The 72,089-nt window shown below is 41.4% G+C and overlaps 1 protein-coding gene across 4 annotated transcripts; it reads left to right on the forward strand.

Annotated features, from left to right (window-relative positions):
• The first annotated feature begins 29,754 nt into the window (after window positions 1–29,754).
• LOC110612146 (VIN3-like protein 1) lies at window positions 29,755–35,200 on the forward strand. Of its 4 annotated transcripts, none has more exons than XM_021752839.2 (6): window positions 29,780–29,909; window positions 30,803–30,871; window positions 30,949–31,070; window positions 32,139–32,778; window positions 33,182–33,492; window positions 33,588–35,200. In XM_021752839.2, the coding sequence occupies exons 3-6, from the start codon at window positions 31,052–31,054 to the stop codon at window positions 34,778–34,780; spliced, it is 2,163 nt and encodes a 720-aa protein (XP_021608531.1). In that variant the 5' UTR covers window positions 29,780–29,909; window positions 30,803–30,871; window positions 30,949–31,051; the 3' UTR covers window positions 34,781–35,200. The 4 variants fall into 4 exon arrangements, with proteins under 4 accessions (XP_021608530.1, XP_021608531.1, XP_021608532.1 ...); XM_021752840.2 differs by having other exon boundaries at window positions 30,954–31,070; XM_021752838.2 differs by lacking the exon at window positions 30,949–31,070 and having other exon boundaries at window positions 29,755–29,909.
• Window positions 35,201–72,089: the final 36,889 nt, after the last annotated feature.

Genomic DNA, 72,089 nt, shown 5'->3' on the forward strand with positions numbered 1-72,089 from the left:
ATTGTTGTATATCTGTTAGATGGTAATCCCACCAACCTTTTAATTGTCTTGTGAAACCTGCTATAATTATTTCAGCTATTGCTCTATCTGAAGCAAAAGACTGAGTTTTATATGCATTAGCTGCCATAGTCATTTATTGTAATAAACTTAAAATATTATATTCAGATAGTCCATCTATGTTCCAGTATAATTGAAGCATTATATTTAAACTGAGATGTAATATTTGGCTTTTCCATTAATCTTAAATCTGGTGCTCTACTTACTATTTCTCTATGTGATATAGGATTTATTTCAAATTGCTTTATATCTTCTGAATCTGGCTGACTTTGCTCAGTTTCAGATCCTGACTCTCTTTCTAATACATTTATATTTCTAGATTGAGGAGTTTCTGGAATTATATTTTTACTTGATTCTGAAGTTTCTATTTTACTTAACTGGTCTTTTAGACTTTGCAAGAATTCATTTTTATTAGCTTTTAATTTCTTTTGACTCGAACTAGATATTTGATATGGTTTAAATATATGTGGTTTTATTTCTTTTTTCTCTTCTATTTCTACCTCTTTTTCTTTTATCATTTTTTCTATCTTTTTTAACTGAGTACTGATACATATTAAACTTGCATTACTAAAATTATTCTGCTCTATGACCTTTTTATCTGTATCATTTTTTTTAGCTATTTTATATGGTGCACAAATTATTTCATTTTCTCTATATTTTATTTTACTAATTGTTTTAGGTGGAAACTCACTCTGGATTACTTTATCATTTACAATCCATATATATATATATAATTACCTTTACCCATTTATCCCAAACATCATTATCATAAGTGATGCACTTTTTTCTCTCATTCCATCCAAACCCACTGTAACTTGGCCCTCGCATTTCAGCAATTGCATAATATTTTCCTCTCAAAATTTTTATCCTCAAATCAATATATGGACTAGCTTTCATTTAACAATTACGAATCTTGTCCTTCATCATTTTCTCAATCTGAAATTGATAGCTAGATTTAAATTGGTCATTATCTTGTTTCCATCCTCCCATGTTAACAAGATCTACCAAATATGAAACTAGTCAGTATTTTCTAAATATATCCATCTAATACAAGACCTTCCAGAATTTTTATCATTATATTTTCTTTTCCTTTTATCTTTTAAAGTTGTACTTCTTCCATTATTGTAAATGTTAGCTATTTCTAAAATTATCACATGTATATATTGTATAAACAATATTATCGTTAGTGGAGAATAAGTTAGTTGATGACATTCTATTATTGTAAAGTAAAATAATTATAAAAGAGATCACAAAAATGAAAGTGAAAGTGCAATTGTATAAAAAAATAAAATATTTAGAAACAAATATAAGAAGTGTCTTATGATTATAAACTAGTATTTCAAACAAACTATTTACTTAAATATGGATACAAGTATCTAAACTAGTCCTATTTGTAATACCCGGCTAGACTCCGGTATCGGAATCCCTACCGTCCGGTGGGACCTCGGATGTCGGAAACCTCTAGAAGGGTAAAACTATGATTTTATGAAATGTTTTCATGTATTTCATGTTTTTAAGTAAGAAATTAAATGAGTTTTTGCATGAATGTAGCTTGAAGGAAAACCCAGGTTCGGCCGCCGAACTTGACTTTCGGCTGCCGAACATGCATGTGATTAGGAGGCACGTTAGGCCCCCGAAAGCATGAGTGAGGGAAGTGCAGGTTCGGCCGCCGAACCTTATGTTCGGCCGCCGAACATTGCATGGATACGGAGGCACATTCGGCCCCCGAACGTGGCCTGGCCAGCCACATATAAAAGGGTCCCTTTGGTCCGCACGGGTGAGCTTTTTCTCTCCCATTCTCGGCCAAGGTGAGTCTCCGCCGCTCCTCCCTCAATCTTGAATGTTTTCCCTAGATCTTTCATGGTTTTCACGAGTTTTAACTTCCATTTTGAAGATTTGTGAGCTAAGAGCAAGTTTTGGGTACTTGGAGGTTCAAAGAGCTCAATCTCTCCATCTCCAAGCTAGGATCGCCTTTCCTCTCGTTTCTTCAAGAGGTAAGCTTCGATCTATGCTTCTCTTATGTTTTATGAAAGTTTTATGCAAGTTGATGGGGTAGAATGCATGTTTAGGCTTGTTGTTAGGTTTATGAGCTTATGGGTTGTGATGCTTTGATGAACAATGTATGTTGATGTTTGTGTGTTTGAAGTGTTGTAGTTGGGGTATATTATAGTTTGAGACCCCTAGGTGTGTTGTATGATGTGTATGCATGTGTAGGAACAAGTTTATGCATGTTTTGAGGCGTTTTGGAGGCTGTGGACACAAGGGAACCAAGTTTCTGCCCTTCGGCAGAAACTCAGGTTCGGCCGCCGAAGTGACTTTCGGCCGCCGAACCCCCTTGTGGAGGCAGTTTCGGCTGCCGAAGCCTGCCCCCGAAACTCAAGTTTCGTCTCTGTCTGGGAGGTTCGGCCGCCGAAAGTGCCGCCGAACCTGCATGACCTTCGGCTGCAGAGGGACTTTCGGCCGCCGAACCTGCCGCCGAAAGTGCCCTGTTCAGCCATTTCTTGCATGTTTTCATGTGATGTTTTCAGGATGTTTTAGGGGGTTTTTGGGGAGTATTTTAGAGTCATATTCAGGTATGTTTGGTCCCTCATTTGAGTCCACCTGTGTAGGTTCGGACCCGAGGAACCGAGGCCCCCAGCAGTGAGCCAGCTGCTTCAGAGTCTCTTCAGAGCTAGCCAGAGGTGAGTGGAATAAACTTTAAGTTTTAAAGCAAATTAATGAAATGTTTTAGCATGATTCACGCATCATGAATGCCATGAGATATATTAGGTTGATTGCATTAGAATTCACGAATATGTTGCATTGCATACTTTGTTGTTGATGTGGATGAATGTTGAATGATCCATTAGCCCTTTTATGTCATGATAACCTATGTGAGTCCAGGTGTGCCTGCTACGGCTCTACGCCCCTGGCATTATGATTGATTATGGTAGTCCGGGTGTGCCTGCTACGGCTCTACGCCCCCGGCATGTATAAGTAAGAAAGATAGGGGCTAATTGGTGACAAGTTCATCCTTGTTGTGAAATGTTTGTGTTATGGCGCATACATGAAAGCATGATTTATATTGATGTTTTATTATTCTGCTCACTGGTGTAACGCCCCGGAAATCCGGACCGCTACCGGCGCTAGGATTCAGGTCGGCTTAAGGCCGCCGGAACCCGTAGCAAGCCTACATACATCCTGTTCACCTGTTTAATCCCATACATGATCATCAAACATACATAAGAATTAAAAACTTTTCTTTTTCTTCATTCACCAAACTCAACCTGTGCATGCACTATATTCATCATATACATAAACATTAATCCCTCTGTGGGATTTCAACAAAGCCTCAAGGGCTATACATCATATGGTGAGTTGGTTTACATCAATATCAAAACACAAGATCATGTACATACCAAGGGATTAACATATACTATGGTCAAGCACAACTCTATCCTCAATAACATAATTACATTACATTCTTATCATTTGTCATGTCCACATACTCTAGCTATTACATACAAATGACTTTTCTCTTCTTTTCTTCTCTATCACTCCCGTACCTGCAAACCTGGGGGTTAGGGGAGAGGGGTGAGCTAAAAGCCCAGTGAGCAGAAACTAAAAACATTATATTAAAGTTCATGCTTTCATGAAATGCATCATATCACAGACAATCCACATCAAGGGTGAACCTGTCACCAATTAGTCCCAACATAGTCTCGTGCCAGGCCGTAGCATGGGGTCCTGGTCTTCCTGTCATAACATACATAAAGTCTCGTGCCAGGCCGTAGCATGGGGTCCTGGTCTTCCTGTCATATCATATATAAAGCCTCGTGCCAGGCCGTAGCATGGGGTCCTGGTCTTCCTGTCATATCATATATAAAGCCTCGTGCCAGGCCGTAGCATGGGGTCCTGGTCTTCCTGTCATATCATATATAAAGTCTCGTGCCAGGCCGTAGCATGGGGTCCTGGTCTTCCTGTCATATCATATATAAAGTCTCGTGGACTAATTGGATCATACAGCATTCACCCACAACCACAAAATAAAATGCAATGCGACATATTCGTGAACTAATGCAATCAGCCTATTACATGTCATCATGATGCATGAAACATGCTCAAAACATTTAATTGCTTGATTTAAAACATTAAGCTTGTTTCCACTCACCTCTGGCTAGCTCTGACCAGACACTGAAGCAGCTCACTCACTGCTGGGGTCCTCGGTTCCTCGGGTCCGAACCTACACAGGTGGACTCCAATGAGGGACCAAACATATATAAACATAACTCTAATATATCCCCCAAAAACCCCCTAAAACATCGTGAAAACATCACAGAAAATATGCATGAAACGGCTGAACAGGGCACCTTCGGCGGCACCTTCGGCGGCCGAAAGTCCTGGACAGAGACGAAACTCAGCTAGGTTCGGCGGCACCTTCGGCGGCCGAAAGTGCCAGACAGAGACGAAAGTCTCTTTTCGGGGGCACCTTCGGCAGCCGAAAGCTGCCTTCACAAGAGGGGTTCGGCGGCCGAAACTCCCTTCGGCTGCCGAACCTGGTTTCTGCCAAACGGCAGAAACTTGGTTCAAATGAACCTCCTGCCTCCCAAAACCATAGATCATGCATATTTCTCAACCAAAACACACATACAAGTTCCTAGGGGTCTCAAACATGCATATACCCCATCTACAACACTTCATTCACACACAATCAAGCTACATTGCTCAAACATCATCAAAACCCCATAAACTCAACATATGTCCTAACATGCATTTCTACCCATAGATCTTACTTAAAACTTGTTTAAAACATAAAAAGGGTTCAAGATCGACCCTTACCTCTTGAAGAAACGAGAGGAAAGCGATCCTAGCTTGGAGATGGAGAGATTAAGCTCTTTGAACCTCCAAGCACTCAAAACTTGCTCAAAGCTCACAAATCTTCAAAACAAAGTTATAAACTTGTTAAAACTATGAAAGATCTAGAGGAAACACTCAAGATCGAGGGAGGAACGGTGGAGACTCACCTTGGCCGACAATGGGAGAGAAAAAGCTCGCCCGTGCGGACCAAGGGGACCCTTTTATAGTGGCTGGCCAGGCCACGTTCGGGGGCCGAATGTGCCTCCGCATCCATGCAATGTTCGGCGGCCGAACATGAGGTTCGGCGGCCGAACCTGCACTTCCCTCACTTAGACTTTCGGGGGCCTAACGTGCCTCCCAAAGTCCATGCATGTTCGGCGGCCGAAAGTGAGTTTCGGCGGCCGAACCTGGGTTTTTCCTTAAAGAATTTTCATGCAAAAACTTATTTAAGATCATACTTAAAACATTAAAATACATGAAAACATTTTATAAAAACATGCTTTTACCCTTCTAGAGGTTTCCGACACCCAAATTCCACCGGACGGTAGGAATTCCGATACCGGAGTCTAGCCGGGTATTACATTCTCCCCCCCTTAAGAACATTCGTCCCCGAATGTTCCTCAACTAGTACATGCATAGCGAAACAAACATAACATACACACATATAGCACATGGAACACATCTCAACTAACCTTAGAAGAGGTGGGGGTACTGCTGGAGCATGGACTCCCGGGTCTCCCAAGTGCATTCTTCCAAATTGTGGTGGTTCCAAAGGACTTTCACCATCGGGATTTCCTTGTTCCTCAACTTCCTGATCTGAGTGCCAAGAATCCGCACTGGCTGTTCAACATAAGTGAGATCCTCTTGGATCTCCACATCAGGCTCGCTAAGAACCTTGCCCGGATCTGACACGAACTTCCTCAACATGGAAACATGGAAAACCGGATGGATTCTCTCCATAGAAGCAGGCAAGTCCAGCTTGTACGATACATTTCCAATCCTTTGCAGGACTTCAAAGGGTCCAATGTACCGCGGAGCTAGCTTACCCTTCTTACCAAATCGAACCACCCCTTTCATCGGAGACACCTTGAGCAATACTAGATCCCCCTCCTGAAACTCTACCTGTTTCCTGCGGATGTCTGCATAACTTTTCTGCCTGCTGGTGGCAGTCTCTATCCTTTTTCTGATAATGGGCACCACCCTGCTGGTGATCTCAACAAGCTCAGGCCCTGCTAAGGACCTCTCTCCTACCTCTTCCCAACAAACGGGTGACCTGCACTTCCTCCCATATAAAGCTTCATAGGGAGCCATCCCTATGCTAGCATGATAGCTGTTATTGTAGGCAAACTCCACCAAAGGTAGATGTTGCTTCCAAGAACCGCCAAAATCTAGCACACACATTCTGAGCATATCTTCTATGGTCTGGATTGTCCTCTCTGACTGTCCATCAGTCTGGGGGTGGAAGGCAGTACTGAAATCTAACCTGGTACCCATAGCACTCTGCAGACTCCGCCAAAACCTGGAGGTGAACTGGGGCCCTCTATCTGACACTATAGATACCGGGACCCCATGTAGTCTGACGACTTCATCCACATAAACCTGCGCTAACTTATCCACAGAGTAGTTGCTCCTAACTGGAATGAAGTGAGCAGATTTGGTGAGTCTGTCCACAATCACCCATATGGAGTCTAGTCTGTTGGATGTTGCCGGTAACCCCACTACAAAGTCCATAGCTATGTTCTCCCATTTCCATTCTGGAATAGGTAGCGGGTTAAGCATTCCAGCCGGCTTCTGATGTTCCAGCTTCACCCTCTGACATATTTCGCAGGCTGACACGAATTGTGCCACTTCCCTCTTCATAGCTGGCCACCAATACACCCTCTTCAGATCTTGATACATCTTGGTGGCTCCAGGGTGAATGCTGTATCTTGCATTATGAGCCTCTCTCATAATGTCTCCTTTAAGCCCGATGTCATCTGGTACACATAGTCTGTTCCCATAGCGGAGGATCCCCTTATCATCAAATCTGAACTCACTATCTTTGCCTGACTGAACAGTCCTGGCAATCTTCACTAACTCTGGGTCCTCGTGCTGTTTCTGAGCCACCTGCTCCAGAAACACGGGAGTTACTTTCATCTGTGCAATCAAAGCACCTGTACCAGACAACTCCATCTGTAGACCCTCCTCAATGAGCTTATAAAATTCTTTCACCACCGGTCTCCTCTCTGCCGTGATGTGGGATAGACTGCCAAGTGATTTCCGGCTTAAGGCATCAGCTACTACATTAGCCTTACCCGGATGGTACTGTATCTTACAATCATAGTCACTGAGCAGTTCTACCCATCTCCTCTGCCTCAAGTTCAAATCTCTCTGACTCAAGATGTGCTGCAGGCTCTTATGATCTGTGAAGATCTCACATTTTACCCCATAGAGGTAATGCCTCCACATCTTGAGGGCAAAGATAACTGCTGCCATCTCCAGATCGTGTGTGGGGTAATTCATCTCATGCCTCTTTAGCTGTCTAGAAGCATAAGCGATCACCCTACCATTCTGCATCAACACACAACCCAAGCCTACTCTGGATGCATCACAGAATACTGTGAAGTCCTCATTGCTGGTTGGCAGAGCTAACACTGGTGCTGAAGTCAACCTCTTCTTGAGCTCCTCAAAGCTTTCTTCACATCGATCGGTCCAATCGAACCTCTGATTCTTTCTGGTCAATCTGGTTAAAGGAGCTGCAATCTTGGAGAAGTCCTGTACGAACCTCCTGTAATAACCAGCCAAACCCAAGAAACTTCTGATCTCTGTCACTGAGGTGGGTCTGGGCCAGTTAGTCACAGCCTCTACTTTCTTGGGGTCTACCTCTATTCCATTCTCTGACACTATATGCCCCAAGAATGATATGCTCCCTAACCAGAACTCACACTTGGAGAACTTGGCATACAAGCCATGTTCCCTCAAGGTCTGCAAAACTATCCTCAGATGATGGGCATGCTCCTCTGCATTCCTGGAATACACTAGGATATCATCTATGAAGACAATAACGAAGTGATCCAGGTATGGTCTGAATATTCTGTTCATGAGGTCCATGAATGCTGCAGGGGCGTTAGTTAACCCGAACGGCATCACAAGGAACTCATAGTGCCCATATCTGGTCCTGAAGGCCGTCTTTGGCACGTCCTCCTCTCTGATTCTCAACTGATGGTACCCGGATCTCAGATCTATTTTGGAGAAACAACCCGCTCCTGCTAGCTGGTCGAATAGATCGTCGATCCTTGGCAATGGGTACTTATTCTTAATGGTGGCTTTGTTCAACTGCCTGTAGTCGATACAAAGCCTGAGGGATCCATCCTTTTTCTTCACAAAGAGTACTGGAGCACCCCAAGGTGAGGTACTCGGTCGGATGAAACCCTTGTCTACTAGTTCCTGCAACTGTTCTTTTAACTCTTTCATCTCGGCTGGTGCCATCCTGTAGGGAGGGATAGAGATAGGCCTAGTTCCAGGCATTAACTCAATTTCGAACTCTATCTCCCTAGCAGGTGGTAACCCTGGCAGCTCGTCTGGGAAAACATCTAAGAACTCACTCACCACAGGCACTGAGGCGGGCTCTCTAACATGACTATCCAACTCCCTCACATGAGCTAGAAACCCCTGACATCCCCTCCTAAGCAACCTACGAGCCTGAAGAGCTGAAATTAGACCTTTAGGTGTACCCCTATTGTCTCCTCTGAAGACGACCTCTGACCCATCCTGACATCTGAACTTAACTACTTTGTCCCTGCAGTCCAAGGTAGCACCATGGGTAGATAGCCAATCCATCCCTAGAATGACGTCAAAGTCTGTCAAATCTAGAACCACAAGGTCGGCGGACAAGCATCTTCCCTCTATAAAAACTGGACTACACTGGCAGACTGACTCTGCAACTGACGGGTCACACTTGGGTCCACTGACCCATAGGGGACACTCTAACTCAGAGACCATCAATCCTAACCTCTGAACGGCTCTCGGTGCAATAAAAGAGTGAGATGCACCCGGGTCCATTAATGCATACACATCAGAACACCCAATGATGAGTTTACCTGACACCACGGTGTTGGATGTGTTAGCCTCCTGCTGCGTCATGGTGAAGATCCTGGCTGGAGCTGACGGACCCTCACCTCTGAACCCTGCTGAAGAAGAGGCTGACCCTCTCCCTCTGCCTCTGCCACTGGCCTGTGTAGCAGCTGGAGCTACTGGCTGTGCCACACTTCCTGAAGCTGTCTGCTGTGTCTGTGCCATAGGAACTGCTTTAGGACATTGCCATGACATATGCCCCTCTTGCCCACATCTGTAGCAGGTCGTCGTCCCATACCGGCATAAACCCCTGTGTGGCCTACCACACTTCGCACAAGCTGCATTATCTGCCCCAGAACTAGAACCACTGCCAAACCCCAGACTAGACTTGACCTTGTTCCAGAACTTATTCTTCTTACCCTTGGGCTTACCCCATCTCTTACTGCCTGAAGCTGCTGCACTCAAGGTAGAGGGATCTAACCTTCCCCCTCCCGGAGTTTTAGAACCAGAAGCTTGTGCCACTGTCTGTTTGACTGTCCCCTGAACGATGGCACTAGCCTCCATTCTCCTAGCCATGTCTACTATGGCGTGAAAACTCTCTCTATCTGCTGACTGTACCAAGGAGGAATACCTGGGATGGAGCTTCATGATATACCTCCTCGACTTCTTCTGGTCTGTGCTAAGGTCTTGCCCAGCAAAAGGCAGCAACTCCATAAACCTGTCAGTATACTCGTCTACACTCATGTCATCGGTTTGCCTCAACTGCTCGAATTCTATTATCTTCAATTCCCTTGAACTATCAGGGAAAGCCCATCCTGCAAATTCATTAGCGAACTCCTCCCATGATAGGCTATCCACCCTCGGCTTCACATAGTTTTTGAACCACTCACGGGCCTTTTTGCATTTCAAGGTGAAACCTGCCATCTGAATGGCTCTACTATCATCAGCTCCAATCTCCTCTGTGATCATCTTGACCTTCTCCAAATATACGAACGGGTCATCGCCTGACTCAAACTGGGGAGCACCCAACTTCATGTAATCTGTCATTTTAGCCTTACTTCCCCCAGATGAGCTAGGCTGAGGTATCTGGGTATCTGGGACTGTAGGTGCTGGTGGTGGAGGAGGTACAGCATCCCCTGAGGTAGGGTTTGCTGGATTTGGATGATATGGTGGAGGTGGGTACATTGGGTACTGTGGATATGGAGGGTAGTATGGTGGGTATGGCATCTGTGTGGAGTAAGGGTTAAAACTAGGGTAATCCGATGTACCTCCCATCGAATACCCGGGATTTTGGTTGTAGGGCGGATAGTGAGGTGGCTGAACAAATCCCGAGGCCTGAGTGCCTCCTTGGGATTCTCCCATACCCTCTTCTGACATACTGACGCCCAAACTGCCATCCCTCCTTTGATCAACATCCATCTGATCCCCCATATCCTCTGACATACCTCCCTGCACTGTTCCTCTGACTGATCTGCTTCTTCCCAGATCTAAAGACCTTCTAGGGTCTCTCACTGCTCGGTCCCTGTTGGACCTACTTGACATTGCCCTAGGCAATGTTGAAGGACGGGCACCAATGCCCTCGTCCTGAGGTGGTATTCCAGTCAATCGTGCAGATCGACGGGTTCCTCTCATCCTGTTTTCTGAGAAACAGTAAACATCACATAAACATTAGCATTAAATGGTTCATGTCGGCAAGCATGAACCTCACAGCTACATTACACACATAGCATATCATCTTGGTATATCATACAATCATAGCAAGACAGGACTCTACATCCTATCCTAGTGGACATGATTTTTGCCTATTGTGCTTGACCTTCTATAACATCCATGAGCCCGACACTCTAGGTCCGACCATATGAACCTAGGGCTCTGATACCACTCTGTAACGCCCCGGAAATCCGGACCGCTACCGGCGCTAGGATTCAGGTCGGCTTAAGGCCGCCGGAACCCGTAGCAAGCCTACATACATCCTGTTCACCTGTTTAATCCCATACATGATCATCAAACATACATAAGAATTAAAAACTTTTCTTTTTCTTCATTCACCAAACTCAACCTGTGCATGCACTATATTCATCATATACATAAACATTAATCCCTCTGTGGGATTTCAACAAAGCCTCAAGGGCTATACATCATATGGTGAGTTGGTTTACATCAATATCAAAACACAAGATCATGTACATACCAAGGGATTAACATATACTATGGTCAAGCACAACTCTATCCTCAATAACATAATTACATTACATTCTTATCATTTGTCATGTCCACATACTCTAGCTATTACATACAAATGACTTTTCTCTTCTTTTCTTCTCTATCACTCCCGTACCTGCAAACCTGGGGGTTAGGGGAGAGGGGTGAGCTAAAAGCCCAGTGAGCAGAAACTAAAAACATTATATTAAAGTTCATGCTTTCATGAAATGCATCATATCACAGACAATCCACATCAAGGGTGAACCTGTCACCAATTAGTCCCAACATAGTCTCGTGCCAGGCCGTAGCATGGGGTCCTGGTCTTCCTGTCATAACATACATAAAGTCTCGTGCCAGGCCGTAGCATGGGGTCCTGGTCTTCCTGTCATATCATATATAAAGCCTCGTGCCAGGCCGTAGCATGGGGTCCTGGTCTTCCTGTCATATCATATATAAAGCCTCGTGCCAGGCCGTAGCATGGGGTCCTGGTCTTCCTGTCATATCATATATAAAGTCTCGTGCCAGGCCGTAGCATGGGGTCCTGGTCTTCCTGTCATATCATATATAAAGTCTCGTGGACTAATTGGATCATACAGCATTCACCCACAACCACAAAATAAAATGCAATGCGACATATTCGTGAACTAATGCAATCAGCCTATTACATGTCATCATGATGCATGAAACATGCTCAAAACATTTAATTGCTTGATTTAAAACATTAAGCTTGTTTCCACTCACCTCTGGCTAGCTCTGACCAGACACTGAAGCAGCTCACTCACTGCTGGGGTCCTCGGTTCCTCGGGTCCGAACCTACACAGGTGGACTCCAATGAGGGACCAAACATATATAAACATAACTCTAATATATCCCCCAAAAACCCCCTAAAACATCGTGAAAACATCACAGAAAATATGCATGAAACGGCTGAACAGGGCACCTTCGGCGGCACCTTCGGCGGCCGAAAGTCCTGGACAGAGACGAAACTCAGCTAGGTTCGGCGGCACCTTCGGCGGCCGAAAGTGCCAGACAGAGACGAAAGTCTCTTTTCGGGGGCACCTTCGGCAGCCGAAAGCTGCCTTCACAAGAGGGGTTCGGCGGCCGAAACTCCCTTCGGCTGCCGAACCTGGTTTCTGCCAAACGGCAGAAACTTGGTTCAAATGAACCTCCTGCCTCCCAAAACCATAGATCATGCATATTTCTCAACCAAAACACACATACAAGTTCCTAGGGGTCTCAAACATGCATATACCCCATCTACAACACTTCATTCACACACAATCAAGCTACATTGCTCAAACATCATCAAAACCCCATAAACTCAACATATGTCCTAACATGCATTTCTACCCATAGATCTTACTTAAAACTTGTTTAAAACATAAAAAGGGTTCAAGATCGACCCTTACCTCTTGAAGAAACGAGAGGAAAGCGATCCTAGCTTGGAGATGGAGAGATTAAGCTCTTTGAACCTCCAAGCACTCAAAACTTGCTCAAAGCTCACAAATCTTCAAAACAAAGTTATAAACTTGTTAAAACTATGAAAGATCTAGAGGAAACACTCAAGATCGAGGGAGGAACGGTGGAGACTCACCTTGGCCGACAATGGGAGAGAAAAAGCTCGCCCGTGCGGACCAAGGGGACCCTTTTATAGTGGCTGGCCAGGCCACGTTCGGGGGCCGAATGTGCCTCCGCATCCATGCAATGTTCGGCGGCCGAACATGAGGTTCGGTGGCCGAACCTGCACTTCCCTCACTTAGACTTTCGGGGGCCTAACGTGCCTCCCAAAGTCCATGCATGTTCGGCGGCCGAAAGTGAGTTTCGGCGGCCGAACCTGGGTTTTTCCTTAAAGAATTTTCATGCAAAAACTTATTTAAGATCATACTTAAAACATTAAAATACATGAAAACATTTTATAAAAACATGCTTTTACCCTTCTAGAGGTTTCCGACACCCAAATTCCACCGGACGGTAGGAATTCCGATACCGGAGTCTAGCCGGGTATTACAACTGGGCTCTAGTAGCTCACCCCACTCCCTTTATCCCCAGAGTTGCAGGCACAGGATAGATCGGGAAGTCGGCTAGAGTGAAGTTAAGTCATGTATGATGTAATAGATAGTAGTGGACATGAATATGATGTAATGAGTATTTATGACTATGTTAATGTAATGAAAGAGTAATGTATAGTTATGTAATGATGATGATGATTGAGGATTAGTATGTGCTTGACCCTATGTTTATGGTTATCCCCTTGACACATGATCTATAGAAATGTTTTTATGATGTATTTGATAGTCCAAGCTTATCGAATGATGAAATACCCCATTGGAGCATTTGATGAGGACTCCAGTGGTGGTTATGTTATTAGATGTGCACATGTTCAGGTTAAGCTTGGAAAAAAAAAAAGAAAGAAAAAGTTTACAGTTTTATGTATGTTGTTGATCATGTATGGGATATTACAGGTTACAGGAGGTATGTTTGGCTTGCTACGGGTCCCGGCGGCCTTAAGCCGATCTGGATCCTAGCGCCGGTAACGGGTCGGATTTCCGGGTCGTTACAGAGTGGTATCAGAGCCCTAGGTTCATATGGTCGGACCTAGAGTGTCGGGCTCATAGATGTTCTAGAAGGTCAAGCACACTAGGAAAATCATGTCCACTAGGATAGGATGTAGAGTCCTGTCTATATGATGATATGATATGCCATGATGATATGCATGTGCATAAATGCTATGATATGATGCTATGTATGTGATGAGGGTTCATGTGTTTCCACATGAACCACATGATGCTAATGATTGTTTATGCTATGTGCTGTTTTTCAGAATATAGAATGAGAGGAACTCGTCGATCTGCACGATTGACTGGAGTGCCACCTCAGGACGAGGGCGCTGATGCCCGTCCTTCAGCTTTGCCTAGGGCAATGTCCAGTAGGTCCAACAGAGACAGAGTAGCTAGAGACCCTAGAAGGTCTTTGGATCTGGGTAGAAGCAGATCAGTAAGGGGAACAGTGCAGGGAGGAATATCTGAGGATATGGAGGTAGATCAGAGGAGGGATGGCAATCTCGGTGTGAGCATGCCGGAAGAGGGCATGGGAGAATCAGAAGGAGGCGCTCAGGCCTCGAGTTATGTCCAGCCACATCACTACCCACCCTATTCACACCATCCAGGGTATTCGATGGGAGGTACATCGGATAACCCCAGTTTTAGCCCTTATCCTCCACATATGCCATACCCACCTTACTACCCACCATACTCTCAGTATCCCATGTACCCACCTCCACCTCCCTATACCGGTACAGCAAACCCTACCCCAGGGGATGTTGCACCTCCACCACCACCAGTACCTACTGTCCCGGAAACACAAGTACCCAAACCTACCTCATCTGGAGGGAGCAAGGTCAAGATGACCGATTACATGAAGTTGGGTGCTCCTCAGTACAGAGCAGGTGATGACCCATTTGAGTATCTGAACAGGGTCAAGACTATTACAGATGAGATAGGGGCTGATGACAGTAGAGCCATTCAGATGGCTGGGTTCACACTGGAGTGCAAGAAGGCACGTGGTTGGTTTAAGAACTATGTGAACCCGAGAGCGGACAGTATGTCCTGGGAGGAGTTCGCAAATGAGTTTGCAGGATGGGCTTTCCCTGAGAGCTCCAGAGAGCAGAAGATAATAGAATTCGAGCAGTTGAGGCAGACGGATCAGATGAGTGTGGAGGAGTACACAGACAGGTTCCTGGAGTTGTTGCCATATGCTGGGCAGAATTTAGACACAGATCAAAAGAAGTCAAGTAGATATATTATGAGGCTGCACTCCAGGTATTCCTCTTTGATACAGTCAGCAGAGAGGGAGAGTTTCCATGCCATAGTGGATATGGCTAGGAGAATGGAGGCTTGTGCCATTGTTGAAGGGAAGGTAAAACAGTCAGTGGCACAGTCTTCTGGTTCCAAGACCCCAGGTGGGGAAAGGGTAGATTCTTCTTCTCTGAGTGCAGCAGTTGCAGGCAGTAAGAAGTGGGACAGAGGCCACAGAAAATCTAAGAAGAATAAGTTCTGGAACAAGATCAAGTCAGGTCTGGGTTTAGGCAGTGGCTCAAGCTCTGGCGCAGAGGTTACAGCATGTATGAGATGTGGGAGACCACACAAGGGAGTATGTCTGGCGGGGACAAACACATGTTTCAGATGTGGACAGGCGGGTCATCTGGCTCGGGATTGTCCTAGAGCAGCCTTTGCAGCACCGTCTCAGCAGATAGCCTCCGGCAGTGTGGTGCAGCCAGTAGCTCCAGCCGCAACACAGGCCAGTGGCAGAGGCAGAGGGAGAGGGTCAGCCTCTTCATCAGCAGGATACAGAGGTGAAGGTCCATCAGCTCCGGCACGGATCTTCACTATGACTCAGCAGGAGGCCAATACATCCAACACCGTGGTGGCAGGTAATCTCATCATTGGTTGTTCTGATGTGTATGCCTTAATGGACCCGGGTGCATCTCATTCTTTTGTTGCTCCGAGAGTCGTGGAGAGGGTAGGATTGATGGTCTCTGGGTTAGAGTGTCCCCTATGGGTCAGTGGACCCAAGTGTGACCCATCAGTGGCAGAGGCAGTCTGCCAATGTAGTCCAGTTTTCATAGAGGGAAGATGCCTTTCCGCCGACCTCGTGGTTCTAGACTTGACAGATTTTGACGTCATTCTAGGGATGGATTGGTTATCGACCCATGGTGCTACCTTGGACTGTAGAGACAAGGTAGTCAGATTCAGAGATCAGGATGGGTCAGAGGTCGTCTTCAGAGGAGACAAGAGGGGTACACCTAGAGGTCTGATCTCAGCTCTTCAGGCTCGTAGGTTGCTTAGGAGGGGATGTCAGGGGTTTCTAGCTCATGTGAGGGAGTTAGATAGTCATGTCAGAGTGCCCGCCTCAGTGCCTGTGGTGAGTGAGTTCTTAGATGTTTTCCCAGACGAGCTGCCAGGGTTACCACCTGCTAGGGAGATAGAGTTCGAGATTGAGTTAATGCCTGGTACCAGACCGATCTCTATCCCTCCCTACAGGATGGCACCAGCTGAATTGAAAGAACTGAAGGAACAGTTGCAAGAGCTGGTAGATAAGGGTTTCATCCGACCGAGTACTTCACCTTGGGGTGCTCCGATTTTGTTTGTGAGGAAGAAGGATGGATCCCTCAGACTTTGTATCGACTATAGACAGTTGAACAAGGTCACTACCAAGAACAAGTACCCTTTGCCGAGGATCGACGATCTATTCGACCAGCTATCAGGAGCAGGTTGTTTCTCCAAAATAGATCTGAGATCAGGGTACCATCAGTTGAGGATAAGGAATGAAGATGTACCGAAGACAGCTTTCAGGACCAGGTATGGGCACTACGAGTTCCTTGTGATGCCGTTTGGGTTGACCAACGCCCCTGCAGCATTCATGGACCTCATGAACAGAGTATTCAGTCAGTATCTGGATCACTTCGTTATTGTCTTCATAGATGATATCTTAGTGTATTCCAGAAATGCAGAGGAGCATGCCCATCACCTGAGGACAGTTTTGCAGACCTTGAGAGAGCATGGCTTGTATGCCAAGTTCTCCAAGTGTGAGTTTTGGCTTAGGAGCATATCATTCTTGGGGCACATTGTGTCAGAACAGGGTATTGAAGTAGACCCCAAGAAGGTAGAGGCTGTAGCTAACTGGCCTAGACCCACCACAGTGACCGAGATCAAGAGTTTTCTGGGTTTAGCAGGTTACTACAGGAGGTTCGTTCAGGACTTCTCAAAGACTGCTGCTCCTATGACCAAATTGACAAAGAAGAATCAGAAGTTCATATGGACCGATCAGTGCGAGGAAAGCTTTGAGGAGCTTAAGAGGAGGTTGACTTCAGCACCGGTGTTAGCTCTGCCAAAAAGTGATGATGACTTCTCAGTATATTGTGATGCGTCCCGTGTGGGACTGGGTTGTGTGCTAATGCAAAATGAGAGGGTGATCGCTTATGCTTCTAGGCAACTGAAGAAGCATGAGCTGAATTACCCCACACATGACCTAGAGATGGCAGCAGTAATCTTTGCACTCAAGATGTGGAGGCACTACCTCTATGGGGTAAAATGTGAGATCTTCACAGATCATAAGAGCCTGCAGTACATCCTGAGTCAGAGAGAACTGAACATGAGGCAGAGGAGATGGGTAGAACTGTTGAGTGACTATGATTGCAAGATTCAGTACCATCCGGGTAAGGCGAATGTCGTGGCAGACGCCTTAAGCCGGAAATCACTCGGCAGTCTATCCCACATTTCAGCAGAGAGGAGGCCGGTGGTGAAGGAGTTCCACAGACTTATGAGTGAGGGATTACAGTTGGAGTTGTCTGGCACAGGTGCCTTAGTGGCTCAGATGAGAGTGACACCCGTGTTTCTGGAGCAGGTAGCTCAGAAACAGCATGAGGACCCAGAGTTGGTCAGGATAGCTAGAACGGTTCAGTCAGGCCAGAGTAATGAGTTCAGGTTTGATGATAAGGGGATCCTCCGCTACGGGAGCAGATTATGTGTGCCAGATGACATTGGTCTGAAGGGAGATATTATGGGGGAAGCCCATAATACCAGGTATAGTGTTCACCCTGGGGCCACCAAGATGTATCAGGATCTGAAGAGAGTGTATTGGTGGCCAGCTATGAAGAAGGACGTGGCACTGTTCGTGTCAGCCTGCGATGTGTGTCAGAGGGTGAAACTAGAGCACCAGAAGCCGGCCGGAATGTTGAATCCACTACCGATTCCGGAATGGAAATGGGAGAACATAGCTATGGACTTCGTAGTGGGGTTACCGGCGACGTCCAACAGATTAGACTCCATATGGGTGATTGTGGACAGACTCACCAAATCTGCTCACTTCATCCCTGTCAGGAGTGGCTACTCTGTGGATAAGTTGGCGCAAGTGTATGTAGATGAGATTGTCAGACTGCATGGGGTCCCGGTATCTATAGTGTCAGATAGAGGGCCCCAGTTCACCTCCAGGTTTTGGCGGAGTCTGCAGAACGCTATGGGTACCAGATTAGACTTCAGTACTGCCTTCCACCCACAGACAGACGGACAGTCAGAGAGGACCATCCAGACAATAGAGGATATGCTCAGAATGTGTGTGCTAGATTTTGGCGGCTCTTGGAGGCAGCATCTACCTTTGGTGGAGTTTGCCTACAATAACAGCTATCATGCTAGCATAGGGATGGCTCCATATGAAGCTTTGTATGGGAGGAAGTGCAGATCACCTATCTGCTGGGAGGAAGTAGGAGAGAGGACTCTTGCGGGTCCGGAGTTAGTAGAGCTTACCAGCAGGGTGGTACCCATAATCAGAGAGAGGATCAAGACTGCTGCAAGTCGGCAGAAGAGTTATGCAGATATCCGCAGAAGACAGCTAGAGTTTCAGGAGGGGGATTTGGTTTTGCTCAAGGTGTCTCCTATGAAAGGAGTGGTTCGGTTCGGAAAGAAGGGTAAGTTAGCTCCACGGTACATCGGTCCTTTCGAGGTGCTTCAGAGGATCGGTAATGTGTCGTACAAGCTAGACTTGCCTACTTCGATGGAGAGAATCCATCCGGTTTTCCATGTTTCTCTGTTACGGAAGTACGTGTCGGATCCTGGAAAGGTTCTTAGTGAGCCTGATGTAGAGATCCAAGAGGATCTCACCTATGTAGAGCAGCCAGTGCGGATCCTCGACACTCATATCAGAAAGCTGAGGAACAAGGAAATCCCGATGGTGAAAGTCCTTTGGAACCACCACAATATTGAAGAATGCACCTGGGAGACACGGGAGTCTATGCTCCAGCAATACCCCCATCTGTTTTGAGGTGAGTGTCAGTTATGCTATGTGTTGCATGTATGATATATTGTATGTTATGATTGATGCCATGCTTTGTATGTTAGTTGAGGAACATTCGGGGACGAATGTTCTTAAGGGGGGGAGAATGTAATACCCGGCTAGACTCCGGTATCGGAATCCCTACCGTCCGGTGGGACCTCGGATGTCGGAAACCTCTAGAAGGGTAAAACTATGATTTTATGAAATGTTTTCATGTATTTCATGTTTTTAAGTAAGAAATTAAATGAGTTTTTGCATGAATGTAGCTTGAAGGAAAACCCAGGTTCGGCCGCCGAACTTGACTTTCGGCTGCCGAACATGCATGTGATTAGGAGGCACGTTAGGCCCCCGAAAGCATGAGTGAGGGAAGTGCAGGTTCGGCCGCCGAACCTTATGTTCGGCCGCCGAACATTGCATGGATACGGAGGCACATTCGGCCCCCGAACGTGGCCTGGCCAGCCACATATAAAAGGGTCCCTTTGGTCCGCACGGGTGAGCTTTTTCTCTCCCATTCTCGGCCAAGGTGAGTCTCCGCCGCTCCTCCCTCAATCTTGAATGTTTTCCCTAGATCTTTCATGGTTTTCACGAGTTTTAACTTCCATTTTGAAGATTTGTGAGCTAAGAGCAAGTTTTGGGTACTTGGAGGTTCAAAGAGCTCAATCTCTCCATCTCCAAGCTAGGATCGCCTTTCCTCTCGTTTCTTCAAGAGGTAAGCTTCGATCTATGCTTCTCTTATGTTTTATGAAAGTTTTATGCAAGTTGATGGGGTAGAATGCATGTTTAGGCTTGTTGTTAGGTTTATGAGCTTATGGGTTGTGATGCTTTGATGAACAATGTATGTTGATGTTTGTGTGTTTGAAGTGTTGTAGTTGGGGTATATTATAGTTTGAGACCCCTAGGTGAGTTGTATGATGTGTATGCATGTGTAGGAACAAGTTTATGCATGTTTTGAGGCGTTTTGGAGGCTGTGGACACAAGGGAACCAAGTTTCTGCCCTTCGGCAGAAACTCAGGTTCGGCCGCCGAAGTGACTTTCGGCCGCCGAACCCCCTTGTGGAGGCAGTTTCGGCTGCCGAAGCCTGCCCCCGAAACTCAAGTTTCGTCTCTGTCTGGGAGGTTCGGCCGCCGAAAGTGCCGCCGAACCTGCATGACCTTCGGCTGCAGAGGGACTTTCGGCCGCCGAACCTGCCGCCGAAAGTGCCCTGTTCAGCCATTTCTTGCATGTTTTCATGTGATGTTTTCAGGATGTTTTAGGGGGTTTTTGGGGAGTATTTTAGAGTCATATTCAGGTATGTTTGGTCCCTCATTTGAGTCCACCTGTGTAGGTTCGGACCCGAGGAACCGAGGCCCCCAGCAGTGAGCCAGCTGCTTCAGAGTCTCTTCAGAGCTAGCCAGAGGTGAGTGGAATAAACTTTAAGTTTTAAAGCAAATTAATGAAATGTTTTAGCATGATTCACGCATCATGAATGCCATGAGATATATTAGGTTGATTGCATTAGAATTCACGAATATGTTGCATTGCATACTTTGTTGTTGATGTGGATGAATGTTGAATGATCCATTAGCCCTTTTATGTCATGATAACCTATGTGAGTCCAGGTGTGCCTGCTACGGCTCTACGCCCCTGGCACTATGATTGATTATGGTAGTCCGGGTGTGCCTGCTACGGCTCTACGCCCCCGGCATGTATAAGTAAGAAAGATAGGGGCTAATTGGTGACAAGTTCATCCTTGTTGTGAAATGTTTGTGTTATGGCGCATACATGAAAGCATGATTTATATTGATGTTTTATTATTCTGCTCACTGGGCTCTAGTAGCTCACCCCACTCCCTTTATCCCCAGAGTTGCAGGCACAGGATAGATCGGGAAGTCGGCTAGAGTGAAGTTAAGTCATGTATGATGTAATAGATAGTAGTGGACATGAATATGATGTAATGAGTATTTATGACTATGTTAATGTAATGAAAGAGTAATGTATAGTTATGTAATGATGATGATGATTGAGGATTAGTATGTGCTTGACCCTATGTTTATGGTTATCCCCTTGACACATGATCTATAGAAATGTTTTTATGATGTATTTGATAGTCCAAGCTTATCGAATGATGAAATACCCCATTGGAGCATTTGATGAGGACTCCAGTGGTGGTTATGTTATTAGATGTGCACATGTTCAGGTTAAGCTTGGAAAAAAAAAAAAGAAAGAAAAAGTTTACAGTTTTATGTATGTTGTTGATCATGTATGGGATATTACAGGTTACAGGAGGTATGTTTGGCTTGCTACGGGTCCCGGCGGCCTTAAGCCGATCTGGATCCTAGCGCCGGTAACGGGTCGGATTTCCGGGTCGTTACACTATTTTTCTTCTAGTCCTGAAAATCTGCATAGCTAAATTAGATCTAAAATTATTCCACTATGAAGAACTTTCAAGATGCTCAATTAGCTCTCCACCATAAACATCTTGTGGTCATTGGTCTAGTTTTTCTAAATGATTCAACTCGCGCTCCATTGGATCTGATTGCATGTTCATTCTAATAAAATTATGTAATAAAGCACATGCTAAAATGATCTTACAAACTGTCTTCACAGGATACCAAGTTGTACATCTCAAAATATACCACCTAAGCTTCAATAATCTAAAGCACCTCTCTATGATATTTCTTGCTCGATAATGTTTCATATTGTAGCACTTCTCTGTTGTTCTTGGCTCACTACTAGTCCTCCAGTCATTCAGTTGGTATCTTTGACCTCTAAAAGGGGTTAAGAAGCCATTTGAATTCATATAATCACCATCACATAAGTATTAATACCCTATAATGAAAAATTAAAAACCTATAATTACTAAAATATATATTATATGGTTTATAATATCATAAAGTTAAAATTTCTTATACATTACCTTGGAAAACTTTTAAAGGATTTTTTTTCTACAGAGTGCATCTCGAAGTGCTCTATTATGTGCAAATCCCTCCCAACCAAGTAATATATAAATAAATTGTAAATCTTGTGAACAAACTCCTAACACATTAGTGGAAAAATCTTCCTTTCTATTCCTGTACCTAACTTTTTCTTTCTCTACCAAACGCATTTCAATGTGGGTTCCATCTAATACACTCAAACAATTCTACAAGATATATATTTATAGAAAAAATATCATGTACAATATATATATAGAAAAAAAAAAAGAAGAAGAATAAAGCCTTGATATCAATACATAGAATCAACCTTAAACCATTTCCATTTATCGTTGAAGTTGTTCTCATCAACTGTTTCTGGGTTTTTAAGAAGAAGATGGTGACATCTAAGTATTGCATGGAGGACTAAATTAAAATGCCTTGAGTTTGTCTCCCCACTCCTTCTAAAATATAATTGAGTTCTTTTATTTTTTTGTATCATGTGACAGTATATATAAAAATATAGCAACCATTTCTTCCACACCCATATTTCAATTTCCTTATAGCTTGCCAACTTTTTTTAGTATCTCACATAACTTATAAAAACACCTTTAGTTCATTCTTAAATTTTCCACACAAACTTCATCATTATTATGGATAAGTGTCCTAAGATTTAATAATCTAACTTGCAATCTTTGTTGAGCAGAATTGTCAAACTTATATGTAATAGGTCTAGGAACTTTAACTGTTAACATATCAAGCATATGCATCATCATAGCCATCATTTCCATAATCATCATCATCATTTCAGTGTAAATCATAAGAAATAATCATATTCTTGTTTTTATTCAGCAGAAGTCTTGCCATTACTATAAAATATATAAGTTTAGTAAACAATTATCATATATACATATGTATATGTGATGCGGAACCCAGAACCAATATGTGATCAAAAACCCCGTCACACAACTTGACAAAGAATAAAGCAAAGATATCTTCTAGAAGGTTGCTCCACTACACCCCTAATTAATAAATATGATTAGAAACATAGATAATGGAGCGAAAGTTTCTCTACTACACCCCTAACCAACCAATGTGATTAGAGACGTAGATAATGAAGCGAAAGTTGCTCTACTACACCCCTAACCAGCCAATGTAATTAGAAACATAGATAATCAAGCGATTCCAGTTTCGAGAGCATCACAAGAAATTCTTGATAAGTTAACTATGCTCTACTACACCCCCTAACTAGCCAATGTAATTAGAAATATAGATAATCAAGCGATTCCAGTTTCGAGAACGTCATAAGAAATTCTTGATAAGTTAACTAAGCATGGAGGATATCCATATTATAATGCCATAAGGTTAAACATTGATAAGTGTTAGAAAACCCAGAGATTACTGCAACACAAACACGCAGCGGAAAAAAAATAAAAATCTCTAGTTTCCTTCACAGGATCCGAGTGCTTCGTTTATTTCGAAAGGAAGGATAAGAGACTAACCTGTTAGACTCGACGAGAAGATACAATCCTGGACTCAAGGTGTTGCTTTTGAAATGAACACCCTCAATGGTATCCACACAAATGTCTTTTACATATGATTGTCCGATTAAAGATAATGTTTGGTTATGTCAAAACATAACAGTTCTTATGTTGGAAACTATGACAATCTCAAGTCAAAGGATTAAGACATAACTACTTTGAGATTCACTTATGACAATAACCCATGTAGTGATTTTAATGCAGGTCTATCCAATACTTTATTCTCTAAAAAGTATCTATGATTATTGAATTATATCAACATATACATAATCATCTCATGATTATCAATCAATAATCATACTAGTTATATTTTATTATTATCAATATAATAATAAGTAACCAGGGATGTTAATCATTATTATGTAACATACAAACAAATAATAATGATAATAAAATCTCTTTTTATTAATAACCAAAATGACATACAAAAAGATCCAAGATAATGGCTTAGGACAAATACACTAACAGTAAGTTGCTAATTAATGGAAAAGAATCAAATATTGTTCATAACATCATCTTTTATTCATTGGCTTCTAATATAGGCCAAATTAATTTAAAATAAATTTCACAAAATACTAAAATACCAAAATAATAAAATTGGTCTAAATGCAGTTTGTCCATATATGCTTTACGCGATCTGAAATTGTGTTGTGCGTCCACATGTATTGAAGAGAGTGTGGCTTGTTTCCTTATTCTTCCATGCTTCCCAAATATAGTTCTCATCTCGTAAGTCTTGAATTAAGCGATGGTAACTTGATTTGTCATGATTTAGAGTTTTCCATTTTAAATATTTGAAACATCATATTATTTCCTTGCTCGTATCAATATATATATATAAACCAAATATATTTGTAAAATTCCAAGAATGAACGATTTTCCAAACATAATCTTTAATGCTCATTTGTATTACCACTAATTGTTAATGACTTATTCTCTAAAATTTTAATAACAATTCAAATCTATATAAGCAATGCAAAATTTGATAAAATGTAGCTGCTCAAGCATAGGAGAAAATCATGTTGATCCCTTAGGGACAGAAGGAAGTGCCTATTGGGAGATGGTTAGTAATTTAGTATAACTACCTTGGGAATGGGAACAATTAAAATGGCCTAGTGCACACTTTTAGAGAGATTTCTACGCTAGACTAGATAAACATAATCAGAGCTTAAATTATCAAGTAGGGAGAAATTAAACTTCAAACAAGAAATAAAAATATAATATATATAATATAATATAATAATATTAATAATATTAAGTTGCTTATAGAAAGTTGATTTTGTCGATCCAGGAATTTTGATCACTCAAAAAGTGGAGAAAAAGCAAAACTCATATCTAAGTTATTCACATACATTGGATAGAACAATTTAAAGTGGTCAATCAAGATCCATATAGCATTTCCATAATGTTACAAAGATATTTAAACTGATGTATGTTTGATTGATAAATTGGTTATAAAATCAGCAGAAGGTAAAGAACAATGATGAAATACCATAAAAGTTGTAGTTTTGATCATGTTGTGGAGAAAGCAGTAATATGGAATTATTTCCATAGCATGCTGACAAATGAAACATCTTTACTGCATAAGAAAGATTGACTTCTTAAAGCATTATCTACAATGAAATGCTACAAGCATAGAACAGTCAACTAGATCTAAGAATTAGCAAGCATGAGACAAATATTATAGTTCAAAGGTACAATGTAAAAGTGGAGAAAATGAATTCTTCCTAACTCCTTATTAGATTTGCATATTCATAGCAATTTCAAACTGATTAAAAGACCTAACAAAAAAATAGTGAAATTATTTTTCTCCATTATTTTATATTGTTTACACTTTTAATTATTTTCTCTCACAAATATTTAATTTTTTTCCATATATAAAAGTGGAGTGATTGAAGCCCTAACTATTCACAGTGCCAAATTTGATAAAATAATGCAACTAAATTTCTCTAAAATTAGAACAATATATTGATAAAGGCATCAACTTTCATAACCTATTCAAACCCTAAATGAAGCAAGCATTATTAGAATTTAGAGGTATGTAGTAAATAAAACCCAAATTCATAGTGGATGCAAATTAGGAATTACAACAAAAGCACTTGAAAATTGCTACAAAAACATCACAAATTACAGTAAAAGCACCTACAATGCAATGGAATTTGATTTTGATAAAAGAAATCAATCATTCACAAATCTAAAGATAGAAGAGAAGAACAAAAAAGAGAAAACCCAATTGAAATGGCAATATAGAAAAAGCTAAGTCCAAGTTTCACAATCTAGAATAATAATCAAGAAACACTAATAGAGATGATGAGAGAAAAAAATTTCTTACTTGAATGAGAAAAGCAGAACTCTCGAATAGACCTTGAGTGAGGGAGCCACATTGAGAATAAAGAAAGAGAAAAAAGAAAAGCAAGAGTTAGGGCAAAGTGGAAAGTGGAATAAATTCTTGTTCTAGAACTCTACTTACTTGGGATAGAGTAGTTAACTCATTTATTGTACGGTAGAGAAAGTAGAGTAAGTGGACTTTCTGGGTAATTGGTAAATATAGTAACCAAACAAGACTAATTTTAATACTTCCAGGAAATTTTTACTTCCTTAGTAAGGAGAGATGTTAAAGTTTAGTGCTTCATTCTTGAAATTTCAAATTGAATTCAAAATTTTCATAAAAAACATGAAGAAAGCTATTTAGAAAGAGAATAAACGAACCAACAATAATGATGTAGATCGATTTGATAATAATGAAAAAGGTGATTCTGAATCTAAACATTGTCATATGGAAAAAAGCCAAGAAGATGTGATAGAAAATACTTTGGTAGATCAATTCTAATAAATCTAAGTTGTCACTACAATTGTTGAAAAGTACAACCAATATGAAGATGATTTTTAAGATATTGAAATTGCACAAGTTTTGATATTGGCTCTAATTCTGATTTAGATGATTATTCTATTCAATAAATCTAAGAAGTTGAGCTTCTAATTGCCTTTAACATTGTTGCACAAGACAACCAGTGTGAAGATGAATATGTGTATGTATATGTGTATATTGATCATTTTCTCACTATTATGCTTGTTGATTTGAGGACAAATCTTCTTAAGGAGGGAGAAGTTGGTGTGTGTATAAGGGGGACAATAATTTTCAACAATTTAAAGTGCATTGGAGTTATCATAGTAATAAAGTATGCAATTCGCAAAATTCCAAGTCATAACAAATCAAGTTACCATCACTCAATTCAAGATTTACGAGATGAGAACTATATTTGGGAAGTATGAGATTATGATAAAACAAGCCACACTCTCTTCAATACATATGGACACACAATATAATTTTAGATCGCGTAATGCATGTAAGACTGAATTGTACTTAAGCCAATTTTGTTATTTTTAGAATTTTAATATTTTGTGAAATTTATTTTAAATTAATTTGGCCTATATTAATAATCAAATTCATGTAGCCCATTTAGGAGCTCTTTTCAATACATGTGGACACACAATATAATTTTAAATTGCATAATGCATGTAAGACCGAAATGCACTTAAACCTATATTAAAAATCAAATTCATGTAACCCATTTAGCAAGGAAATTTCTCTAAGACAATTTAGGAAAATGATGTTTAATGTAATCTATATTTGACTATTTAACTAGATACTATTTCTATATTAGAATTATACATTCCTACACTACAATTAGAGTTTTGAGACTATAAAAATACCCTTAAGGTGACAATCATGAATTATTATTGATTGATTAATAAGATAAAGAAGTTTGTTGTTCTCCATAATGAGAATTTATTCTTATAACTTTGATTCTTCTTTATTGTTTAGCAACTTACCAAGGTTCAACCTCTTAGTGTGCTAGTATAGATTTTCTCATTCCATAATTAGTTAATTTATCTAGAATTTCTTATGGTATTCTCTAACTGGAATCACTTAATTATCTTTATTTCTAATCACATTAGTTGATTAGGGGTGTGGTAGAGCAACCTCTAGAAATTATCTAAGTCTCATTCATTGTCAAGTATATGTTCAGAATTTTGGATCACAAGTTGATCCTAGGTTTTGCATCAAAGCGTGAATACTATCTTAGAAAAAAAAAACTTATATAGATCATAATGATATGATGAGTTTTATATGAAAATCAAATATGACTTGCCTCTCTATCTCTTGAGTGCGCCATAAACAAATTATTATCTTATTCCAATCACTTCTCCCCGGAATTAAAAAAAATGTGCCACTATAAATAGGTTATTTTAAGCATTTTTTTTAATTTACAAGACATTATTTCATATTTATTTTACAATTTATATAAACTAATATATCCAAAGTTTGATGTTGCTAGAAAAATATTTTTTTAAAATAATTGTAATTAAAATCTCTTTTAAAAATACAATGGGTGTTGTTATTGCACTCCTAATGCGGCAACCTAGGATAAACTTGTGATTAAAAATTTTGTCACACAACTTGACAAAGAATGGGGTTAAAATATCTTTTAAAGATTACTCTACTACACTCTTAACTAACCAATGTGATTAGTAACATAAATAATCAAGCAATTTCAGTTAAAGAACATTACAAGAAAATTTTCGATAAGTTAGCTAAGAATGGAGTAAGGAAACTCATATTAGAATGCCACAATATTGAACCTTTGATAAGTTGCTAAATAATGTAGAAGAACTAAAGTTTTAAGAATAAATTCTCGTTAAGGAAAAAAATATCAAATCTTCACTTATTAACTTCCCATATTGAATCTTTGAAAAATGTGAAGACTTTAATATACAACTTATTATTGAAGAATCATATCGTTCCTATGCTCGCATCATTTTTTTCTTTGAAAGCATATGCTCGCATCATTCTCTCTTTCCTTGAATATATTTATTATTTTTTAAATATGTGTCCATGGAAATTAAATGAGTAGGGTTATTTAAGAGATAAATTGATAAGTATTACTTCTCCGTTCCATAATTTTTGTCCACTTTACTTTTTTATACATATTAAAAAATATAATTTTTATGATTAATTTTTCAATTATATTCATATTAAATAGATTAAATTTTATTAAATATTAAAAGATATATATATATATATATATAAACATCAACCGTTATATAATTTTTATTCACTTTAATTTTTACACATATTAAAAAAGATATTTTTTTATTATATTTTTAATTATATCAATTTTACAGATATTAATTCTTATTAAATACTAAAATATTTTTAGAATATTTATTAGATTATTTTAAAAATAAAATAAAATTAAATAGAATAATAATAATGAATTTATATATTATTATAATGTAAAAAATAGAGTAAATAATAATTTAAAAAAATAAATAAAAATTATGGAATGAATGAGGTATTTACTTTTAAAATTTAATAGTTTAATACTTATATTTTGACTATGTTAAATACGATGTTCCTCTATTTAAGATTTTTTTTTCAGTTTGATAAAATTAAAATAGAAGAATTAAATTATTTATTTTTGAAAAATTTAGAAACATTTGAAAGAATAAGTCTAAAAATATAAATATTAATTTTGACAATATATATTTAAAGATATTTTAACTATTTTAAAAATAATTAATAAAGAATAAATCGCAAAACTTGCAATTTAACAAAATTAAAATATAACGTTGAGTTTTTAAAATAAAGTGATATACGGTAGATGTAATGATCCAACGGTTGAGGCCGCGTCAGCGTGGTTCGAACAACCACGTAAAAAAATTATTAATTGCTGAATGTCATGGATTTTGATTAGTCATTTGCGGCAATCAAGCCCAAAAAATAAGTGAATAAAACAAAACAAGTATGGTTAACTACATTATCACGCTCCATTAAGGCACGTGTCTAGGGACGCACCAATTGAAGGAAAAGACAGTGCTTCACGTACTTTTTGTGATCAGCAGAACCAACCCTGATGTCAAATCGAACACACAGCCCAAAACGCTTTTCATCCGCGCGTGAAATTTGTGCCTCTGATCCTTGGCCCACCAGTTAAGATAAATGAAAATTTAAAAAATGACGATTCCTTAAAAGATTTAGGATTCCTCAAAATAATTCGTTTATTAAGAGAAAAATATTTTAAAAAAATATTTACAAATACTTCATTTTTTTATTTTAGCAATTATGTAATTGGAAAAATAAAAATTTCTTAAAACTTCAGTTAGAAATTTATATTATTTTAAATATAAATTCGTAATTTGAAAAATTATGAAAAATCTTCTTAAATATTTTTTTAAAAAATACTCAAAATAATATATTTTATATTTACAAAATTTTAGTGAGTAATTAAATTTAAGATATTGAATGGGCCCGGAAGCACTGAATAATTTTAGGACACGCTTCCTCTCCTCTTCACTTCTCTTCTCTCTGTAACAAACTAACAACAGTAGAGAGAAGTTTTTCCTTTCATTTCCATCTCTCTCCCTTCCCCCTCGGATTCGGATCCTAATTCTTAGCACTTGGCCCCATTAAAACCCTAGATTACTCTCCCATTATCCACAGGTACTTCTCTTCCCTTGCTTTGCTTGTTTCTGTTTTTGTTTTTTCAAATTGTACTTTTGATTTCTGGTCTCTGTCTTTCCTCTCGGATCCATTGCTCTTCTCTTCGTTTTTTCCGTTTCTGCTTCAGTTTGCTTTCTTTTTTCTCTGATTAATTTCTCATTTACATGTTCTAGTTTAAAATTTTATGCGTTCTTCCACATTTATTTATTTTTCTTTTATTAGTTAATGTTAAATCCACACAATGTAGGGACATTCATGCGTGCGTACTGTTTTGGATTTTGTTTCGATAAGTTTGTTGTATTCATTGTTTTCTCCTGATTTAGTGAGCGTATTTGAAGCTTAGCTTTTATTATGAAATGGAGCATGTTGATCTAGCATGAAATTTTGTGGGTTTGTTTTTAAATAGCGTAAGTTGTAATGAGCTCTGAAGGGTTTATTATGTGTTTGTTGCTGAGGTTCGATTGGATACTGTTTGGTGCGTTTTTTTGGATCATTTTGTTTCTTGCATTACCTGCATTACTTCAAAAAAATTTGGAAAAAAGGAGAGTTGATTCAATTTTGGAAACGAGAGAAGTTTTTTTATCATGCAATGTAGTTTTTTTTTTTTTTTTTTTTGAAATCTCGAGATAGGAGAAGGGAACACATGCTACCTTTTTTTTGATAGGGGATGAGGGGTTCACATATGAGAAAAATACAATTTCACACAGCAAAGTAGGTTTATTTGATGTTGTTATCCTTTTTACTAGGGAGTGAAAGTGAAATAGTGAATTAGGTAGTGAAAATTTTTAAGATTTATTGTATTTCAATTGAGTTCCTCAAGATTTTGAGAGATGGAGTTGAACCAAACAGGCCATTAAACAATGGATTTGAATATGCTATAAATTCTGTTGCAGGTGGGACTGCAGAGGTTTACCCGCTCACCTGTTGAAAAATGGATTTAGAGGATAAATTTCTTGCTAAAGGTATTTTTTTTCTTATCCTTTTTCATCTGTTACTTGATTTTTCATTTATGGTTCTTTTCTTGTGTTAATTTTCAAAGCATAGAAGCAGCAGTGGAGACCATTAGGACATTGTTCAGTTCGCTTATTGGACCTTAGCAAAGAATTCTTTTCTTTTTCCCCCCACCTTGGAGGCCCCTTAATATGGTAGTCCCTCCCCATGGTAATCCACCTCTCCTAAATCCCTAGCTCATTAAGATTTGAACCAGGCGTATGCAAATTCCAAGTTTGAACTACTTTTTGGTTCCAGTGACAATCACAAGAAATTGCCATGAATACTTATATCCACATCAATTTACATTTTTCTTCCCTTTGCTAGTTAGCACAATTATTTCCGTGGTTTGCTTTCTGCACTTCATTTGCAAATCTTTGTTCTTACTTTTCTTTTGGGCCTGGAGCATTGGCATAGCTTGAAATTGGGTAAGTTTACTCACATATACATGTTTGGTTACATGACCAACTATTGTAACCTCATTGATGTCAATTTAGCCCATTTAGGAATGGCAATTGGGGCGATCAAGTTTTGCAATTGCCATATGATGTCATGACTTGGTGTATCTATTGTTTGTGGTGCCTTATAGCAAGTCTATGAGGTCTCTTCCAAAGGTGTTAAAGTACTTTTATGATGATGATACTTTGACATTTGTTATTCCTATGTTTTCTAGATTTGTTTAATACCTTGTGTATGAGGCTTCTCCTAGAAAGACACATAAAAATAGCTCTTTTATTTTTCCTTTTGGTTTCACCACTATATGCAATTCCTATTGACTTTTTCTGCTAGACATTGCATTTCAAACTTTTGGCAGAACAGATTATGTTTCTATAAGGTATCTATAGTTCTATACCTGAGAGAAAATGCTGCGGTATTCGGGTAGAATGATTAGGACAATAAGGTTATGAAGAAGAAAAGTGTTGGAAGTCTTCAATTATTGATGGGGGGCAGACTAATAAATTTAAGAACATATATTTTATGTATATATATGTATATAATTAGCAGTGCCTGTATAAAGGAATGAGCTATATTGAAAGAACAAAGGGTGATGAAGATGTCAAAAAGGGGATTGAAACTGAGAAGGGAAGTCTTGTGCTCCTTGTTGCAATGCTGAATAATAATATCCGACTGCTTGTTTGAAATTTACATGCGTTCACGAAAGGTGGATTATGTGCAGTGAATATATGTTTTTATTTCTACTATTCTCATTTTTCCAGTTTGTCTGTTGTTCACTTTCAGTTTCTGGGGTTCAAAGCCTTTCTTCCAGTGTGCAAAGCACACCAGAGAAAAATGGGAACTCAGATGATGCTTCAAGAAGTCCAGAACTCCTTCAAGAGTTTCTGAAATCTGGTCGCAAAAAGGAACTTCTTCGAACTTGTTCTGATAAGGACAAGAAGCACACAGCTTCATCGAAAAGCAAAATAACAGAATTTATAAAGATGGGTAACAAGACACTTAAGAGGCAGGAGTCAAAAAAAGCGTCTTCGAGTTCCAATAATCAGCCTTCCTCTAAGAAGCAGCAAAGAAAGGGGGAAAATCCCACAAGAGTTATACCTGCTTCTGAGAAATCATCAGATTTGGGATGTTCAAACTCATGGATATGTAAAAATTCTGCATGTAGAGCCGTCCTATCCATTGATGACAACTTTTGCAAGAGGTGCTCTTGCTGTATTTGCCATTTATTTGATGACAATAAAGATCCTAGTCTCTGGTTGGTTTGCACATCTGAAAGTAGTGGGGGAGACTTCTGTGGGTTATCATGTCATATTGAATGTGCACTCCAACGTGAAAAGGTGGGTGTTGTTGATTTGGGGCAGTTGATGCAGCTAGATGGTAGCTATTGTTGTGCTTCTTGTGGTAAAGTTTCAGGGATACTCGGGTAAGTTAATTCTATAAGGTTTAGTTTTCAGTCTGGTGTTTCTTCAATTCTTAGTTGACGTGTTTTGCCAGCTTAGACTTTCCTCTATTTATACATTTAACAAGAACCTTCTTACTTTATCTCATTGAACAATTTCCACTTTACTTGGTGCTTCTCACTGTATTTTACATGAAAGAAGCACGTGGATAATATGTCGTTTAAATGATTTCCACCACATAAATGGAGCTTAGCGAAGACGGTTTATGAAGAGAAAAGACGTTTGTCTGGTTCTAGTTGAGATTGTAGCTAAACAGTATGAAACATAGTCGTGTAGACCAATTACTGTAGGTTAATTTTCTATGTTTCTCTTATAGATGTCAACTTTGGACTGATGATAATGGTCTGACTTGTTCAATACTGACAGATGTTGGAAGAAGCAGCTAATCATTGCCAAGGATGCTCGTCGTGTTGATGTGCTCTGTTATAGGATTTATTTGAGCTACAGGCTGTTGGATGGGACTTCAAGGTTTAAAGAACTGCATGAAATTGTGAAAGATGCTAAGGCCAAACTAGAAACAGAAGTGGGTCCAGTGAATGGTGTTTCTGCCAAAATGGCACGTGGTATTGTCAGCAGACTCTCTGTTGCTGGTGATGTGCAGAAACTTTGCTCTGTTGCAATTGACAAAGCAGAGGAGTGTCTGGCTGCCATTTCTGATGGAACATCAAATTGCGGAGGTTAATTCACAACTGCTGTTCTCCGTTATCCTATTGTTGTAAATGACAAGCATAAAATTTATTGAAATGAATAACCAAATTTGTCTTATCTGCAGAGGATTCACTTCCTGCTGCTTGCAGGTTCTTATTTGAAGAAGTGACATCATCATCTGTTGTGATCATTTTAATTGAATTATCCACTGTATCGTCTGATGATATTAAGGGCTACAAGCTCTGGTATTGGAAGAGTAGAGAAGAATCGCACACAAAAGAGCCAATTTGCATGTTTCCAAGAGCTCAGAGGAGGATTCTGATATCCAATCTTCAGCCTTGCACGGAATACACCTTTCGCATTGTTTCATATACAGAGTCCGGTGACTGTGGTCACTCTGAGGCTAAGTGTTTTACCAAGAGCGTAGAGATTATTCACAAGGATCCCATTTCTTCAGTTGCCCTGAATGGCAAGAATGTGAACGCCCAATTTGGAGGAGGTACTTCTGGTTCAAAAAGAGAGCTAAAATCTACTATGTCTGTAAATTCTTCTGGATTCAAGGTTCGAGAACTTGGAAAGATCCTACATCTTGCTCGGGCTCAGGAGCAAGGATACTTTGAAGGTTTTTGCAGTGCTGATGCAGAAAAATGTTGTGGAGCTAGCAAAGTGATGAACTCTGAAACCTTAGAAGATCAGTTGCCATCTGTTTCGGGTGGGCTTGACTTAAATGTTGTTTCTGTCCCTGATTTGAATGAAGAGCTGACCCCTCTATTTGAGTCGTCCCGGGATGAAGATAATGGGTGTACTTTGGAACAAGCTGTTGAGGCAGATGACGATGCTGCCTCTCATGACATGAAGAAGAATGGTTTAGCAAGATCACACGGTAGTGGTGATTCCCAGACCTGGACCGGTAGGCCAAGTGGAGAAGTGTCAGCTGTTGATTCCCGGGCAGATCTGTGCAGGAAAAGGGATGCACATTCCAATGAAGAGATGCATGACTGTGATAGCACTTTGATAAATGGGTCACCATTCCGTGTATCCAATGGCTCAGGTTCCTTGGATGAAAATTTTGAATACTGTGTGAAGATAATCCGATGGTTGGAATGTGAGGGTCACATTAACCAGGAATTCAGGTTGAAATTGCTGACTTGGTTTAGTTTGAGATCAACAGAACAAGAACGTCGAGTGGTCAATACTTTCATCCAAACTTTGATCGATGATCCTAGTAGTTTGGCAGGACAGTTAGATGACTCATTTTCAGATATCATATCCAGCAAGAGGCCAAGGAATGGTTTCTGCAACAAGCTGTGGCATTAAGTTAGGGCAGGGCATCCAACATTACAGGATTTATTTTTATTCAAGATTATTTTTCCCATGTGACAAATTACTTCTGATTGTTTTGCTGCTATTTGTACAGGCATTTTTCCTTAAATCACTTTGGAGAAGTGATTAATTTATGTTATGGACAGGTTTGTCCAGCTAAAAGATTGGTTTCTGCTTGCAGTGATGCTTCCCATTTTTCTGAGAAGCAATGTCATTGGATGGGAGGCTTCATGCTGTAAAAGGCATTTGCATGTGAGGCTTACTCCTGTAGCGTAGAAGGCATTTGCACTCTCTGAAATTCTACTAATTACATTTGAAGCATTAGGGATAGACATCTATATTTATGTGGATACTGTTATTGTTCTGACTTTATTTAAAAGGAAGGTAGTTAATTGATGGCTGAATTTATTGTTACATTTTCTGCCCTTCGTTATCTCGTCCCATCCTTTACAAGTTCTTAAATGAGCTTCAGATTTGAGAAACAAAAAAATTTTGGATGTTCTCTTACACCTTTTTTTTTTTCCCTTCAATTCTTTTTGCTAAATAAAACATCATAAAATTGCTCAAAATGAGAAGTTCAGCCTGTTAGTTTTTATTTAAATCTGTAGCCTCAATTTGACTAATTTGGATAAAAAAAAAAGAAAGATTTACAATTTAAGCTTTGAGTATTGTCATTACTAACAATTCAGTTTCTGCATTTTCAGAAATTTATTAAAACGTTCTTATTTTTTTCTTTTCGTCAACAAAATAGTCATTTCGTCTATTTTTGCCGTTAAAAATATAGCAAAAGATTAAATTACCCCTCTTCTTTGAGGAATTATTTCGTTGACGGAAACAAACGATAATGATATTTTAATAGATATAAAAAGATAAGTTCATTGTAATAGATATGAGAAAAAATAAGGACGTTTTAATAGATTTCTGAAAATATAGGGACTGATTTGTTAATAATAACAATATCCAAGAACTAAATAAGATGTTCTATTTGAGGGTAAAATTAGATTTTAAAAATTTTATCTCTCATCTTTTATATATTTTTAACGGAAAAAAGGACAGAAAGATTATTTCGTTGACGGAAAAAAAGATAAAAATATTTTAATAAATTTTTATAAATACAGGGACTGACTTGTTAATAATGATAATATCTAGAGATTAAATTATAAATTTTTCTAAAAAGAAAAAGATAAGTTGAATTGAGCTTCTCCGGTAAGTGCACAGATGAAATCGAACATTTAGCCTCTGCCATAATCAATAAGGACAACAAAATTTGCTGATTTTGCATGAAATTCTTTCAAAAGAACAAAATATATTGAACATAATAATTATTTTATTACAAAAATCTATCGAACTTTTTACAAAAATTTTATTTTATTATAAAATAAATCTATTTTACGTAATTAATCAACATAAATATATTATATTGATAATTTAAAAGGATATATATTTTTTAAAATTAGAATATATATATATTTGATGACCGCCGGATTTTTGGCATTTGGATTGAGACCGGGTTCTAGAGAAGAAAATAGGTCCAAAGCCCAATAGACCTCATTGAGTAGGTCGACCCATTATCGCGCCATCTAGTTTGTGACTAAAGTAGGCCGAACTGACCTTAGATTTGATTCATCAGAAGAGAGTCTAGTTCGGTGACGTGACGGGAGGTAGGAGAGCAGGCCTAGTTACCTCGCGGCCCTACCAGCATGCACGCCGGAGGGAAATTAAATGACTGCCTGACAGAGATAGGTATGCTAGTACGTCCGTACGTATGGGTCTGTATGACGGGACAGATGGCACTGTAATAAGGTGGCGGTTATGCTTTAGTAAAGGACAAAGGAAAAAAGAATAAAGGGGGGAATACATATCTTCCCAAACTAAGCTTACACACACGCTTGTACACTCTATTCTCTTTGGATCTCAGAATATCAATTAATTGGCGCCATCTGGGGAAAACGAAGAAGATCTTTTCGTCACCGAAGTTTTCATTTTCATAACACCCACTAAGATTCACATGGCTAACTACAACGAAAACTACACCAGCAACACCCTGAACAACCTGACTTCTGCTCAAGAAGGTCAGCAGTTTTCATTTTCCAGCCCCACAACTTCATCAAACCAACCATCTGTACTGTTCAATCCCTCGCCGAGTTCGACAGGGAACATACCCAGAACAACTCTATCTAATCAAGAGCTCCAAACCATGGCTTTTCAGCTATAGAACACTGTCCATTGGCTGGGGTAGATGCTACAACAGAGGGGCTTTATTACCCCGTTGAACATACCCCCTGTAGCTGAAGGGTTCAATGCCACTGAACCCCATTCCACCTTCAACTACCAAATCCTCCAACAGATTAATCGGAGAATAGGAGAAAGAAGTGGAGGACCCGCTAAGGAAGATGAGCCGGCAGTCAGAGCTAGAGGTTGGAGGGTGAGAGAGTCTATTGAGAATGACGAAGCAGAGAGCTATTCTACTGGGACAATAGGGAGAATAGAAAATGAAGAGTGGGAAGAGGGATATCGCTTAGAGAAAAGGCCAAGGCAGGAGGAGACAAATATGGACCGGAAGTTGCAGAGAATGAAGGAACATCTCCTGGTCGAGCTGGGGGCAAAAGATAACAGCCAGACCCTCCTACCCACATCCTCACCTTTTTCAAGGTGGATCCAGTAGGAGACCTTCCCAAAGAAGTTTATGATGCCACCGATGGCAGCCTATGATAGTGCTGGAAACCCCCAGGAGCACATCCTGAACTATAAGATGTTCATGGAGCTTCAGAGTCTCTCAGACGCCCTAATGTGTGAAGTTTTCTCCACCACCCTCACAGGACCAACTAGGGCGTGGTTCAATAGCCTGGAAGCAGGGAGCATTAGGAGCTTTGCAGACCTAGCCAACATATTCATCAGTTGGTTCATTCCAGGGGTCCCGGCTGAGAGGAAGACTAGCTACCTGGAGACAGTTCGATAGAGGAAGAATGAATCTCTGAGAGAGTACGTGGCCCGTTTCAACTCGGAGGCCTTGCAAATTCCCGAGCTGGATGAGGCAAGGGCGGTGGAAGTTATGCAGAAGGGGACTACATCCCTTGAGTTTTTAGGGTCGCTGTGTAGAAAGCCACCCACCACCCTGGCAGAGCTGATGAAGAGAGCAGAGAAGTACATAAGGCAAGATGACGCCTTAACTATCAGCAAGTTCTCCAGGGAGGCTGGAGACAAGGGGAAAGTTATGGAGGAGAGAAGGCCTGAGAGGCAGGAGAGAAGGTAGAATAGGGGGCTTGAGATGAATAGGCAGCCCTGGGATAGGAGAGAACAGAGGGCATATCAGCCCCGGATCCATGAGGCAATCACTCCCCTGAACACATCTAGAGCCGAAGTGCTCATGGCGGTGCAAGACAAAGAATTCATTCAATGGCCTAAACCCATGAGAGCTGAGGCTAGCCGAAGGGATCTAGATAAATATTGTCAATACCACCGAACTCATGGCCATGATACCAACAGCTGCTACCAGCTAATCAATGAAATAGAAAGGCTAATCAAGAGGGGGCATCTCCGAAACTTTATGAAAAAGCCAGAGGGAGAGAGGCCCTAGCAGAACGCAGTGGCGGAGAGACCCCGTAGACAGGGAGTAGGGCCAGTGAATGACTGCTCTAGTAGAACCATCAACATGATCGAGGGAGGAACTGGAGGTCGGATGAGCAGAAAAGGGAAGAAGAGAAGCCGAAATGGAGAGGGGAGCAGCAATGAAGTCCTGCAGATAGTAGAGCACTCCCTGGTGACCATCACCTTTTCTCATGAAGATGCTCACGGGATCCAAATGCCCACGACGACACCAAGTGAACCTACTGCCTTACAGAGTCTTTCAGTAGATGAACATACTAGAGGAGCAGTTGTTGAGGAATCAGGCCCCAGTCAAGGGGATAGGGGGAACCCTGGTGGCAGTAGAAGGGAAGGTGAAGGTGGCCTTCATGTTGGGAGAACCGCCCCTGTCACGTACTCACTATGCAATCTTCCTAGTGGTGAAGCTCCCACTAAGCTACAACGCAATTCTAGGAAGACTGGTTCTGTATGATTTTGAAGTAGTAACCAGCATCAGGTACTTGAGCATGAAGTTTCCAATCGAGGCAGGGGTGGGAGTAGTATGGGAATACTAAATTAAAATTCTTCTCATGCAATATTAATTACTACTCACATATCTATTATGTACATACCATATTTATACAATTTTTATTCTCTCAAGTGTCAATAGTGAGAAATGTATCATGAATGAGTGTGCCTTGTTTAGTAATATTTTAGGGGGGTTAATGGCATAAAAATTCCAAAGCTATGATGGTTTTTGCATTTTAATCCAAAAGTTTTTTTTGCCAAAAATTTGGTAGTCTCCTTTGTATATTGGTCCTAATTCCATTTGTAAATAATAAAATTTCAATTCAATAAACTCTCCACCTTAACCCCCAAACTTCCTTCAATCACAAATATAATTTTCAACTCAAATTAACACTTCATAAGTATCAAGTCTCAGCAGTGAAAAAGGAATAATGGATTGAGTGACCATGTTATTTAGTAATATTTTTTTAGGATAATGGCATAAAAAATCCATACATTTGCGGGAATAGTATTTTAATTCAAAAGTTTATTTCTTGGCACAGTTAATTAGGATTTAAAAACATTTGGCGATTCTATCCAAATTTGAAATGTAAGTTGGGGAGCATTTGCCGGTGGCTAACGTCGCATTCCATCTGTATTTTTTAATTATTTAACGGTGGATCCTATGCTATACATTGGATAACCAATGTGAGAAATTAACCCTCGATTAATGGTAAAAATCCAAGTTTGGTAATTAAGTAACCTAACTTAAAGTCAAATTTAGAAATTATTGCTGAAATAGTTCAACTATGCTTTTTCTAAGCGAAGCAACGCTGCAACGTACAACTTCTAGAGACCTCAATTCATAGCTGTCTAACAACCTAGGATCCTTACTCATTAGCACCACCGTTAGTGCAGCTAATGCTACGTTAGTGATCCTAAACTCATGAATCGTTGTCAACATTATCATCATATCAATATCATCGTCCCTCCCATAGCTAAAGCCCTTACGAAGTAACATAAACTATAAACATGAAAATAAGGCATCAAATAAAAGCAAACTGCAGCTGCCATCCAGGTCGAGTGAACTGCAATACTTACAACCATCATAGATGTGAAATTTCGATGAGTTAAAACCACTCCATTAACTCAACCAATAGTCCCTGAGGAGTAGAAAATCGTTGCAAGGTCTGATTGGTAAACCTTCCCTCCTTCCAATTCTCCAGAGTGAGCTACACTCATCATCAGCAATTCAAACTCAGGGAAGTCGAGTATGATTGTTCTGAAATTAGGAATTGTTTGAGTACCATCCGACATGACGAATGCGATTACATGTTTCGACTGCTGAACTTGATAAAGAATCTCAGGTTTAAAGATAATTGATTTTCTAGGAGTGATAATGATAAAGGACTATTTAGACTCCTTCAGGAGTTTTAACCAATATCGTTTGGCTAAGACGAAATAAGAGAAAAGATAGGCTAGAAGACTAAAAGTCTTATTGAAATTCCTCAAATATTGAAAAGTGAGTTTCTAATAGTCAAGTGAGGCTATTTATAATAGAAACAAAACCCTAATAAGAAAAATTATGAAAATACCCAAAATATCCAAAAAAATAATTAAAATGCAAAATTGACCCCCTAAACGATGGAATTTCCATATCAAATTTTGTGACAAGCCTATGGCCCTTGTCCCACTTTTGAAAGTCATGCGTCTCGAAATTCCCTTTCCGAAAATCTATCGTGGGTCTCTATCGGACGTTGGCAGCAAAAGTTAGGCCCGGTCCAAGTCTGCCGTATAGTCCAAGGCTAGTTGCTCCATGTCATTCCCTTCCACTTGTAAAGAACTCGATCTCAAGTTGTCATCAGCAGGGTAGTACTGAAATAGATCTACCACATTAAACGTCTTGGAAATTTTCATCTCATGTGAGAGGTCAAGAACATAGGCATTGTCATTGATCTTCTGAATGATCCGGAATGGACCAATCTTCTTGGCGTCAAGCTTTTTCTGTCCTCCACCATGCTCCTTACGTAAATACACCATAACTTGGTTACCTACATTGAAGGACTTGAAACGCTTATGTTTATCAGCTGTAGCTTTATATTTATCATTGGCTTCTGTAAGGCATTGTTGTACCTGTTTGAAAACATTCACGTGCTGCTTTGCCAAGTTGCTTGCTGCAACACTATTGTGAGAACCTGTGGGAAGGGCAATAAGATCAACTATATGCGCTGGGACTTTCCTGTACACAATAGAAAATGGTGACATCTTTGTGGAGCTGTGGACAACACTGTTATAAGCAAATACTGCTTGGGCAAGAGCAAGATCCCAAGCAGTTTTTTTGTTACTGCAGATGTAGCGTAGAAGATTATCAAGCGTGCGGTTCACCACTTCAGTTTGTCCATCAGTTTGGGGATGAGCAGCACTGTTGTATCGAAGTTCAGTTCCAAAATGTTTCCATAAAGTCACCTAGAAATGAGCTAGAAACTTCACATCTCTATCAGAAGTAATGGTATTAGGAACGCCATGTAAGCAAACAATCTCCTAGAAAAACAGTTTTACCACATGAGAAGCATCATTAGTTTTCTTGCAAGGAATGAAATGCGCCATTTTAGAGAACCTGTCAACAACAACAAAAATGGAATCAAATCCACGTTGAGTATGTGGAAGACCAAGAACAAAATCCATAGACAAGTCCTCCCAAGGATGTGTTGGAATAGGCAATGGAGTGTATAAGCATGTATTCTGCGAATGTCCCTTCTGAGTTTGACACACTGGACACTTCTGAACCATTCGACCTGTATCCCTTTTTAATTGTGGCCAGTAAAAACGCTCCTCCAACCCAGCAATAGTCTTGTCACGCCCCAAATGACCACTCAAACCTCCTCCATGGACCTCCCGAATCAGCTTTTCCCGCAAAGAAGATCGAGGAATGCATAACCTATTCTCTTTAAAAAGAAAGCCATCATGTATTGAGAACCCATCAGTAGGCTAGTGAGTCTGGACTGTAGCCCATATATCAGTAAAGTCATCCTCTGTAGTGTACAAATCCTTCAGGAATTCAAAACCTACAACCTCCTGATTAACTGTAATCATTAGAGCAGCCCTCCTACTCAAAGCATCTGCCACCTTATTACTATGGCTAGCCTTATGTTTGATGACATAATGAAAGGCTCCAAAGTAAGCTGCTCATTGAGCATGCATCTTATTCACATGTTTTTTAGTTTTAAAATGGATCAAAGATTGATGGTCTGTGTGAATAATAAACTCTTACCCCATCAAATACTGCTCCCAAGTTTTAAAAGCCCGGAATATTGCATATAGCTCCTGCTCATAAGTAGACCACTTCTTTCTAGCTTCATTCAGTTTCTCACTAAAGAAGGCAATAGGCCTTTTAGACTGTGAGAACACTCCACCAATCCCAACTCCACAAGCATCACATTCAACTTCAAACAGTTTATTAAAATCGGGTAGAGTAAGAATAGGGGCAAAAGTAAGCTTATCTTTAATCTCTTCAAAGTTCTTGTTGGTAGCTTCAGTCCATGCAAATTTCTGCACTCTCTCTTTCTTCAAGCAATCTGTGATAGGGGCAACGATGTTGCTGAAATTTCTGATAAATCGTCGATAGAAAGTAGCAAAGCCATGAAAGCTGCGAACTTTAGAAATAGTTTTGGGGATGGGCCAATTCCGTATTGCTTCTACCTTCTTCTCATCAACATGTATCCCTTCTACACAAACAACGAACCCCCCCAGGAACAGAACGCGCTCCGTCATATAAATGCACTTTTTAAGATTAATAACCAGCTCACTTTCTTGCAAGGCTGTCATGACTTGACGGAGATGCTGTAGATGTTCTTCCTCACTGCGACTAAAAATCAAGATGTCATCAAAATAAACAACCACGAATTTGCATAAGAAAGGATGCAAAACCTGGTTCATGAGTCGCATAAAAGTGCTAGGTGCATTCATTAAACCAAAGAGCATAACCAGCCACTCGTATAAGCCTTCCTTAGTCTTGAAGGCAGTCTCCCATTCATCTCCTTCCTTGATCTGAACTTGGTGATAGCCACTTTTAAGGTCGATTTTAGAAAAGACTTTAGACCCGGATAGTTGATCCAGCATGTCATCCAATCGTGGAATAGGAAATCGATATTGAATTGTAATTTTGTTAATGGCCCTGCTATCCACGCACATTCTCCAAGTCCTATCTTTCCGTGGAACTAATAGGGCTGGTACTCCGCAGGGGCTAATGCTCTCCCGAATATGCCCCTTCTTCAGTAATTCTTCAACCTGTTCTTGAAGGATTTCACTCTCCTTTGGACTCATCTTATAATGAGGCAAATTCGGTAATTTTGATCCAGTAATGAGATCAATATGATGTTGGATATCCCGTAGAGGTGGAAGCTTGGATGATGCCTCCACTACCTTAGGAAACTCCTTCAACAGCTCTTTGACGGGTAGTGGTAAAGATGGTGCATCCTCCATTGTACCTTTTACTCTCACCAATAAAGCCAGTATGCCTCCAGATTTCTCAACTGCGCCTGATAGCCTCTACACTCCCATGGAAACAGCAACAACATTCTTCCCTTCCACTTTAGAATGTTTCGCAGAATCGAAAGGCAAGATAATAATCTTCTTTTGATTCCACGTGAACATGTATGAATTCTCCTTCCCCTTATACAAAGCATCAACATCGAATTGCCAAGGGCGATCTAGCAAAATGCCACAGTAATCCATATCCACAACATCACAATTAACAATTTCAGTATAAGATTTATCGATCGAGATAGGCACGCTGCAGATTCTATTGACCTCAATTGTCAGACCTTCCTTAATCCATCCGACTTTGTATGGTGAAGGGTGCGGCTGTGTAGGCAACTGCAATTTCTCCACCAATTGCTTAGCTATCAGATTCTCACAACTACAGCTATCTATAATTAGCCTGCAAATTGCCTCTCCTACTCGACACTTTGCTTGAAAAATCTTCCTCCTTTGCATCTCATCCTCCTGTTTTGTTGAGAATAAGATTTTCTTCACCACATAGGTGACCTCTCCATCTTCAGAACCAGTAATAGATCCGTCATCGTCATCCACTTCCTCGTCAGTTTTAGCCACCTGCTCAACTATATTAACCTGTCAGCGATCAATATTAACTCCTCTACGTTCTAGACAATTATTTGATCGATGACCAAGTTGCCTGCAGCGATAACATATGTCTCCTGTTGGCTTCTAATAAGGATTGGTTCTGCCTCTTTTGTCTATTGTAGTGGTGACTGCCTTTCCTTTGTTGTCTCTCCTTTCTTCCATGGTATTCTAAGGATTGCCAGAATTTACAAGCTTAGAAGGCTGCCCGTTGTAATTGCCTCTATACTGCTGCGTCCCTGTTGAACCATAATTTCTATAATTGAAATTCCGGTTGTACTGCTATCATGGCTGCCAATCAACATGCTCTTCTGCCCTTTTTGCCATCTCAATAGCGTCTTCCAAGGTGAAAATCGCAGTTACTCCCATCATACAACGAATTTCGTGATTCAGGCCCCTCTGATAATGAGCAGCCTATTGGGTTTCGTTCTCAAAGTGTTCACACCTCGCCTACAATCTCAAAAACTCCTCGGTATATTCATCCACCCTTCGGTTTCCTTGTATACAGTCATGATACCGGTTATACAAAACCCAAGTGCGATCGCTAGGCAAGAACCGTTATTCAAATATCTACTTCATCAACATCCAGTTTCATATGGCTTCCAGCCTCCTCCGATAGCGTTCGTTTTGAATCAAATTCTACCAGGCTACTGCACCCCCTTTTAACTTATAGGCCACAATCGGAACCTTATAATCCTCTTCCATGTTCATAACTTCGAAAAACATTCAACCTTTGCTAGCCAATCAAGAACAAATTCCACATCTAGCGAACCAGAAAAGTTTTGAAGGTCTATCTTGATCTTGTAACCTTGCTGATATTTCTGATGGAGATTTGCAGGTACAGAATTGGCGACCACAGAATTGGAGGCCACAGGATTGGCGACTGGAGGGTGTGCGGTGGCAACGGGTTGGTGGAGTCCTTGCTGCAGGGTCAGCTATCCAATCATCTCCCTCAATTCTGCCAATGATGCCTCAATCGCAGCAAGTCGCACCTCTTGGTTATCTGCCATGTCGAACTTAGCTCTGATACCAATATGATAAAGGACTAATTAGACTCCATCAGGAGTTTTAACCAATATCGATGAACTTCCAACCTTAATCCCCAAACTTCCTTTAATCACAAACACAATTTTCAACTCAGATCAACGCTTCTAGTAATTATATCAAAATAAAATTCTTCTCATGCAATATTAATTACTACTCGCATATCTATTATGTACATGCCATATTTATACAATTTTCATTATGTGAAGTGTCAATAGTGAGAAAGGAATCACAAATGAGTGTGAACTTGTTTATTAATATTTTTTGGGGACAATAGCATAAATATTCCAAATCTTTGAGGATTTTGTATTTTAATCTAAAAGTTTTTTCCTGTCGAAAATTCGGCAATCTCCTCTATATATTGGCCCTCATTCCATCTGTGAATGACAAAATTTCAGTTCAATGAACTCTCAATCTTAACTTTCCCAAACTTCCTTCAATCACAAACACAATTTTCAACTCAAATCAATACTTCATAGTCACCAAGTGTCAACAATGAGAAAGAAATAATTGATTGAGTGACCATATTATTTAGTAATGTATTTTTGGAGTAATGGCATAAAAAATTCAAACCTTTTATGGATTTTTGCATTCTAATTCAAAAGTTTTTACTTGGTATAATAAGTTAGGATTTAAAAACATTTAGTGATTCAATTCAAATTTAAAATGTAAGTGGGGAGCATTTGTCCATTGCTAATGTGACATTCCATTTGTATTTTTTTATTACTTAATGGTTGATCATAGGCTACACATTGAATAACCAATATGAGAAATTAACCATTGGTTAATGGTAAAAATCCAAGTTTGGTGTTTAACTAACCTGACTTAAAGTCAAATTTGGAAATTGTTGCCGGAACAGTTCAACTACACTTTTCCTAAGCGAAGCAACGCTACAACATCTAGAGAGCTCAAATCATAGCCGTCTAACAACTTAGGATCCTTAGTCATCAGCACCACCGTCGGTGTAGCCTGTGCTACGTGAGTGATCTTAAACACTTGAATCACTGTCAACATTGTCTTCATATCAAATCTACCCATGGACACCACCGCCTCTCCCATAGTTAAAGCCCTCACGAATAACATAAACCATAAACATGAAAATAAGGCAACGAAAAAAAAGCAAACTACAGTTGCCATCCAGGTCATGTAAACTGCGTGACTTACAGCCACCATACATGTGAAATTCCATTTGTATTTTTTCATTACTTAATGGTTGATCATGCGCTACACATTGAATAACCAATGTGAGAAATTAACCACCGGTTAATAGTAAAAATCCAAGTTTGGTGTTTAACTAACCTGACTTAAAGTTAAATTTGGAAATTGTTGCCGGAACAGTTCCACTACGCTTTTCCTAAGCGAAGCAACACTGCAACCTACAATATCTAGAGAGCTCAAATCATAGCCGTCTAACAACCTAAGATCCTTAGTCATCAGCACCACCGCCGGTGCAGCCTGTGCTACATGAGTGATCTTAAACACTTGAATCACTGTCAACATTGTCTTCATATCAAATCTACCCATGGACACCACCGCCTCTCCCATAGTTAAAGCCCTCATGAAATAACATAAACCTTAAACATGAAAATAAGGCAACGAAAAAAAGCAAATTGCAGTTGCCATCCAGGTCGTGTAAACCGCGTGACTTACAGCCACCATACATGTGAAATTTCGATGAGTCAAAACCACTTCATTAACTCGACCAGTAGTCCCTGAGGATAGAGAATCGTCGCAGGGTCTGATTGGTAAACCTTCCCTTCTTCCATTTCTCCACAGTGAGCTAGACTAATCATCAGCGATTCAAACTCGAGAGAGTCGAGTACGATTATTCTGAGATTTGGAATTGTATGAGCAGCATTTGACGTGATGAACGCAATTACAGGTTTCAATAGCTGAACTTGGTGGAGAATCTCAGGTTTAAAGATAATTGGTTTTTTAGGAGAGGTAACGACACTGAGAGAGAAGATAGAGAAATAAAGGATCAAAAGGTGAATAGAGTTAGGAGAAAGAACGAAGGCAATATCTCCTTTTCTGAGGCCAAAATGGTGGTGAAGAGAGAAGGCCAATTTTTTGTGCGAAGGACAAAAATAAATTCGGCAGCGAGTGACAGCCTCGATGAGAGCGTTTTAGGTTTTTCTACACCATTTATGAATTTTAACTTAACTAACCAAGGATTAATACCTCACTTTGGTTATCCAAGGTGTAGTGTAGAGTCCATCATTAAGTAATAAAAAAATACAATATGGCCTGCTATCGACAGATGCTCCCCCACTTTCAATTCAAATTTGTAAAGAATCGCCAAATATTTTCAAATCCTAATTTATTGTGTCAAGAAATAAATTTTTGGATTTTTTATGCCATTATCCTTTTTTTTAGCAACAATTTCATTTAGTCTGCTAGTGAATGAGGATTTGGAGTAGCTGCGACACTTCGTCTATGCCTTATAACTGGATTGCGATACTGCCTTTCAAATGCCAACTTACACCTTATATCTAGACTGTAACACTGCCTTTCAAGTGCTATTTTATATTATAAATTGCACCTATTGGCATGTCAATTGCCATTTCTTTCACAAGCTTTCCAAGTTATTCATTTTAGGTACTTCTGTATGCTTCTATCCTGAGTTATAGTCAAGTTTTGACAATATTAAGGGTCTAACTCACTCATGGTCTCTTTATGAAAATTATTCTCCTATATCTTAGATAATTCAATGATTTCTTTTATGTCTTAATCTTATAAATATAATTATTTGTAAGTTAATTATTTTAGTCATATTAAACGTCCAATAAGTAATTTATTCAATATGAAAAATCTATTAATATGACTTGAATTTACATCACTACCGTTTGCTAATTACAGTATTAACATTTATTATCTTTGGACCGCACCTTCATATAGATGTATTTGTTTAAATTAATAGCCATCTCATTTTCTTGCAAGGCTGTCATGACTTGATGGAGGTGCTATAAATGTTCTTCTTTGCTGTGACTAAAAATCAAGATGTCATCAAAAAAATAACCATGAATTTGCGTAAGAAAGGATGCAGAACCTGGTTCATAAGTCGCATGAACGTGCTAGGTGCATTCGTCAAACCAAATGGCATAACCAACCACTTGTACAAGCCTTTCTTAGTTTTAAAGATTGTCTTCCATTCATCTCCCTCTTTAATTCGAACTTAGTGATAGCCACTTTTAAGGTTGATCTTAGAGAAGACTTTAAACCCTGATAACTAATCCAGCATGTAATCTAGGCGAGGAATGGGAAATCAATACTGAACTGTAATCCTATTAATTGCTCTGCTATCCACACATATTCTCTAAGTCCCATCTTTCTTTGGAACTAATAAGGTAGGGACTTCGCAAGGGCTAATGCTCTCCCGAATATGCCCCTTCTTCAATAACTCTTCAACCTATTCTTGGAAGGATTTCGCTCTCCTTTGGGCTCATCTTGTAATTAGGTAGATTCGGCAATTTGGATCCAAGAATAAGATCAATCTAATATTGAATATCCAACAAAGGTTGAAACTTTGAAGGCTCCTCCACTACCCTAGGAAACTCCTCCAGCATCTCTTTGACGGGTGGTGGTAAAGATTTGACTTCTCCTTTTATTCTCACCAATAAAGGCAGTGTGCCTCCAGACTTCTCAACTGCGCCTGATAGCCTTTGCACTACTGCAGAAACAACAACAATAGTTTTTCCTTCCACTTTAGGATGTTTTGTAGAACTAGAAGACAAAATAGTAATCTTCTTTCGATTTCATGTAAACATGTATGAATTCTCCTTCCCCTTATGCAATGCATCAATATCAAACTGGCAAGGAGGACCTGACGAAATTCCACAGCAATTCATATTCACAACATCATAATTAATCAATCCAGTGCAAGATTTACCGATAGAAATAGGCACGCTGTAGATTCTGTTGACTTCAATTGTCGGACCTTCCTTAATCCACCCAACTTTGTATGGTAAAGAGTGAGGCTGTGTAGGCAACTGCAATTTCTCCACCAATCTATCAGATTCTCACAACTGCAACTATCTATAATTAGTCTACAAATCGCTTCTCCCACTCGATACTCCGCCTAAAAATCTTCTTTCTTTGCATCTCATCCTCCTATTTCGTTGAGCATAAAATTTTCTTCACCACATAGGTGACCTCCCATTTTCAAAATCAGCAATAGGCCTAGGATCTTCATCTACTTCCTCCTCAGATTCAACCACCTACTCAACCACATTAACTTGTCGATGATCATTATTAACTCTCCTATATTTTGGACAATTATTTAATCGATGTTTAGGTTGCCTGTAGCAATAATATATGTCTCTAGTTGGTTTCTAATAAGGATTGGTTTTACCTCCTTTGTCTGCTGTATTGACAACTGCCTTTTCCTTATTGTCTTTCCTTTCTTCCACAGTATTTTGATAATTACCAGAATTTACAGCCCTAGAAGGTTGTCCGCTATAATTACCTCTATAGAATTGAGTTTCTGTCGAACTAGAGTTTATGTAATTAAAATTTCGATTAGACTGACGTTGAGGATGCCATTCAATACATTCTTTTGCTCTTTTCGCCATCTCAATGGCATCTGCCAAAGTGAAAATTGCAGCTACTCCCATCATACAGTGAATTTCATAATTCAGTCCCCTCTAATAATGAGCAACCTGATGGGTTTCGTTCTCATAATTATCACACCTCGCCTACAATCCAAAACTCCTCTGTATATTCATCTACCCTTCAACTCCCTTAAATACAGTCATGATACTGGTTATACAAAACATGGGCATATTCACTAGGCAAGAACCGTTGTTCAATTATCTGCTTCATCAACAATCAGTTTTGTATAAGTTCCGGCCTCCTGTGATAGCATTTATTTTGAACATAATTTCACCGTGCTGCTACACCATCCTTTAATTTATCAGTCACAATAGGAACATCCCGATCCTCCTCTATGTTCATAACTTCGAAAAACTAATCAACCTCCGCTAACCAATTAAGGACAAATTCTGCATCCAACAAACCAAAAAAGTTTTAAAGGTCTATCTTTATCTTGTAACCACCATGATAATCCTGTTGGGGAATTGCGACCACAGGATTTGGAACTGGCAGTGGGCATTTGGCTGCGGTGGGTTGGTTGTTACCCCGTTGTAGGACTAGCTGTCCGATCATCTCCCTCAATTCCGCCAAGAAAGCCTCAATTGCAGCTAGTCGTGCCTCTTGGTTGTCAGTCATGGATGAACTTCATTCTGATACCAACTGAAATAGGACTGTTTAGGCTCCATCAGGATTTTTAACCAACAACGTTTGGTTAAGACAAAATTTATAAAACGAAAGGCTAGAAGCTGAAATTTCTTACTAAATTCTCAAAAATTGAAAAGGTTCTCAAATAGTCAAGAAAAGGGCTATTCATAATAGAAAAAACCCTAATATGAAAAATTATGAAAAAATCTAATAAAATAATAAAATTGCAAAATTTCCTTTCTGTGCAGCCCTCGTAACACTTTTGAAAGTCGTGCATTTCAAAATTCTCTTTTCGAAAAGCTATTGTCGGCCTCCAATGGATGTCGGCAGCAGAAGTTAAGTCCGATCCAAGTCTACTATAAAATTCAGGGTTAATTGCTCCGCATCATTTTGGCATTTAAGGAAAATTTGGAGATGATGGATTTTGATAATGGATGGTGGATTGTGTCGAGATCGGTTTATGTGGACGGATTAGAGGGTCAATAATTGGAGGTTTAATTCTACCAAGTAAAAAATTAAATTTGCATTACAAAAGGTAGGATCTTAAATTTGCTTTTAGATAGATTAACCTTAATTTTTTGCCATATTGGCTAATGGGCTAATTTTTTTAAACACAATATTATGTGATGATTTCTAAATGTTGATACCTGAATGGATTTAACAAAATTAGAGTATTGAGCATAAAAACATAGCAATTAGAAAAAATTTTAAAATTCTATGCTTTTACCCAAATCTATGATTTTCTTCCATTGTGGGTGTTGAGCAAGGTCTTAGGAACCTTCATGTTCACCATGTCTTCCATCTCTACATAGTGATGCAGCACTATAAAGTCAATAATTTCCTTGATCGTACCATTCAGAAAACATGCCGAGGTAACTTTCCCATCTTCCTCAATGTTTGCTCTTATCATGAAAATCTACATTTTTTTATGGTAGTCTTCAACAGACATAGACCTTTGTGTCAATCTCTACAACTTGGTGCAACTCTTTATAATAATAAGTAGGAATAAATCTCTTGCATATGATTATTTTTATATTAGCCGATGTTTCAATAGGCCTCTCATAATTCTACGCTTAGATATAAGCAATTGATCCACCAAAATGAGTGCATAGTCAGTGAATACAATTGTTGTGCTTTTAGTTTCACTTTATTTTTTTTCTAAATAATTTTGTCATTCCTCCTCTTAAATAGTGGAAATTTTATCTTGATTGATTTTATATTGTTTTCCTTCTTTTCAGACCGTTTCTCTTCTCTCTTGCTCTTTCTTTTTAACTTTGGAGACTCTTTCTATTTAGAGGTTGAATTGTCTACTTTAGCTGTGGTAGTCCTTTAGGCGTCTCTTTTATAATCGCCAATGTTCTTGGTAGTGTTACGCATGTTGCCATGCTATAATGCGTCTATTTATTTGGAGTGTTTCTCCATGCTTCCATTGATCTGCATCAAAGTAACTTTTAGACATGCAAAGGCATGATAAATATTTTTGAAAGTGAGGAATTGTTGGGATTATCCTTATCTCTTTGGGCATCTCTATGTGCCATCCTGTGATAATTCGTATTAAGAAATAGAATAAATCAAAAACCAATGTATATGATACGGATTAGGTTGGGCAAGGCGTGGCAACCTGTATTGTTGGTATTCAAAGTCGTGTTTTCCTCTATTTCTCTTCTGATTTGTTAGTTTCTTGCTTCACACTTCATCCTCAACTTGTCTCTCATTTGATTTGAATGTCTTATTTTTCATGAAAACACTTTAATTGGCCATGTTTTGAGTATCATGACTTGCACCTTTGAAGCTTGTTAAGATTTTTTTGCACAAATTGATGTTTGAAATTGGTTCCTATCATGTGCTTGCATCATCTCCAATCCTTGCAACTCCAAATTTCTCTAGAGTGTTTATAATAGAATTTGATGCTAAAGGTTTGGGATTGGGTGCTATTGCAGAAACGAGACCCATTGCTTGCTTCAACAAACTCTTCTCTCCCCATAATATTTCCAGGTCTACTTATGAAAAAGAAATAATGGCCTTAGTTTTAGCAATTCAACATGACATCCCTATCTACTTGGAAGAAAGTTTTCAATATAAACAGATTATAACCTCTTCTGCAACAAAAAATTTCAACTCTAGCACAACAACAATGGGTGTGAAACTGTTAAGGATATGATTTTATGATAGACCTATTAGAAATAAAAATACAATACTTTTACCTTCACAAATTCAACTTTGTATAACAAATTAAGTCCATTTTTTCAAATTTTTTATAATCGTAAATAATTTGGCTAATTGGATATAAAAATTAAATCTACAGCTACAACTTTAAATTTGGTATCTAAATTTTTATATTTATTATAATTTTAGCCAAACTCTTAAATTAATTTTGACTGGTCGTAAATAAGAGTGAGCGGTATTCGGTTTAAATCGATAAAACTGACTGAACTGAATTAATTTAAAATTTTAGTTTGATTTTTTATTCATTTTGATTCGATTCGATTTTTAATTTTAAAAATTTCAATTATTTCAGTTCGGTACGGTTTTGATCAGAAAAAAAAATCACAAAAATTGAACCGAATCGATTAATGATAATAGTATTTTATTTCCAACAATATAGAGATATTATATTATATTAAAATTAAAATATTTCAATTAAATTTTAAAATACTAAAAATAAAGTGTAAAAAATAAAAAATTTATTAAAAATTCAAATCGATCAAACTGAATTGAATCGAACTGAATCAGACCGGTTCAATTCGATTCGGTTTATGATCAAAATCGGTTTGATTCAGTTTTCATACATACCAAAATTTTAATTTTTAATTTATTCGATTTATTTTAATTTTAAATCGAATTGACCAAATGTTCACCTCTAATTATATAAGTTATGTGTTATTTATTTATTATTTTTTAATATTATTTAAACCGATATAAGTATACCCTTACTTTTAGTTTAATGATACACTCTAAAAAACCCAACCTTTACTATCCTAATTCATAATTGAAACTTGAAATTCCTAATTTAAAACCATATAAATTTAGAGCTTTATCCAAAATAGGGTTTTATGTTTTATATTAAGAACTAGGACAGGGAATTTTTTTTTTTTTTTTTTTGAAATGGTGTAGGACAGGGATTATGTGTTCTAAAAGTATATTGTTAACCATAATTAATAGCATACTTACGGGAATTTAAAAAAAAAAAATTAAAATAATACTTAGTACGATAGATATACCAATTTAAAATTAGCCAAAATTATTTAAAATTTAACTAGAATTAAAACAAATATAAAAGTTAAGTTTTAGCTATAAACTTCTTATTTATAATCTAAAATTCATTGGGATAGTAAATAAGGGTGAGCATTCGGTCGGTTTGATTTAAAATCGAATTGAACTAAATAAACCGAAAATCGAAATTTTAGTATTTATAAAAACCGAACCGAACTGATTTTGATCAGAAATCGAACCGAACCGAACCGAACCGAACCGAACCGAACCGAACCGAACCGATCTGATTCGGTTCGATTTGGTTCGGTTTGATCAGTTTCGATTTTTAATAAATTTTTTATTTTTTACAATTTATTTTTAATATTATAAAATTCAATTAAAATATTTCAATCTTAATATAATTTAATTTCTCTATATTATTGAAAATAATATATTATTATCACTAATCGGTTCGGTTCGGTTTTTTCAATTTTTTTCTGATTAAAATCGAACCGAATCGAAATAATCAAAATTTTTAAAATTAAAAACCAAATAGAATCGAATTGAATAAAAAATCAAACCGAATTTTAAAATTAATTCGGTTCGATCGATTTTTTCAGTTTGAACCGAATACTGATCACCTCAATAGTAAGTTTATCAAAAAGTTTGTAAACTATTTAAAATTGAATTTGATGATCTAAGATCCAGAAAATAGGATTTTACAAGGGTTCTGTAGAACTGGCAAAAGCTTAGGCCTAGAGGAGAATATTTCTCCTTTTATATGTTTTCTTTTGTCCGCTAGTGACGTGTAACAGAATGTGTGTCAGTGGGCCACCTGTCCCTGTCACATTGATATGGACGTACGAGGAAATCAGATCGCTGTCCCATGCATAACGGCCCCTGATTCTCCCAGACGCGCATACGGGTGGTCCCAAGTGAAGAATGGGTAGGTCTTCTTCCCGATTCCGAGCCGAACCGGAAGATATGATATGGGCTGAACCTAGAGAGGATTTTATTCATCTGGCCCAAAGGTCTAGGCCTGCCTGATTGAGGAGATTGATGGGAGTCCGATCTCCAGACTGGGTGGACCGGACTTGATGCATGTGATGAGGCTTGAGGGCCTCTAGATGATAGGCTAGTGTCGTGGGCCTGGCCCCAGACCAGGGTGAAGAAATCCAGCGGTCATCAATTGCCCCTTTACCTTCTCGTCAGTTATTACCCAACTGATGATGGGGTAAATACCAAGAATCATTATGACCGCGCCTGTTGATATACAGCTTGCCTCATAACGCCCTTTCACCTAATTGTCGTTTTGACTTTCGAATCCTCTCTGTCTTTTTCTACTTCTGGCTTTCCTCTGTTCTTCGTGCACTCTGCCATCTTCATTTTCCTGCTTTTATCTTCAAGGTACGCTTTTCTTCCTTTTCCATGAATAGCTTTTAAGGATCCTGGTACCGCTATCCTAGAGTCTAGCATCACTCTGTTCGGCATAAAAACCTCATTCTCAGGGTGTATCTTGATATCACCTCCTTTTCACCTTCGGAACCCTCACCGGAATGAGAGGATCTTCCTTCCCGATCCACATACCTCCAGTATAATCGATCCTCAGAAAGACATGCGCTCAGTTTTCTCTATTAAACAGAAAGAGTATGGTATACCCTTTCCCTTATCTCCTTTCTTTCACGGGGTTTTCTAATATTTCGAGATTGCTTCTCGAATGTTGATCCCTAATTTCATTCTTTTCATGTTTTCTTTCGAATCTATCTGTCTGAGCGGGGATTTTACGTCCACAGGGCATTTGTTCGATGTCTTCTTCGGACTGGTCAAGGCAAGCCGAACATTTTATTACTTTGTCTCTCATGGAAGTTTGTTTTAGTCTTGCTTTTGTGATTTTTACTGAGAATCGTTCTGACTTGCCCCGATTTTGGATTTTTTGTAGCTTCTAAGATGAAGATAGATCAGCTTAAGCCCCCTAAGATTCTTACGCTGCTCAGGGGGAGCCTGAATGTTGCCTCGGACGCCCTCCTAGTAGGGCGATCGGCGAGGGGGGTTACCCAACAAGTGGCCGAAGTCATATTGTCCAGGTCGTCCGGCCGACCTCCTTCTCCTGCTCTTGCCCGAGCTCCGATGCCGAGCTCTCGAGGTGCCAAATCTTCAAGGCCGCCAAGCGGCGGCAGGTCGATCTCAGTCGCTCTAGCTGTTCAAGCTCTCAGGTCCCCTCAGACTTCAAGGCCGCGTGAGGACTCCGAGTTAATGGGGGCGAAGCCTGCCCTGCCTTTTGGCGATGCTTCTGGAGAGAGGCTTGAGGCCTCCATAGCTAAGAAGGGGGTCCTTGTAAGCAGGACTGAGCTTGCCTCTGCGGGGAATGTTTATGGGGCCCTTCCCGAGGTCAGCTCAGCTACCGAGGAGAGGGAACTCATTTTTGTAAATGATGGGGGTGTAGCGGAGAAGGTCGGGGACAAGCGTCCCGTTCTCCCCGAAGTGTCTGTCCTGGTTCGCATTCCAAAGAAGTCTTGGGCTTCTAAAAGATCGGTTCCTGCCTTTCTTCCTCTCGAGAAGAAGGAGAAGGTTCCCGTGGTGCCCCTGATGTCTACTCCGGACTCAAACTCATGGAATAACATGATTTCTGAGATTTATTGTGGAATACAAGATGCAGTTCACACATGTAACATAAAGCAGCTCATGGTGGGTTCGTGTCAGGATTTTGATATAGAGCACTTGTGCTATGAGAAACAGAGATTTGCTGCACTCAATCGAGCTTCTGTTGATGCTTTCAAATATGTGTTTCGTGATATCTAGAGTTTAGTTGTTCCATTGCCCTTCAGAATGTCTCGCCAATTTTCTTGTGCTGCTTTGAATAAGCAAAAGGGGGACAATGCAACTGAACTTGCCAAGTGTTATATCCCATCTGCTGTCGTTGAAGGTTCTTTTTTAACCCGTATGAATCCCGTGGAATGTTTTGTTCATTCAGTAGCCAGTCGAGATAATTTTTTCAGTGACAATGCTGACCTTCCCGGGACTTTAACTTGAAGACTTATGTTTTTCATGCGTGATATACACACAGCATATGATGGAACAGTGAGAAATGCTTATGGGTATCAACTTGTTCAGTTCTCCTATAATATCGAGACAGAGTTCAGCTGGAATGTAAGGAGCATCTAAGGGAGTATAGGGAGTCTGCCGAGCTAAAAAAGGGGGGGGATCCAACAGACTCGTGAAGCTCATCTTCCAAACTGTAAGGATTCTTCCTGAATTGAAAGCTAAGATAATAGTGTAGATGATAGTGATGTAAATGTAGATGATAATGTACCTAGGCATGTAAGTCCTTTGAGGACAGTTTTTCCTTCAGTAGAGTGGGTGATTAGACTGTAAATCTTCTTTTTCTTTGAATGAAATTTCATTTTCATTTATTTTGCTTGTTTTTCTCTTTTTGCCTTCAAGCTCATTAGAACTAAAATTCTATCAATTGACTGAACTTTTGGCTTATAACTTTATCTATTTCGCTAAGACATTCTTATCCGTAAGCTCTTTCCGAGCTGGACTAGCCGTACCCGTGAGCTCTGTTTTTAACAGTAGGCTGAACTTTCGACCTACGAGTTTTTATGATTCTTGTAACGACATCCTCATTTTTCTCTTATTACTTCATTACTATGAGCTCGGGCATACGGCCTTTGCTTAATAACAATAAGTTAGATCATGTACCTTTAGAGGTGATGAGTAGGGCTGGCCTTTTTGCTTTTAGTTCTGATTTGCTGGACTGAAGCTGGGGTCTCATCTGTTCACGCCATTGGATTTCTCCTCGGGTTGCCCCTTTACCTCCTCAGCATTTATTACATGAGTGGTGAGGGGGTAAATCCTCAGACTTTTATTTGTAACTGCGCGGCTTCATTTTAGACGCTTTTATCTTTCTTTCTGGTTATGAGCTCGGATATCTGGTCCCTCTAGAAGTGACCCTTTATCAGTCAGTGCGGTCTGGGCTGTATGCTCCACTGGGGTGGGAAGTTCAGCTTTTTTGTCGTTTTTCTCTCCCAGGGTCATTTTTGCTAAGTGTTTGTTTACTGTGAGTTAATCCGAGCTGTGGGCAGGGTCTTTTGCTTTTGTCGTGAGTCTGTCCATTCAGCGGATTAAGGAGCTCGGATTTTTGTTCTTTGCATAAGCTTTTTGCGCTATCTATGTGCCGAGCTCAAGAGTTCGAAATTTCATCTTCCTCACTGTGAAGTCAATACTTAATTTCTTACTTTCTTCGACGAGCCTTATACGGACTGTGTTTCAGGAATCCTGGCCGTTTTTGCTCCGGGAGGATCTTGGAGGTCCCGCCGGCTGTTTTTGCTCCAGGAGATCTTACGGGATCCTGGCCGTTTTTGCTCCAGAAGATCTTATGGGATCCTGGCCGTTTTTGCTCCGGGGAGATCTTGGTGTTCCCGCCGGCCGTTTTTGCTCCGGGGAGATCTTGGTGTTCCCGCCGGCCGTTTTTGCTCCAGGAGATCTTACGGGATCCTGGCCGTTTTTGCTCCGTGGAGATCTTGGTGATCCCGCCGGCCGTTTTTGCTCCAGGAGATCTTACGGGATCCTGGCCGTTTTTGCTCCGGGGAGATCTTGGTGATCCCGCCGGCCGTTTTTGCTCCAGGAGATCTTACGGGGTCCTGGCCGTTTTTGCTCCGGAGAGATCTTGGTGATCCCGCCGGCCGTTTTTGCTCTAGGAGATCTTACGGGATCCTGTCCGTTTTTGCTCCGGGGAGATCTTGGTGATCCCGCTGGCCATTTTTGCTCCAGGAGATCTTACGGGATCCTGGCCGTTTTTGCTCCGGGGAGATCTTGGTGATCCCGCCGGCCGTTTTTGCTCCAGGAGATCTTACGGGATCCTGGTCTTGTACCTCTTTGAGATCTTGCACAAGGTTCGGGCTCATTGGCCTTACTATCGCTTCATCATCTCAGCCGGTTTTGTGGTGCCGGGGGCCTTTTGGGAGCCCAGCCACCTACCTAACTAAGGTCTTGGGCATTTATGCCTGTTTCATTTTTCTTTTTTGTTTCTTTCATGAAAGCAATGTGAGTAGAGACAAATAATGAATAAGGACAATAATCACCGTCTATTTTATTATCATGCTTTAAGATACAATAGGTCTTTTACATTTGACGATACCTCAGGGGAAGTACCTTTTCAAGTGCTGGATGTTCCAGGCATGGGGCTCAGGGTTTCCCTGCATATCTTCAATTCGGTATACTCTTGGCTTGACCACTTTTGCTATTCTGAAGGGGCCCTCCCAGGTTGGTGCCAACTTGCCTACTGCCGCTCTTTTTCCCGTAGCCTCCAGGTTTCTTAGGGCTAGGTCTCCCACCTTTAGGCTTCTTTTCCTGACCCTTTGGTTGTAATAACGGGCTGCCCGTTGTTGATAAGCGGCAGTTCGGACTTGAGCTTCCTCCCTAACCTCTTCGAGAGCATCCAGGTTGCTCCTGAACTTGTCATCGTTAGTGCTCTCGTTGGCAAATTGGACTCGATGAGTGGGAATTTGCAGCTCGACTGGGACTACGGCCTCTGTGCCAAAAGCAAGTGCGAAGGGCGTTTCTTTAGTGGACGTTCTAGGGGTAGTTTGGAGTGCCCACAGGATGCTGTTGAGCTCTTCCGCCCAGTTTGCCTTGGCCCCGTCCAGCCGTTTCTTCAATCCTTGGAGGATAGCTCTGTTGGTGACCTCTGTATGACCGTTGGTCTGAGGATGGGCCACTGAGGAGAACTTGTGCCATATGCCCATGTTTGCCGCAAACGCTTTGAAGGCGCTGCAGTCAAATTGCCTGCCGTTGTCTGAGATGAGCACCCTAGATATGCCAAATCTGTAGATGATGTGCCCCCATACAAAATCTATCATCTGGAGGGCTGTGATCGTGGGAATTGCCTCCGCCTCTGGCCATTTTGAGAAGTACTCCATAGCAACTACTACAAACTTTTTCTGCCCTGTGGTTTTGGGAAAGGGTCCCAGGATGTCTATTCCCCATTGTGAGAACGGCCACGGGTTGGATATGCTGGACTGAGGAGTGGCTGGGATATTGATGGCGTTGGCAAACCTCTGGCATACATCGCATTTCCAGACGAACTCTTCTGCCTCTTTTTTAACAGTGGGCCAGTAGTACCCTTGCCTGAATATTTTATTGGCCAGTGTTCCTGCTCCTTCGTGAGCTCCGCACATGCTCCTGTGTATCTCTTCCATCACCTTTATTGCCTCCTCCGGGCTCACGCATCGGAGCCATGGGCTAGACTTCGCCTTCTGTACAAGGTCCCCCTTACTGCTTGGTAATTAGCCGCGCGAGCTGCTATCTTTCTTGCTTCATCATTGTCTTCAAGAAGCTTTCCTTTTTCCAGATATTCCAGGTACGGGGTCATCCAGGTCTGCCTTTGTTCTACCTGCAAGTTGCAGGCTGTTTTATTAAAAGCAGGAGTGCTGACATGCTGTATGTACACTTCATCAGGGAGTTGCTCTAGTTCTTCCTGGGATAACCGACTAAGCAGATCTGCTTCTTCGTTTTCTTCTCGAGGTATTCTTTGGTATTTGATGATGGCTCCCCGACCCTTGAGCTTGGCTTCTATGGCTTTTACCTTTGCTACGTAATTCTGCATGGTTGGGTCTCTGGCCTGATATACCCCGGTTATTTATTGATCACCAGCTGGGAGTCACTATTCACGTCGAGGTCGGTCGCCCCTACCTCCATTGCCACCAGCATCCCATTTATTAAGGCTTCATACTCTGCCACGTTATTGGAGGCCTTGAATTCCAGACCTAGGGCGTAGCAGACCTTAAATTCTCTAGGTCCCTTGAGCATTATTCCAGCGCCACTACCCCCAGCGCCTGATGCTCCGTCTACATACAACTTCCAGTTGAATTCTTGGAAAGGCTCTCCTTCTCTCCCATTCCCCGACGCTTCGGAAGATGGCTCTCCCCGCTCTTCATTGAATGAGCACTCTGCTATGAAATCAGCTAGGGCCTGAGATTTTATAGCGGTCCGAGGTCGATACTTCAGGCAGTAAGGACTAATCTCAACGGACCAAGCAAGCATCCGACCTGAGGTTTTCGGTCTGTGCAGAATCTTCTTCAGAGGTTGGTCTATCATCACTACACCCTGATGGCTTTCCAAATAGACCCTAAACTTCCGGACTGCTAGCAACAGAGCATACGCCATCTTTTCAATGTTCAGATATCTGATCTCGGCATCCTTGAGCACCTTGCTGACGTAAAACACTGGCTTTTGTTCTCCTTCATCTACTCTTACCAATACTGCGCCGATTGCTTGCTCAGAGGCTGCCAAGTATATCAGAATTTCTTCTCCTTCCAAGGGGCTACTGAGTACATGGGGCGAGCTGAGATAGCCTTTGAGCTCTTTGAAAGCCTCTCGGCAATCTTCGGTCCATTCGAAGTTCGGCACTTTCCTCAATTTCTTAAAAAACGGTAAGCATTTTTCTGCCGATCTTGACATGAATCGATTGAGTGTCACTACTCTTCCAGTAAGTCTCTGGACGTCTCTCACACAGGTTGGCTCAGGCATATTCAGTATAGCTTCTACTTTCTCCGGATTAGGCTCGATGCCTTTTCCACTCACCATGTATCCTAGGAACTTTCCTCCCCTGATGCAGAAAGCGCACTTCGCCGGGTTTAACTTCATATTGTAATGTTCTAGCACCTCAAATACCTCCTTCAGATCTACGAGATGTTGCTGGAAAGTTGGGCTTTTGACCACCATATCATCTACATATACCTCTACATTTCTGCCGATCTGATCTTTGAAAATCTTGTTCATTAGTCTTTGGTATGTTGCCCCAGCGTTTTTCAGTCCAAAGGGCATGGCTTGATAGCAATAGGTCCCATCTTCTGTTATGAACGAGGTCTTTTCTTCATCCAACCTATCCATTGGGATTTGGTGATAGCCAGACATAGCATCCAAAGAAGACATGTAATCGAAACCGGCCGTAGAGTCGACCATTTTATTAATATCAGGGAGGGGATAACAATCTTTAGGACAGGCCTGATTCAGGTTAGTAAAATCTATGCACATCCTATATTTGCCATTGGCTTTTTTGACTAATACAGGATTTGCTAACCACTGCGGGTACATGACTTCCCTAATAAAGCCTGCCTCTTCTAACTTCCGCACTTCCTCCCTGGTGGCTTGTTGCTTCTCCCTTCCTACCACCCTCTTCTTCTGCTTCACCGGTCTGGCGTCGGGGAGGACGTTCAGCTTATGGGTCATCACTTCAGGGTCAATCCCGGGCATGTCGGAAGGCTTCCAGGCGAAGCTCGATGTGTGACTTCGGATTAGGGCCATGACTTCAGTTTTTTGTTCTTCAGTGAGGCTGGCATTGAAACTGAAGATCTTATCTGTCTCTGCTTCTGATAAAGGAAAAGTCTCTAGTTCTCCCACCGGCTCTGTTCTGGTTTCTTTCTCCTCATCCCTGACCTCTAGCACCTCTGAGTCAAGTCTCTCTGCTGTCGAACTCGGCTCTGCCACTGTGGCTAAGTACACTGCTCTCGTCCCTTCCTGGCTTCTCCGGACTACTTCCACTCCTGCCTCTGTTGGAAACTTCAATTCCAGATATCTAATACTAGTGACAGCCTCGAAGTCAAACAGCGCCGGTCTCCCCAGGATTGCGTTGTAACTCAATGGGAGCTTGACCACCAAGAACACCGCATAGTGGGTGCGAGTTCTTGGCGCTTCACCTAAAGTGAGAGCCAGCTTTACCTTTCCCTCTACGGGCACTGGTACTCCTCCGATCCCCTTGACCGGTGCCTGATCTAGGACTAGCTGTTCCTCGGGGATTCCCATCTGCTGGAAAACCCGGAATGGCAACAGGTTCACCTTGCTCCCATCATCCACTAAGATCTTCTTGACCCGATAATTGTGAATGACGGCTTCAATGACAAGGGCTTCGTCATGGGGCATCTGAACGCCCTGAGCATCCTCCGGAGAGAAAGTGATGGCCACCGGTGAGTGCTCGACGACCTGCATGACCTCGGCGTTGTTGCTTTCCCCCTCTCGACTCCTCTTCTTCCCCCTACGGCTCATCCGACCTCCCGTTCCCCCAACAATCATGTTGATGGTTCCACTGGACCCATCATTCACTGGTCCAGCTCCCGTTCTCCTTGGCACTTGGACTGCCGGATTGGGCTGAGGCCTCTGTCCCTCCGGTTTCTTCACGAAGTTCTTGAGGTATCCTCTTTTTATCAGCCTCTCGATCTCTGTGATCAACTGGAAGCAGTTATTGGTGTCGTGACCGTGTGTGCGATAGTACTGACAATATTTGTCAGGATCTCGCTGGTTTGCATCCGTTTTCATAGGCCTGGGCCATTGGAGGAACTCCTTGTCCTGGACAGCCATGAGCACTTCGGCTCTAGAGGCATTGAGTGGGGTCGGCTTCTCTGAAACCCACGGAGGGAGTGGCCTCTGTTCTAAGACCTGAGGAAGGAGAGGTCTTTGGTCCCTTCGCTCCCAGGGTTGTCTGTGCGGCTCAGGCCTCTTTCCATGCTTTTTCTCGTGCCTCTCCGGCCTTCCTTCCTCTGGTGCTTTCCCCTTATCTGTCGCTCCCCTGGCGAACCTACTTGTCACCAAGGCATCATCCTGCCTTATGTATTTTTCAGCCCGCTTCATTAGCTCGGCCAGTGAAGTCGGAGGCTTCCTGCTCAATGAGCCAAAGAACTCGGCCGAGGCCATCCCCTTCTGCATGGCTTCTACCGCCCTTCCCTCATCGAGCTCGGGAATTTGCAGGGCCTCCGTATTGGAACGAGCGACGTATTCCCTGAGCGATTCGTCTCTCCTCTGCCTAATCGTCTCCAGGTAACTCGTCTTCCTATCTGCGGGCACCCCGGCGATAAACCGGCTGATGAAGCAAGTGGCCAGATCTCCAAAGCTGCTGATACTTCCGGCCTCAAGGCTGTTGAACCACGCCCGTGCTGGCCCCGAGAGCATTGTTGGGAATACCTTGCACATCAAGGCATCTGAAAGAGTTTACAGCTCCATGAAAGTCTTATAGTTCAAGACGTGCTCACGGGGGTTCCCAGCTCCGTCGTACGCGGCCATAGGTGGCATCATGAACTTCTTGGGAACGGTCTCCTGCTGCACCCACTTCGAGAAGGGCGAAGAGGTGGGTAAGAGAGTTTGGTTCTGATCCTTCACTCCCAGCTCTGTAATACCCGGCTAGACTCCGATATCGGAATTCCTACCGTCCGGTGGAATCTCGGATGTCGGAAGTCTCTAGTAGGGTAAAACCATGTTTTTATGAAATGTTTTAATGTGTTTTATGTTTTAAGCATGAAAGAAAATGAGTTTTTGCATGAAAATAGCATTGGAGGAAAACTCAGGTTCGGCCGCCGAACCTCAAGTTCGGCCGCCGAACATGCATGAGTTGCGGGTGTGCTTTAGGCCCCCGAAAGCATAAGCGAGGGAAGTCCAGGTTCGGCCGCCGAACCTCAAGTTCGGCCGCCGAACATGGCATGCATGCGGAGGCACATTCGGCCCCCGAACGTGGTCTGGCCAGCCACTATAAAAGGGTCCCTTAGCCGAAAACGGGCGAGCTTTTCCCCATTTTCGGCCAAGGTGAGTCTCCGCCGCCCCCTCACCCATTTTTGATGTTCTTCCTCTAAATCTTTCAAGATTTTCACTTGTTTTAACTTGGTTTTGAAGATTTAAGCTTTTGAGCAAAGTTTTGGAGCTTGGAGGTTCAAGAATCAAATCTCTCCCAACTCTGAGTTTTTGGGTCGTCTCTCTCGATCTTCAAGAGGTAAGAGCCGATCTTAAGCTCGTTTTATGTTTTGAATAAGTTTTATGCAAGATCTATGGGTTAGAATGCATGTTTAGGTTATGGTTATGTTTATGGGTATAAATGTGTGTTCATGTACAATGTGAGTTGCTTGATGTGTTGTAGATGGGGTTTATGTTGGTTTGAGGCCCCTAGGAACATGTATGCTTGTGTTTGTGTGTTGTAGAATAGGTTTGATGCATGTTTGATAAGTTTGGAGGCGAAATGTGCATTGGGAGCCAAGTTTCTGCCCTTTGGCAGAAACCAAGTTCGGCAGCTGAAGGAACTTTCGGCCGCCGAACAAGGGTGGGGTCGGCAGCCTTTCGGCTGCCGAAGCTGCCCCCGAAAGGAGACTTTCGTCTCTGTCTGGCAGTTTTGGCCGCCGAAGGTGCCGCCGAACATGCATGAGTTTCGTCTCTGTCTGAGAGTTTCGGCCGCCGAAGGTGCCGCCGAACCTGCCTGACTTTCGGCTCTGGAGGGACTTTTGGCCGCCGAACCTGCCGCCGAAAGTGCCCTGTCCAGGCCTTCCTTGCATGTTTTTGTATGGTTGTTTCAGGATGTTTTAGGGGGTTTTTGGGGAATAGTTTATAGTTATGTTCAGGTATGTTTGGTCCCTCATTTGAGTCCACCTGTGTAGGTTCAGACCCGAGGAACCGAGGACCCCAGCAGTGAGTTCAGCTGCTTCGGTGTTGTCAGAGTCAGTCAGAGGTGAATGGAACTAAACTTAAGCTTTTAAATTAAATGTTTTATCATGTTTCATGCATCATGATTATGCAATAGGATGATTGCATTAGTTTTCACGAATATGCCGCATTGCATCGATTGTTGTTGATGTGGGTGATCATTGGATGACCCAATTAGTCCATGGCAGGAAGACCAGGACCCCATGCTACGGCCTGGCACTATGTAAGGAAAGACCAGGACCCCATTCGACGGCCTGGCACGGTTATGAGACTCGAAGACCAGGAGCCCAGAGGAGGCCCTGGGGAAATGGTAAGTAAGGTATGCTATGGCAGGAAGACCAGGACCCCATGCTACGGCCTGGCACTATGTTAACTTGGACTAATTGGTGACAAGTTCACCCAACCCTTATGTGAATTGTCTGTGTTATGATGCATTTCATTGGAGCATAGTGTTAATATGTTTTATAGTCCTACTCACTGGGCTTTTAGCTCACCCCTCTCCCTTTACCCCCAGGCTTGCAAGTGCAGTATAGAGCGGGAGTCCGGATAGAGTAAAGAAGTCATGTTTATGTAATAGCTAGCAATGGACATGATCAAATTGTAATGTAATGTCTTAAGTACAGTATAGTTGTATAATGATGTTTATGGATGATTAGAGGTGTGCTTGACCATAGATGTTGTAATCCCTTTAATACATGATCTTGGTTATTTTATGTCTATTATGTAAACCAGCTCAGCATATGTTGTGTCACCCATCGGGGGCACTGATGAGATTCCACTGAGAGATCAATGTTATGATTATGTTAAGTATGTATATGCACAGGTTGAGTTTGGTTGATGTATATGGAAAGAAAAGTTTTAATTTTTTTTATGTATGTTGTTGATCATGTATGGGATTAAGCAGGTTCACAGGATGCATGTTAGGCTTGCTACGGGTCCCGGCGGCCTTAAGTCGACCCGGATCCTAGCGCCGGTAGCGGTCCGATTTTCGGGTCGTTACAGAATGGTATCAGAGCCCTAGGTTCATATGGTCGGACCTAGAGTGTCGGGCTCATAGATGTTATAGAAGGTCAAGCACAATAGGAAAGATCATGTCCACTAGGATAGGATGTGGAGTCCTGTCTTGATTAATGATGTGAAATGCCATGATGATATGCTATGATATGTGATGTATGTGATGCGGGTTCATGTGTACCCACATGAACCATATGATGCTAATGTTTGTGCTATGTGTGCTGTTTTTCAGAAAACAGGATGAGGGGAACTCGTCGATCAGCAAGATTGACTGGAGTACCACCTGAGGATGAGGGCATGAGCGCCCGTCCTCCAGCATTGCCGAGGGCAATGTCTAGTAGGTCTAACCGAGAAAGAGCAGCAAGAGACCCTAGAAGGTCTTTGGATCTGGGTAGAAGCAGATCAGTCAGAGGAACAGTTCAGGGAGGAGCGTCAGAGGACGTGGGGGATGATATGGACGTAGAGCAGCGGAGGGATGGCAGTTTGGGAGCTAGTATGTCGGAAGAAGGTATGGGAGAATCCCAAGGAGGCACTCAGGCCTCGGGGTTTGTTCAGCCACCCCACTACCCACACTTCTCACAACATCCCGGGTATTCGATGGGAGGTACATCGGATTACCCTAGCTTCACTCCTTATCCCACACAGATGCCATACCCACCATACTACCCACCATATTCACAATACCCAATGTATCCACCCCCACCTTACTATCCAAATCCAGTAAACCCTACCTCAGAAAATGTTGCACCACCTCCACCACCTACAGAACCAGCAGCCCCAGTTGCTCAACCTTCTAGACCTAGCTCAGCCAGTGGGAGCAAGGTCAAGATGACTGAATACATGAAGCTGGGTGCTCCCCAGTTTGAGTCAGGAGATGACCCGTTTGTGTATCTTGAGAGGGTCAAGACTATTACAGAGGAGTTAGGGGCTGATGACAGTAGAGCCATTCAGATGGCTGGGTTCACGCTTAAGTGCAAGAAGGCACGAGAGTGGTTCAAGAATTATGTGAACCCGAGAGTGGACAGCATGTCCTGGGAAGAGTTTGCAAACGAGTTTGCAGGATGGGCTTTTCCCGATAGTTCAAGGGAGTTGAAAATGATAGAATTTGAACAGTTGAGGCAGACAGAGAATATGAGTGTAGAGGAGTACACCGACAGATTCTTGGAGCTGTTGCCTTTTGCTGGGCAGAGTCTGGACACAGATTCGAAGAAGTCAAGGAGGTATGTCATGAAGCTTCATTCCAGGTATTCCTCCTTGATTCAGTCCGTGGACCGGGAGAGCTTCCATGCCATAGTAGATATGGCTAGGAAAATGGAGGCCAGTGCCATCATTCAGGGGACAGTTAAGCAAACAGTGGCACAGCCTTCTGGTTCGAAAACTCCGGGTGGGGGAAGATTAGATCCTTCTACTCTGAGTGCAGCAGCTTCAAGCAGTAAGAGATGGGGTAAGTCCAAGGGTAAGAAGAATAAGTTCTGGAATAAAGTCAAGTCCAGTCTGGGATTTGGGAGTGGCTCAAGCTCTGGTGCGGATAACGCAGTTTGTGCGAAGTGTGGTAAGCCACACAGGGGAGTATGTCGGTTTGGGACGAACGCCTGTTTCAGATGTGGTCAGGAGGGGCATATGGCTCGAGAATGTCCAAGAGCAGTTCCGATGGCTCAGTCCCAGCAGACAGCCTCAGGCAGTGTAGCGCAGCCAGCAGCTCCAGCCATGACTCAGGCCAGTGGCAGAGGCAGAGGGAGAGGAGCAGCCTCTTCTTCAGCGGGTTTCAGAGGTGAAGGTCCATCAGCTCCAGCACGGATCTTCACAATGACACAGCAGGAGGCAGATGCATCTAACACCGTGGTGGCAGGTAACTTAATTATTGGTTGTTCAGATGTGTATGCCTTGATGGACCCTGGTGCATCTCATTCGTTTATAGCTCCGAGAGCCGTGGGGAGGTTAGGTCTGATGACTTCTGGGTTAGAGTGTCCTCTCTGGGTCAGTGGACCCAAGTGTGATCCATCAGTGGCAGAGTCAGTCTGCCAGTGTAGTCCTGTGTTTGTTGAGGGAAGATGCTTGTCCGCCGACCTAGTGGTTCTAGATTTGACAGATTTTGACGTCATTCTAGGGATGGACTGGTTATCTACCCATGGTGCTACCTTGGACTGCAGGGACAAGGTAGTCAGGTTCAGAGGTCAGGATGGGTCTGAGGTTGTCTTCAGAGGAGACAGGAGGGGTACACCTAGAGGTCTGATATCAGCTCTTCAGGCTCGTAGGTTGCTCAGGAGGGGATGTCAGGGGTATTTGGCTCATGTGAGAGAGCTTAGCAGTCAGATTAGAGAGCCCGCCTCGGTGCCAGTGGTTAGAGAGTTCTTAGATGTGTTCCCAGACGAGCTGCCAGGTTTACCACCTGCTAGGGAGATAGAGTTCGAGATAGAACTAATGCCTGGAACCCGACCGATCTCTATCCCTCCCTACAGGATGGCGCCAGCAGAATTGAAAGAGTTGAAGGAGCAGTTACAGGAATTGGTAGACAAGGGCTTCATCCGACCGAGTACCTCACCCTGGGGTGCTCCAGTTTTGTTTGTGAGAAAGAAGGATGGATCCCTTAGGCTTTGTATCGACTACAGGCAGTTGAACAAAGTCACTACCAAGAACAGGTACCCTTTGCCAAGGATCGACGATCTATTCAACCAGCTAGCAGGAGCGGGTTGTTTCTCCAAAATAGATATGAGATCTGGGTACCACCAGTTGAGGATCAGGGAAGAGGACGTGCCAAAGACAGCTTTCAGGACTAGATATGGGCATTTTGAGTTCCTTGTAATGCCGTTCGGGTTAACCAACGCCCCTGCAGCATTCATGGATCTCATGAACAGAGTGTTTAGTCAGTACCTGGATCACTTCTTTATTGTCTTCATAGATGATATCTTAGTGTATTCCAGAAATGCAGAGGAGCATGCCCATCATCTGAGGTTGGTTCTACAGACCTTGAGGGAACATGGCTTGTATGCTAAGTTCTCTAAGTGTGAGTTCTGGCTGAGGAGCATTTCGTTCTTGGGACATGTAGTGTCAGAGAATGGGATAGAGGTGGACCCCAAGAAGACAGAAACTGTGGCTAACTGGCCTAGACCCACTTCAGTGACAGAGATCAGGAGTTTCTTGGGTTTGGCAGGTTACTACAGGAGGTTCGTTCAGGACTTCTCGAAAATAGCAACTCCTCTGACCAGACTAACCAGGAAGAATCAAAAGTTTGTGTGGACCGACCAATGCGAAGAGAGTTTTGAAGAGCTTAAGAAGAGGTTGACTTCAGCACCAGTTTTAACTCTGCCATCTAGTGGTGAGGACTTTACAGTCTTTTGTGATGCGTCCCGTGTGGGACTGGGTTGCGTACTGATGCAAAATGAGAGGGTGATTGCTTATGCTTCGAGGCAGCTAAAGAAGCATGAGTTGAATTACCCCACACATGATCTTGAAATGGCAGCAGTAATCTTTGCACTCAAGATGTGGAGGCACTACCTCTATGGGGTAAAATGTGAGATCTTTACAGATCATAAGAGCCTGCAGTACATCCTGAGTCAAAGAGATTTGAACTTGAGACAGAGGAGATGGGTAGAGCTGCTAAGTGACTATGATTGCAAGATTCAGTATCATCCGGGTAAGGCGAATGTCGTGGCAGACGCCCTAAGCTGGAAGTCACTAGGTAGTCTATCCCACATCACGGCAGAGAGGAGACCAGTGGTGAAGGAGTTTTACAAGCTCATTGAGGAAGGTCTACAGTTGGAGTTGTCTGGTACAGGTGCCTTGGTTGCTCAGATGAAAGTGACACCCGTGTTTCTGGAGCAGGTGGCTCAGAAACAGCATGAGGACCCAGAGTTAGTGAAGATTGCCAGGACTGTTCAGTCAGGCAAGGACAGTGAGTTCAGATTCGACAACAAGGGGATCCTCCGCTATGGGAGTCGTTTATGTGTACCAGATGACATAGGGCTAAAAGGAGACATTATGAGAGAGGCTCATAATGCAAGATACAGCATTCACCCTGGAGCCACCAAGATGTATCAGGATCTGAAGAAAGTTTATTGGTGGCCAGCTATGAAGAGGGAAGTGGCACAGTTTGTGTCAGCCTGCGAAGTGTGTCAGAGGGTGAAGCTGGAACATCAGAAGCCGGCTGGAATGCTTAACCCGCTACCTATTCCAGAGTGGAAATGGGAGAATATAGCTATGGACTTCGTAGTGGGGTTACCGGCGACGTCCAACAGATTGGACTCCATATGGGTGATTGTGGACAGACTCACCAAATCTGCTCACTTCATCCCTGTCAGGAGTGGCTATTCTGTGGACAAGTTAGCGCAGGTGTACGTTGAAGAGATAGTCAGACTGCATGGGGTTCCTGTTTCTATAGTGTCAGATAGAGGGCCCCAGTTCACCTCCAGGTTTTGGCGGAGTCTGCAGGATGCCATAGGTACCAGGTTGGATTTCAGTACTGCCTTCCATCCACAGACAGACGGACAGTCAGAGAGGACCATCCAGACCATAGAAGATATGCTAAGAATGTGTGTGCTGGACTTTGGCGGTTCTTGGAGGCAGCATCTACCTTTGGTGGAGTTTGCCTACAATAACAGCCATCATGCTAGCATTGGGATGGCTCCATATGAAGCTTTATATGGGAGGAAGTGCAGGTCACCTGTTTGCTGGGAGGAAGTTGGAGAAAAGGCCTTGGCAGGGCCTGAGTTAGTAGAGATCACCAGCAGGGTGGTACCCTTAATCAGAGAAAGAATCAAGACGGCTGCAAGTAGACAGAAAAGTTATGCAGACATCCGCAGAAGACTAGTAGAGTTTCAGGAGGGGGATCTGGTATTACTCAAGGTGTCTCCAATGAAAGGAGTGGTTCGGTTCGGGAAGAAGGGTAAGCTGGCTCCGCGGTACATCGGACCCTTTGAAGTCCTGCAAAGGATTGGGAATGTATCGTACAAGTTAGATTTACCTGCTTCAATGAAGAGAATCCATCCGGTTTTCCATGTTTCTATGTTGAGAAAATTCGTGTCAGATCCGGGCAAGGTTCTTAGTGAGCCTGATGTGGAGATCCAAGAGGATCTCACCTATGTTGAGCAGCCAGTGCGGATCATAGACACCCAGATCAGAAAGCTAAGAAACAAGGAAATCCCGATGGTAAAAGTCCTATGGAACCACCACAATATGGAAGAGTGCACTTGGGAGACACGGGAGTCCATGCTCCGGCAACATCCTCACCTCTTTTAAGGTTAGTCTCTATGTGTTTTATGTTGTATGCTTTGCATGTGCTAGTTGAGGAACATTCGGGGACGAATGTTCTTAAGGGGGGGAGAATGTAATACCCGGCTAGACTCCGGTATCGGAATTCCTACCGTCCGGTGGAATTTCGGATGTCGGAAGTCTCTAGTAGGGTAAAACCATGTTTTTATGAAATGTTTTAATGTGTTTTATGTTTTAAGCATGAAAGAAAATGAGTTTTTGCATGAAAATAGCATTGGAGGAAAACTCAGGTTCGGCCGCCGAACCTCAAGTTCGGCCGTCGAACATGCATGAGTTGCGGGAGTGCTTTAGGCCCCCGAAAGCATAAGCGAGGGAAGTCCAGGTTCGGCCGCCGAACCTCAAGTTCGGCCGCCGAACATGGCATGCATGCGGAGGCACATTCGGCCCCCAAACGTGGTCTGGCCAGCCACTATAAAAGGGTCCCTTAGCCGAAAACGGGCGAGCTTTTCCCCATTTTCGGCCAAGGTGAGTCTCCGCCGCCCCCTCACCCATTTTTGATGTTCTTCCTCTAAATCTTTCAAGATTTTCACTTGTTTTAACTTGGTTTTGAAGATTTAAGCTTTTGAGCAAAGTTTTGGAGCTTGGAGGTTCAAGAACCAAATCTCTCCCAACTCCGAGTTTTTGGGTCGTCTCTCTCGATCTTCAAGAGGTAAGAGCCGATCTTAAGCTCGTTTTATGTTTTGAATAAGTTTTATGCAAGATCTATGGGTTAGAATGCATGTTTAGGTTATGGTTATGTTTATGGGTATAAATGTGTGTTCATGTATAATGTGAGTTGCTTGATGTGTTGTAGATGGGGTTTATGTTGGTTTGAGGCCCCTAGGAACATGTATGCTTGTGTTTGTGTGTTGTAGAATAGGTTTGATGCATGTTTGATAAGTTT

Source organism: Manihot esculenta, chromosome 3 (assembly GCF_001659605.2).
Source record: "Manihot esculenta cultivar AM560-2 chromosome 3, M.esculenta_v8, whole genome shotgun sequence".
Lineage (NCBI taxonomy): Eukaryota > Viridiplantae > Streptophyta > Magnoliopsida > Malpighiales > Euphorbiaceae > Manihot > Manihot esculenta.

Coding starts and splice junctions, on each gene's coding strand:
- LOC110612146 (XM_021752838.2), top strand. CDS start 30,841: ATGGATTTAGAGGATAAATTTCTTGCTAAAG. Junction 30,872..32,138: donor GGATAAATTTCTTGCTAAAG/GTATTTTTTTTC, acceptor GTTCACTTTCAG/TTTCTGGGGTTCAAAGCCTT. Junction 33,493..33,587: donor TGGAACATCAAATTGCGGAG/GTTAATTCACAA, acceptor TCTTATCTGCAG/AGGATTCACTTCCTGCTGCT.